At 41.4% G+C, this 72,089-nt stretch overlaps 4 protein-coding genes across 4 annotated transcripts; all 4 read left to right on the top strand.

Annotated features, from left to right (window-relative positions):
* Positions 1-21,518: 21,518 nt before the first annotated feature.
* Positions 21,519-30,800, top strand: LOC147857298 (Nuclear transport factor 2 (NTF2) family protein). The gene is made up of 9 exons (XM_087328577.1): positions 21,519-21,681; positions 21,805-21,922; positions 22,256-22,339; positions 22,430-22,469; positions 23,831-23,899; positions 24,014-24,088; positions 25,733-25,767; positions 30,266-30,443; positions 30,586-30,800. Exons 1-8 carry the CDS (start codon positions 21,543-21,545, stop codon positions 30,408-30,410), a joined length of 705 nt encoding a protein of 234 aa, XP_087184703.1. The 5' UTR covers positions 21,519-21,542; the 3' UTR covers positions 30,411-30,443; positions 30,586-30,800.
* Positions 30,801-48,404: 17,604 nt separating this feature from the next.
* Positions 48,405-52,427, top strand: LOC147857297 (pentatricopeptide repeat-containing protein At3g09040, mitochondrial-like). The gene has a single exon (XM_087328189.1). The coding sequence runs from the start codon at positions 48,484-48,486 to the stop codon at positions 51,358-51,360; it is 2,877 nt and encodes a 958-aa protein (XP_087184315.1). The 5' UTR covers positions 48,405-48,483; the 3' UTR covers positions 51,361-52,427.
* A 5,588-nt stretch (positions 52,428-58,015) lies between these two features.
* Positions 58,016-61,625, top strand: LOC147857296 (uncharacterized). The gene is made up of 7 exons (XM_087328384.1): positions 58,016-59,446; positions 59,562-59,680; positions 59,753-60,031; positions 60,132-60,414; positions 60,497-60,662; positions 60,788-60,887; positions 60,968-61,625. Exons 1-7 carry the CDS (start codon positions 58,016-58,018, stop codon positions 61,083-61,085), a joined length of 2,496 nt encoding a protein of 831 aa, XP_087184510.1. The 3' UTR covers positions 61,086-61,625.
* Positions 61,626-62,895: 1,270 nt separating this feature from the next.
* Positions 62,896-70,843, top strand: LOC147857295 (UTP--glucose-1-phosphate uridylyltransferase-like). The gene is made up of 21 exons (XM_087328420.1): positions 62,896-63,039; positions 63,694-63,741; positions 63,835-63,926; positions 64,028-64,118; positions 64,228-64,288; positions 64,415-64,492; positions 64,579-64,629; positions 64,714-64,787; positions 67,768-67,840; positions 67,924-67,981; positions 68,465-68,511; positions 68,685-68,750; positions 68,831-68,863; positions 68,934-68,986; positions 69,116-69,191; positions 69,314-69,370; positions 69,862-69,945; positions 70,091-70,189; positions 70,267-70,371; positions 70,507-70,578; positions 70,665-70,843. The coding sequence occupies exons 1-21, from the start codon at positions 62,960-62,962 to the stop codon at positions 70,698-70,700; spliced, it is 1,434 nt and encodes a 477-aa protein (XP_087184546.1). The 5' UTR covers positions 62,896-62,959; the 3' UTR covers positions 70,701-70,843.
* The last annotated feature ends 1,246 nt before the right edge of the window (positions 70,844-72,089 follow it).

Genomic DNA, 72,089 nt, shown 5'->3' with positions numbered 1-72,089 from the left:
TCTCATGCTAAACTGTCGAAATCGTATTGGGTTGAGGCGATGTACACAATGGTTTACCTGATTAACAGGTCCCCCTCAGTACCATTGAAAGGTGATGTCCCACAAAGGGTGTGGACAGAAACGGATGTCTCCTATCGACACCTAAGGGTGTTCGGATGCTTGGTATATATGCATGTGGTTAAGGATCAGAGCGCGAAGCTCGACTGTAAGTCGAAACCATGCATATTCATTGGATACTCGGAAGATGAGTTCAGCTATAGGCTATGGGACCTAGTTGACAAGAAGGTAGTGGGGAGTTGGGACGTAGTCTTCTTGGAAGACACGACGATAGAGAACTGGAAGCAACAGAAGTCAGAATCGACTACCCTGTCAACCTCCACTACCATCGACTTGAGGCCAAGTGAACCGACGTAGTCGACTGTTCAAAGAGAGCTAGTGGGCACAACCGAATAAGAGTTAGTCGACTCGGAGAGACCGACCGACTATGTGTTTGAGTTGGCAAAGCTGTTAAGGAAGATCGAGGAATACGAGTTGGAGTCGTCCAACCTTGAGCGGCCAATCGACATAGATGAACCCGAGCCAAGAGAAGAGTTGGCAGAGACATCCGAATGAGGGCCAACAATGAGTGGAAGGAGATACCTACTCAGAGAGAGGAGAGCATCGACAACATATGTGTGAAAAAGTATGTGCGGAAGCGTAAGACAACAACTTGGTTGTGTAGCAGCAGAGAGAGAGAGAGAATAATACACAAAATACTTGGGAGAGAGAGAGAGAGATCAGAACAAGAATCTAAATTCAAAAATTATATCAACACTCTATACATACAACGTGCTTAACAACACTATTTATACAAGTCCTCATGGGACTGACATAAGTATAACGTAGTTCAATGCTCACATGAGCGTCTGACACTAACTACGAGACAATAACTACCTAGTAATCTAAGCTATTACTAGGCTTCCGGTTACTGTTGGATTCGGCTAACCGGCTCCCTAGCTCATCGGCTCTTTTGCTCACCGGGTGCTCACCGGCTCACTGATCCGTCTCGTTCATTGGCTCAGGCTTATTCAGCCGATCCGGCTCTAGTTGAGCTTGTTGCTCAACACTCCCCCTCAAGCTCAACTTGAGGTCCGATCGTAGTGTCAACGTTTGTGGCAACCGGTCCTTCTACCCGGCTCCTTCTGGTGTTGCTCCGCCTCGCTCGCGCTCCTCGTTCAGTCCGGTTCTGTTTGCCGCGACCCCTCTTGTTCTGCGCACCTCGACCTTCTCGGTCGGCTCGTCTGCTCAATAGGCCCAGTTCAGCTCCCTCGCTGCCGTGACTTCGGCACGTGCCAGTTCGCCGATTCCTTCGTGTTGGCGTCGACTTTCGCTGCCTTGTCGTCCTCTTGGCCTTGAATGGATCCGGTTCTTCCGAATCCGTCTGTCGAACTAAATCGACTGTCTCCGATCTGTTCCAACTCTTGTCGAATTGGTCGCTCCCGATTCGTCTTCCAGTTCCAGGCCCTTCGCCATATCGGACCATGTCCGGGTCTTGGCCTTCTTCTTCTGGCCGGCTCTGTCCTTCTTGACTCTGCCGCCGCTGCCGCTTGCTCCGACTTATTTGGATGTGTCAACTTCCTTTGTCGACTCGGCTCCTTTCTTCTTTTTGTCTCTCTCTAGTGCAATCGATAGTCTCTTTGCCTTTGCCCTTTCTAGTGTCTTTGCCTGTTCTCCCCCTCAAGTGTGGCACGTTGAGATGCCGAACACCAAGCATTTCGGTGAAGTGTTGCAACTTGTCCGATCCGAGTGGTTTGGTGAAGATGTCGGCGACTTGCCGATCCGTATGAACATACCGAAGTTCGACTTCATTGCTCAGGACACGCTCATGCACGAAGTGGTAGTGCACTTCTATGTGCTTTGTGCGAGCATGGAATACGGGGTTCTTGGCGAGCTGCATGCTGCTTATGTTGTCGTAGTAGATCAGGATCGGGGTCGGCACCTCGATCAACAAGTCTTGCAGCAGTCGCCGAAGCCAAATGGCTTCATAGGTGGCAACGGTAGCGTCCCGATATTTAGCCTCAGTGCTTGAAAGGGCCACTGTTGGCTGCTTTTTGCTGCTCCACACAACAGCCGCGCTACCAAGGGAAAACATATATCCGGAGGTGGATCGGCGATCTGATGCATCGCCGGCCCAGTCGGCATCCGTGTAACCGACTAGCTCTTCGGTTATACCTCGCCGGTATAACAGTCCTCAATCCTTCGTGCCGCTCACATATCGCAGTATTCGATGCGCGCACAAAAGGTGCTCCACAGTCGGCTTCTGCATATATTGGCTGATCATGCCAGCCGGATAATTGATGTCGGGTCGGGTGATTGTCAAATATATAAGGCTTTCGACGATTTGTCAGAACCGCTTCTCATCGCAGGCTGGTCCGGAGTCGGGACGGTGCTTCTGGTTCCGGTCCAGGGGTGTGGAGATTGGTCGGCATTCCGTCATGCCGAACTTGTACAACATATTCAACACATAGTGTCTTTGTGAGAGCAATATGCCGTCGGGGGTTCGGATCACCCCGATCTCGAGGAAATAGTGAAGGTCCCCCAGGTCTTTCATCTCAAATGCGTTTGACAGCTGGGACTTGACACGGCTGATTTCATCGAGTCCGGGTCCGGTGATGACTAGATCATCAACATACAACAAGATGCAAACAGGACCGTCCGGACCTTGCCGGATGAACAACGAAGAGTCAGACTTGGGGCCGCAAACCCCATCTTACGCAACCGGTGCGTGATCTTCGCATTCCAAGCTCGAGGGGCTTGGTTTAGGCCATAAAGTGACTTCTTCAGCCGGCATACCGCCGACTTGTTCATCTCCATCTGGAAACCGGGGGGTTGGGTCATAAAGACCTCTTCTTCAAGATCGCCTTGAAGAAACGCATTCTTCATGTCCATCTGGTGAAGATGCCACCCCCTTGCCGCAACAACTGCTAGTACCACACGAACCGTCATCATCATCGCTACTGGGGCAAAGGTGTGGTCGTAGTAGATTCCGTGGGTTTGCACGTATCCCTTCGCCACTACTGGTTAACCGAACCGTCGGCATTGTACTTTATCTTGTACACCCACTTACATCCGATTGGTTTACAATGTCGAGGAGGGTCAACTAGGTCCCATGTGTCGTTGGCATCAAGTGCCCGCATTTCTTCCTCCATAGCAGCACGCCAATTGGCGTCCTTTGCCACTTCTGCGTAGCTCTTCGGCTCACGCACTTCTACCACCTTGGTCATGTACGCATAGTGATGCGCCATGTACTCATTGTACCCGTACTGCGTCACAGGGTTCTTTTGGCGGGAAGACCGGCGTAACTTGGTATTACCCGGTTTGGGGCCCTTCTTGGCTAGGTCCTTTCCGGAGTCGGATTCGCTCCGATCCGACTCAACGTTGCCGGTTTCGTATTCCAGCATCTTCTTCTTCCCCTTTTCTTTGCGCATGAACCGTCTCCTCGGTTCCTTGCGCGGGGAGAGCACAACAGAGTCATCACTACTCGCCGGTTCCTCATTTGACTGGTCGGATTGACCCAGTCTCTCGTTCAGCCCACTCAACTGAAACGATTCCGGACTCTCTTCTTGAGTCCCGGATTCATCATCTTCTACCTGGGCCGGTTCAGGCTCACTAGCCTCATCCTCCAACATCGGGTTGGGGTCGGAAGTCAGAGTTGGTAAGGAGTACCATGATGCCGTTTCATCGAACTCAACATCGCGGCTAAGTCGGACCTGCTTCGTCCAGGGGTTATAACACTTATACCCCTTTTGCTCATACGAGTAACCGACCAAGATGCATTTCTCCAACTTTGCATCCAACTTCCTCGGCTTCTCATCCGGCACATGCACATATGCTATGTATTCCGGCATCTTCTTCTTCCCCTTTTCTTTGCGCATGAACCGTCTCCTCGGTTCCTTGCTCGGGGAGAGCACAACAGAGTCTTCACTACTCGCCGGTTCCTCATCTGATTGGTCGGATTGACCCAGTCTCTCATTCAGCCCACTCAACTGAAACGATTCCGGACTCTCTTCTTGAGTCCCGGATTCATCATCTTCTACCTGGGCCGGTTTAGGCTCACTAGCCTCATCCTCCAACATCGGGTTGGGGTCGGAAGTCAGAGTTGGTAAGGAGTACCATGATGCCGTTTCATCGAACTGAACATCGCGGCTAACTTGGACCTGCTTCGTCCAGGGGTTATAACACTTATACCCCTTTTGCTCATACGAGTAACCGACCAAGATGCATTTCTCCAACTTTGCATCCAACTTCCTCGGCTTCTCATCCGGCACATGCACATATGCTATGTTGCCGAATATCCGAAGGTGTCTCAAATTCGGCTTGCGCCTGAAATACAACTCATGTGCGGACACCTTGTCACCGATCCGGTTCTGAATGTAGACGGTCGTCCGGACCGCCTCCGCCCAGTAGAAATGGGGCATGCTCTTCTCTTCCAGCATTGCCCTTGCCGCGTCGACAATCGACCGGTTCTTCCTTTCGGCCACACCGTTTTGTTTTGGTGTGTATCTGCAGTTGAACTCTCTTCGAATTCCTGTTTGCTGTAGATAACTGTTGAATTGGCCGGAAAAATATTCTTTTCCATCATCTGACCGTAGGCACTTGATCTTCCTCTCCGATTCCCATTCCACCATGCTTTGGAGGTTTCGAAAATAGTCGAAGACTTCGCTCTTCCGCTGAATGAGGTAGATCCATGTGTGCCGGCTATAGTCGTCGATGAAGGAGACGAAGTATTAACTCCCACCAAGACTCACGTTTTGTGCTGGTCCCCATACATCCGAATGAATAAGGTCGAGCTTGTTACGGCTACGGTTTCATTCGGTGGGGAATGGAAGCCGGTGTTGCTTCCCTAGCTGGCAGGCTTCACATATTTGGGCCTTCCGGCCACTGAACTTCGGCAAACCGAAAACAACTTGTTTCGTCTACAGGTCTTGAAGCCTTCAGTAATTGATGTGGCCGATCCATTTGTGCCACAAGTCGATGTCTGATTCGACCTTCTGTCCTTTGGCGAATAAAGCGGTGCCGACGTCATTGGTGTCAAGGATGAACATCCTCCCATCTCTGCGCCCTTGCGCAATAATCTAGCCCTCATCCTCAATGTAGCACCCGAGGTGCGTAAACCGCACCTGCATCCCCTGGTCAACGATCTGACCAACTGACACCAGGTTCTTCGTGATAGTCGGAACGTGTAATACGTTCATCAGCTTCCCCCTATGTTCGACGTGGCTCAAAGGGACTTCTCCGACATGCACGATTGGGTGAGTAGTGTCGTCTTCGGTTTCGACGACCCACGGTTGTTCCGGTGTCGTGAAGATCTGTCACTAGGCGCGAATCGTGAGGCGGAACCGCAGGGGTTCTGGACCAGAAGGACTCGAAGTTTGCACAAGCTTTAGCGAGAAAGGAATTAAGATAGATTGAAAGAGAGAGAGATTGAGATAAGATAGAACGCTTGATTTTAGATTGAGAGAGAGATTAAGAACTCTTCACTTTAGATTTCAAGAACAAGGTATATCATCAAAAGGATAACGAATTTTCTTCTTAATATTAGTTTTGATTTAAAGTACAAAGCTTTCTTTTATCAAAGAATCCCCCTTTTATCTTTTTTATCCCCTCTTTTATAGATACCCTCATGCATTTGAGGGTTCAAGACATGCATAAAATGCATGTTTGCCATTTGGCGCTCATGTATTACATGTGGTGCATGATAACCATGTCACTCATTTTAGCTCTCATGTATGCGAATTTACATGTAAAGTTACTATGATAAAGATATTATTTCAAGAAAATGTGTTGGCTTAGTGATAAGTTTATTAACTCTCATCTTGGAGGTGCAAGGTTCAAATCCACACTTGCACTCCTTGTGTATACATATATTTATTTATTTATTTATTTATATATCTATCCGGATGCCGGTCGTCGCCTGTTACCGTTAGTCGCCGGATTCCAGTTCTATCGCCGGTTGCCGGATGCCGGTTACCGTTCGGTCGCCGGTTGTCGGATGCCGGATGCCGAATGTTGGTTATCGTTCAGTCACCCGGTCCCGGTTTCGTTGCCAGATGCCGGTTACGTTGCTAGTCCGATTTTGGTTGGGCAAAACCTTTACAAGTAGCCACGCCACACCCAATGGCTTAGTTCAAGTCACCTTGATCTCTCTATGCTCCACACATATACACAAAGATAATAGCTTTTGCTCTACCTTATATATGGTGAGATCCTTATTTTCTGTCTATGTGGGATATCTCACAGTCTTATTTTTCTCTTTTTCCTTCTAATACTTCACTCCCACATAACTTGTCACTTAGATGTCTGTTTTTTATGTGGTAAAGCACATTTGAAAGCTCTTGAAGACCTCCATCTTTTTGTAGTTTTATTTGATTTTCATACCATTGCCGAAAATCTTCACGACACCAGTTTCTCCAGGAAGGAGAACCACTCTTTGTGGCTCATCATGTGATTTGACGCACCGGAAACAACACACCATAATTCCTTCGATTTGGAAGTGGTCTTCTTCATCGAATTTGCCTCGTGCTTCATCACCAAGGCTGACCCCTTACCAGCTTTTCCGGTTTTGGATCCTCCCGATCCTTCTGCGTAGTGCGAGTATTGCCGGTTCTCCCAACCGGTTTTGCCGGATCCAGATCTATACGAATCGGCGCGCTTCTTCCAACACTCGCTTTCTCTGTGGCCCTTTTTGCCACAGTACCAACATTCCGTAGCGGATTTGTCTTGCCGGCCTCCGACAAAGCCTTGACTCCCCCTGCTTGTGGAAGTCCTGGAACTGATGTCGGCACGTTCTCTGTGCCTTCTTTCCTGCTCTTGTCGATCGCCTCCAGTGCGTGCCGACCCACCTCGTCCCCCATGCCGACGGGGCCCATTCGCCTCCGTGTACGACATCTGGTTGTCCGATTGAGTGGTCTTGGACCCACTCGCGTGGTTTTCTTCGACCATCAACATCAATTGCAAGTCGAAGAAGGTTGGTGGTTTCTCCCGGGTGCAAATCGCTGTCCGGATTGGCCCGTACCTTTGCGCTAGACCACCAAGGCAGATTTGTACCATTTCGTCTTCGTCCACCGTCATGTTGATGGACCCAAGCGCGTCGCAAATCTCCTTTATTTTGGTGGTGTAGTCCGTAACCGACATATCTCTTTGTTGGATGTTGTTCAGCTCTTGTACCATTTCGTCTTCATCCACCGTCACGTTGATGGACCCAAGCGCGTCGCAAATCTCCTTTATTTTGGTGGTGTAGTTCGTAACCGACATGTCTCTTTGTCGGATGTTGTTCAGCTCTTGCCGGAGCTGCAACTTACGGGTTGTGGTACTTGCGGCGAAAATCTTACGCAGATTTTCCCAGGCCTCCTTCAACGTCTTTGCATCCCTGATGTAGCCGAGCATCTGGTCGTGCACACAGGATGCGAGGCAGTATAATACTCGGCTCACTCCTTGCTCCCATACAAGGAAGTGCTTGTGTGTAGGCGCTGGTGCTACCTCATTTGTTCCTTCCACGAAACTCCAATACCCATGCCCCAATAGGTACTGGTGCATTTTGTATGACCAGGATGTGTAGTTGCTCCGGTCGAGCTTCTCTGTAGGAAGTGAACTCGCCATACCTCTGTCCATTTCTTTTTTCTCTATCTATTGTTCTGTTCTCACAACCTGTAGGGTTTGTCTTGCGAAAGCAAATGTCAGCTTCAGAGGTCTTCAACCCTCGTGCTCTGATACCATGTGAAAACGTATGTGCGGAAGCGTAAGACAACAGTTTGGTTGTGTAGTAGCAGAGAGAGAGAGAGAGAGAGAGAATAATACACAGAATACTCAGGAGAGACAGAGAGAGCAGAACAAGAATCTAAATTCAAAAATTATATCAACACTTTGTACATACATCGTGCTTAACAACACTATTTATACAAGTCCTCATGGGACTGATAGAAGTACAACGTACTTCAATGCTCACACGAGCATTTGACACTAAGTACGAGACAATAACTACCTAGTAATCTAAGTTATTACTAGGCTTCCGGTTATTGCTAGATCCGGTTAACCAGCTCCCCAACTCACTGGCAGTGGTACTAGAAGTTCAAATCCTTCATGGTGAAACATGGTTTCCAGAAAACACAGGTAGATCACTGTGTGTTTTGTCAAAAGGTATGATGAATGTGACTTCTTGATTCTCTTATTATATGTAGATGACATGTTGATAGTCAGTCAAGATATCAGGAAGATCGGAAGCTTGAAGAAAGCTCTAGGCAAATCATTTGCCATGAAAGATCTTGGACCGCCTAAATAGATCTTGGGGATGCACATAGTTCGGGACAGAACTAAGAAAGCGTTGTGGTTGTCACAATAGAAATATGTGACAAAGATCGTAGAGAGGTTCAACATGTTGGAACAAAGCCAGTCGACTCGATGTTACTGACAAATTGCAAGCTGAATGCAAAGCAATGCCCAAGGAACGAGAAAGAGAAGGCTGAGATGAGGAAGGTACCATATGCCTTAGTCGTCGGAAGTTTAATGTACGTTATGGTCTACACGAGACCATACATAGCATTTGATGTGGGAGCAATAAGCCGATATATGAGTAATCTAGGACGAGAGCACTAGGTAGCTGTTAAGTGGATACTTTGGTATTTGAAAGGCACCTCGGGGGTATCCCTTAGATATGGTATTGGAGAACCTATACTCTAAGGGTTTACCGACTCAGACATGTTGGGGGATGTAGACTCAAGCCGATCCATGTCAAGGTATGTGATGACCTATGCAGGGGGAGCAGTGTCATGGCAGCCAAGGCTACAAAAGTTTGTAGCTTTGTCGACCACAGAGGCAGAGTATATGGCAGCGATAGAGGCCAGAAAAGAGCTAATTTGGATGAGAAATTTACTTAGCGAGTTGGGAATGAAGCAAATGGAATTCTTGCTTCATTGCGATAGCTATAGTACGATACATCTAGCCAAGAATGTTGCACACCACTCCTGGACTAAGCATATACAGAGGAGGTATCACTGGTTGCGGGAAAAAGACGAAGAAGGAGAGTTTACTCTCATAAAGATCCATACCAAAGAAAATGGATCCGACAAGCTGACAAAGAACCTGCTGATGCGTAGACTTGGAGTCTGTCGACAAAAGACAAGACTGATCGATTCTCTCCCACAATAGTGAAGGGGGAGTTTGTTGGGAATATATCCCTTCAGTGAGAGGAGCTGACAATTCATGCCTAGAAGAGATGACTGTTGAAGAAAAGGAGGAGCCGACTGTTCGGGCCGAGAAGAGCCGATAGTCGAAGACAAGGAGGAGCTGATTGTTCGGGTCGAGTATCGAGAGTCGACAGTAGAGAGTCGCCTGATTAACTGTCGATTATTATTATTACTATAATAATAATAATAGTAACAATGTGTAGTAGGGGCTACACTTGTAAATAGCCCATATGATGTATGAGTATAAATACATCTAGGGCAAAACATAGAGTGTGAGTGGAGCATAATAAGGGATTAGCCTCCGTTATCAGAGAGAGAGAGAGAAGAGAGAGAGAGTGGTGCCATAACTGTGTTCGTAACAGCAGATGCCAAGAGCCCTATGAGGTTGATATACTCCACAGTCGAGAGTGTTGTAATCTTCTCTCACGTACATCCACTATATAGTGAAGTCGTGTTCTCCCGTGTTTTTTCTCCCGTTTTAGGGTTTCCACGTAAATCTGTGTGCACTGTACTTTCTGTTCATATTGTTGTTTTCTGTTCCGAGTTGTGTACTTTTAGCATATCTATTGTGGATTGACGATCCGATTCTCAACACAAACAACACAAATAGAATATGCAATAAGATAGAAGGTAAGATAGATTCAATTAAGCTCTAATAGAGGCTCTGTTTATTCTCTTCTTTAAAAAGGAAAACTCTCTCTCTCTCTCTCTAAGACACTCTATACAATGTTAGGTTTGGGCTTATATATTCAAGCCCTAACTTGAGAACGTGTCCACACTTTGGATATAAAGTGGAATGAGACATCCTTTTATGCCAACAAACTCCCCCGTAAAAGCACTACTCTTCCTATGTATACAAAGAATTGGGCTTATCTCCCCCTGAACCTAGATTATAGTTTTGATCTAAAGTTACAATTGTTGGGAATCCGGTCCCTCAAGATGAGGTAGGACGAGCCAAAGCAAGAAGCCCGATTGGTGATAAAATCTATCCACCACCACCAATACTGAATTGAATCCTTCAATGTCGGGAAGGTTGGTGATAAAATCCGTCAAGATGGAGGCCCATGGCCTACTTGCAATTGGCAAAGGTTGAGTAGGCCATAGGGACGATGATGTACTGCTTTGGCGCGAGCACATGTATCACATGTTTTCACAAATTGTTTAACAAGTTTCCAAGGTTGCCGCCACCAATAACTTCTAGAGATTAACTCCAAAGTTTTTGCAACGCCAAAATGTCCAACTAGGGCGTCATCATGGCATTCCTTCATGATACGGATACGACAAGGACCATCTGGGACATACATTAAGTTGTTTCGGAAAAGAAAACCATCTTGAAACATAAATTGGTCTTGACTATTCCATACCTCCTTTATGGTTGATTTATTGACTCGATTCTCCTTAATTTCTTTTGCAAATTTCTCGGTGGTAGTATCTATGGCTATTGCGTTGAGTAATGATTCATCCGCACCCATATAAGCTGCAAAGAGTTGAATCTGATGTGGTTGTAGGAGGCAATGTGATTGTGGATTGTAGGTCTCATCTCCTAGTCGGATTTCGAATTCCGAACGCCGAGATAGGGCATCAGCTTTACCATGTTGGGCACTGGGACGAAAAACAATTTCAAAGTCGTAGTCAGCCAGGAAGGTCACCCATCGCACTTGCCTTCGGTTCAAAATGCGAGTAGTGATGAAGTAGATGAGGTTCTTGTGATCAATCACCACCTGGACACGGTGTTCGGCGCCTGCTAAGTAAGGACGCCATTCTTCAAAGGTTGCAATAATGGTAGAGAGTTCTTTGTCATAAATTGGGTAGTTGATCTCGGGAACTATGAACTTCCGAGAATAAAAGTCAACAAGATGAAGAATCCCATTGTTATCTTATTGAGAGAGAATGGCACCGATGACGAAGTCAGAGGCATAAGTTTCGATCATAAATGGTTTGGTCAGATCTGGGTGTAGAAGTACCGGAGCCGAGGTAAAAGCTTTCTTTAGTGTCTCGAATGCTAGTTGGGTTGTAGGAGTTTAGCAAAAAGGGGAATCCTTCCGAGTGACTGCTATAAGTGGTTGCGCCAATGTAGAGAATCCTTGAATGAATCGACGATAGAAGTTGGAAAAACCTAAAAATGATTGCACATCCTTGACCCTGGTGGGAACTTCCCACTCTTGAACTGTTTCGACTCTCTTCTCGTCCATAGTGAGACCATCAGATGAAATGACATACCCGAGGAATTCAACTGAGGTTCGATCAAACTCACACTTCTCGGGTTTCACATAAAGTCCATGTTCGCGAAGTTTGGACAAGATAAGTCGAATGTGCTTGGTGTGCTCTATGTAGTCCTGTGAGAAGATAAGTATGTTGTTGAGATAGATGACCACAAATTGGTCTAGATATTCTCGGAAGATGTCATTCATCATATGTTGGAAAATAGCAGTAGCATTTGTGAGACCAAATGGCATTATCATGTATTCAAAATGCCCATACTTGGTTTGAAATGCCGTTTTCCACTCATCTCCAGACTTGATACGCACCAAGTTGTAGGCGCCTCTGAGATCGATTTTGGAGAATATACGCCCAGCCCAAATTCGGTCGAGGAGTTCGGGGATTAGAGGTAGTGGATAGTGGTTTCGAACCGTGACTCAATTTAGCCAACGATAGTCGATACATAGGCGTAACGTTCCATCTTTATTTTTGACAAATAGAATAGGAGAGCCAACTGGAGATTTTGAGTGGCGAATGAATCCCTTTGCGAGATTCTCTTCAATGTATATTTTGAGGGTCTTGAGTTCAAGTTCAGATAAACCATAGATAGGGCCAAATAGAGGACAAGCACCATCTTTCAAGTCAATTGGACAATTGTATGGGCAATGTTCAAGTAGGCGATCAACATTTTTCTTCTCAAATACATAAGAGAAATCATTGTATTTTGATGGAAAAGAGCTAGTACATAGAGTAGTATCTGGAGTGGACATGAACGCCATGTCCTTAGAATTAGAAATGGATGCAATCAACACTGTATCGCTTACCTAAGCAAGAGTTGGAATGGTTTCCGAGGCCGACACAAAACTAACTATCAATGTTGTTTCTATTGGCGCAACCGTTAACATGGTTCTCGCTGAAGAGGAAATGGGAGTGACCGATAACCTAGTCCTCACCGGATCAGAAACATGAGTGGGAGCGACCATTGATGTGGTCCTCACTGGAGCAGAAACTGGAATCGGTGCAACCATTGATGTGGTTCTCACCGGAGTAGAAATGGGAGTTGTCCCTGAAACATAAGTGGGAGCAACCGTCCTCACCGGAGTAGGCGGCCAAACAAATGGCGGAACATTGGCTCGAAGAAGGGTGGACATAAACCCTTGTGAGTGCAAATTTGAGGTGAAGTTGATGGAGCAAGATCGCCAATCCACGACTGGATTGTGAGTCTTGAGCCATGATAACCCCAAGATGATAGGATGGCGAGGTGATGCGATGAGGTTAAAAGTGATTTCTTCCTGGTGGGCTCCTATGTGGAGACCCAAGGGAATTGTTGTATATGTGATGGCACCAGAAGAGAGCATTCGATTGTCGATCACTTCAACTGGAATTGGGACAATTATTTTGTTGCTTGGAATGTTGTGTTTCCGTGCAAACATGATGTCAATAAAGCACGACGTAGCCCTTGAATCCAATAAAGCTTTTGTCTTTAGAGTGGTAGAGCCAAACTGAAGAGTGATCGGAAGCATGAAGCTTGTTGTCGAGGAAGTCGGTTGATTGGGCCCTTGACATAATTGTCGACTCTTGTGGTCCAGATGCACAACCCCTACTGCAATTGGACATTGGAGTTTTCCTGTTGGTAGAAAATGTCAACCCCATCCACATGATGTGGTGTTTGACAGGGTCCCTTTTTTGGGCAAGAGCGGATCAAATGGTCAGGGTCGCCACAATAGAGACACAAATTGTTGGCCCGTCGATGTTGTCGTTGCGCATTAGTCAATGGTCAGTAGCGAATTCGATCGATCTCCATTGGCGAGCTAGAATTTGTGGTAGGAGTTGAAGATGAAGTGGAGGATGACATGGGAGGCGGGGTCGTCAACCATGGTAGGTGACTTCGCGTAGTGGCTGGCCAAGGTGGATGGATCCGGTGAGGACATTCCTCTTGCCAGAACTCAAAGACATGGTTATCGTAGTGCACAGTTTGGGAAATAGCCTCATTCAAAGATGTGGGCTCAAGAAAGTTAAGTAAACCTCATAATCCTCGGCGGAATTGATCGAGGAGGGCTTGTCCGTCCCACTCGACATTGCATGCGAGCTGATGAAATTTGGATGCATAGATTGATGCTGCACGATTTGCTTGTTGTAACGCATATACGCTAGTTGAGTGCGGCTCGTCATTTGTTAGTCTCCCCAAAAGTTGCCTCAAATTCGGTAAGAAATGCTTGGAAGTCATTCAAGAGAGGCGAAGAGGTCTCCACCAGAGGGGCAAACCAAACTTGTGCTTGTCCTGTCAGTAACGTGCCGATGAGCCCAACTTGTCAAAAATCATCAGAATAGCGTCAAGGCTGCAGACGAATAATAAGGCAGATTTGGTTGATGAAACCTCTTAGCCGTGACCTTGTTCCATCGAATTTTTCTGGCAAGCTAACATTGGGTTCTATAGCATAAGGGTCAACAATCGGGTGAGGTATAACCGTTGTGGCTGTCTAAAGTTCTTGAACAGAGTTTCGCAAGTTTGCATTATGATGTTGGAGTTGTTGCACGACCGCCAAAATTTGCTCAAGATTACTAGATGATTCTGACATGATAGTATATTGAAGAAGAAGAAAAGATGGAAAGAAGGAAGGAAAGAAGGAAGGAGATCAATCTATCAGGGATGAACAATTGGAGATAAAGAGATGGGGAAGTTGACGAGATAGGGAGATCAAGAAGTTGATGATAATGAGTAAAAATATCTATTCCATGACTGGTGTTGATCTCCTTGATGTTAACAAGGGAGATCAACCCTTTATTATACATGTAGTGATGCATGATAGGCATGCTCATGCCAAGTCTTACATACTATAATATCAAGCATACTAATTCTTGCATGCCAAGTCTTACATATAGAGTCTTACATACCACCCTTTATACAAAGGTTTGAAGTCTAAAGTTTGTCTAGGAGAAATATATATATACAAGGGCCTAAGGTTCACATTCGAGTTGATGTTCATGACAGATATTACTGAGAAGGTGTATCGCGTTGGTGCACCAAAATCAACCACCGAAGAAGATGACAGATCAATAAGTCGCAACCAACAAATCGGTGCCAAAAGAAGTGCAACAATAGACATCTCCCAAGAACTTATTGGTAGCTCCCCAAACACTTCCAAATCCCACACCAGAAAACTACCAAGAGGTGCAAGTTGAGCTAGGAGGCAATTGCCAATATGTGACCATGAGATGGTTTGATGTTTAGTTTGTGATGGCTTGAACTTGATTTCAAGGGACTCGATTGTTACATGTTGTAGAAATTGTGGTTGCATTATGCCATCATCCTGACATGAGCCATAATCTTAATATGTAACGCGTGTATTCATATTTCATTTTAGGGTTTTTGGCTTGGATTAGTCCCATTGTCAACATTTGATGTTTTAATCTTTTATGTAAGACTTGTTATTGGAAACTTTAAATTGATTTGTTATTTGAAGCTTGGAGATATAAGTTTGTGTGAATTTTGAGTTTTAAGTTTTAAGTTTTGTGCAATTGGAAGTTGAGGTTTTTTTGAGTAATTTTTATGCATCATTTTCCTGGCAAATATTTGTTGTACACTTACAATTTTTTGGAGTTTTTTATGTTTGTTTCTAAGTCGGGCTCCTTCCTGAGTCAGTTGGGCTCTTGGTGACAGAGGCTATCAGCGTTTTTATCCACATTGGATAGTGGAGATCGCAAGCGCCATCAGTTGCGCGACCTGCACCGTCTGTGCCCACGATTCCCTCACTTGCCCTCTTTAATATTTGTATGTAGTTAGACACAAGCATATGCATGTATGTACGTACATACGTATGTATGTATGTAGGCATGTATGCTCGTGACTAACTACTACCAAATATTTAAGAGGGAAAGTGAGGGAATCGTGGGCGCGGACGGTGCAGGTCGCACCGTTGATGGCGCGTGAGATCTCCATCGTCCAATTTGGATAAAAAGCTGACAACGACTATCACGAGGAGCCTGACTCTGACAAAAGGAAGCCGACTCTCTGACAGCCTTTGTCACTAGGAGCCTGACTCTGTCACAAGGAGCCCCGTTGTCTAACAGCCTCTGTCACCGAGAGCCCGACTCTATCACAAGGAGCCCCGCTGTCAAACAACCTCATTCACCAGGAGCCCGACTCTGTCACAAGGAGCCCCGCTGCCTGACAACCTCCATCACTAGGAGCCCGACTGAGAAACAAACATAGAAAACTCCAAAAAATTGTAAGTTTACAACATATATTTGCCATGAAAATGATACATTAAATTACTCCAAAAAACCTAAACTTCCAATTGCTCTTTAAACATTAAAATTTAAAACTCAAAAAATCACACAAACTTATATCTCCAAGCTTCAAATAACAAATCAACTTAAAGATTCAAATAAAAAGTCTTACATAAAATATTATAATGTCAAATATTGATAATGGGAATAATCCAAGACTTGGAACCCTAAAATAAAATATGAATACAAACATTACATATAACAATTATAGCTCATGTCCAGATGATGGCATAATGCAACCACAATTTTTACATGTAACAATCGAGTCTCTTGAAGTCAAGGTCAAGCCATCGCAACGCAAACACCGAACCTTTTCATGGTCACATATTGGCAATCACCTCCTAGCCCGACTTGCACCTCTTTGTAGTTTTCCGGTGTGGGATTTGGAAGTGTTTGGGGAGCTGCCAATAAGTTCTTGTGAGATATCTATTGTTGCGCTTCTTTTGGCACCAGTTTGTTGGTTATCACTTATTGATCTACCATCTTCTTCATTGGTTGATCTTGGTGCGCCAACACGATACACCTTCTTAGTCATATCTTCCAAATTTTTGTATACATTCTAAAATAGTTGCACAGTCAAAGGTTCCTAACCCTTGCTTGAGACATTGAAGTGCTTCCTCGACCATTTGTATTATGGACTTCAATGATTCAACTATGATGTTGTGGGGTTTGTCTCCCCGACTCGTTCTACCTCTGTCTCCACTTCTATTTATGTATTATTGTCCATTCGCATTTGGGTCCCGTGATCTATAAAAGGCAATGAGCCACATAAATGTGGCATATGCCGCACAATAATCATTCGGATACCAAGTAAATGCTTACATTTACTCGCAAGGTCTTGGCAATCACAATATGAGCATTGGAGTGAGGCATTATACCATAGAGTGGGAGTCATCATGCCCAAGATTCTAAACCAATATCGGGACTCGTCCACAATATGCATTGTGGAGGTATCATTGACATACCTTTCCAATATTCTCTTGGCCTCTTTAAGTCGGTGCCTTTGATCCCTACAATTTGCACGAGGTGCAAATTGACCACTCTCACATATTTCTTGTTGTTGATTGTACCACTCTACGACCGTTCCTCTGGTGCAAGTGCCAGTTTCACTGTCCCCGATTAAGACATGCACAAGGTTGGTAATTGATTGGTTTATTCTCCCTCTCAAGGTAGTATATTTGATAAATTGCCAATGTCTTTCCACAATATTGGTAGTGTCAACATGTTCGTGGTTGAACATTCTACCAAACTTGGGCCAGAGTTTCCTCCACACACATGTCAAACCACGCCATCCTCCTTCTATATATTGCCAAACATCGGACTTGTCTGCATATTCCACCTTTAACTCCTCACACATCACATTGAATGCGGGTTCAGTAATGCATTGCATCAGTTGGCACATTCGTTGATAAAGAAGTGAGTAATTATGCCAATGAATAAAGTGAATGAACTCAAATGAATGCCAATGATTGAAGTTCAAATGAATTTGAACATAATCGATAATGCATATGAATGAAGTGGATGATTTCAATTTCTGCAATGATTTCAGCACTTCGTGAATGATTTCAACTCTTAGTGAATGATCGAGAATGCCAGCTATTCATGAATGATTGAATCTGTGGTTTGATTAATCTCTACGGTGAATGAAATCAGAGCGAGTGATTAATAGTCTGTGAATGAAGTGAATGATTTCAGCTCTTAGTGAATGAGTGAGTGACTAGTAGTGAATCAATTTAGTGTGATCGTTAGTATGATCATTGCAATGCCATCATTTCACGTAGTTGGGCACCTGCATATTAATCAGTCGGGCTCCCTCCTTTGATATGATTCGGGCTCCTCATTAATTAGACGGGCTCCCTCCTTTGATATGAGTCGGGCTCCTCATTAATCAGTCGGGCTCCCTCCTTTGATATGAGTCGGGCTCCTCATTAATTAGTAAGGCTCCCTCCTTTAATATGAGCTAGGCTCCTCATTAATCAGTAAGGCTCCCTCCTTTGATATGAGCCAAGATCCTCATTAATCAGTAGGGCTCCCTCTTTTTATATGAGCCGGGCTCCTCACTGGAAAATTTGGAATGTTGAAAATTTGTGAGGATTTCGAACATAATCTTGAACTCCCCGTATAACATTATTTTAGATTACTTTGTGTACCTTAGTGTAGTGTTCACAAAGCCTATCTTCTTCATTATTGACTTACTAGGGCGTATGCAACACTAATAGAGGATTATTTCAACTCTTTGAAGAACCCCAACCAAGAAGCTGGCTTTTACTAAAGCATTGCATACGCAATTTATATAGGTATGAATCGAGAATGAAATAAATTCACATTGAGTCATATACAACCAAAATGACATTCAAATGTTGATTTGAGATTACAAAATTAACTATATTGATATGGCCAATAATATACAAAGAAGGCGCGTTGCCTTGATTCCAAAATACAACATTGCTGGCAACCTTGGTTCCAAAATATACAAAAAAAGAAAGCCGCCTTGATTCCAAAATACAACATTGGTGGCAACCTTGGTTCCAAAATATACAAAAAAGGCAAGCCGCCTTGATTCCAAAATACAATATTGGTGGCAACCTTTGTTCCAAAATATACAAAAAAGGCTAGCAACCACATTAGGTAGTACATCGAGATCATATATTTGATTTTACAAAATACAACTCCGAATGATTAAAATAACCCTAAGCCTAGAGTCCTTTGTGCCCATTTTGCCATGATTTTTCGAAGGAGCTCCACATCTTCGAATCAAAACCATTGCTCCTTACCCTGCACCACAAGATGCCATCAACCCTAACCCCTTACAAAAACAAATGTTCATATTCAATCTTGAGGGATACTTACAAAATAACTAGACTCTAATCCTTGAATAAACTCCTCAACCAACATCTGAATCGTTTGCATCACATAATACCCACAATACATGGAACCGTTCATCACTGATAATGCAATGGTCGTGCGTGGAGCTAGAGATATGTCGTACAACCAAAACACCCAATGTCTTCATGTCGGCAGTTGGATGATTATTTAGTGGATCACAAAAAACAATTGGGCTCCTCACCTTCTTGGCTTCGAAACAAGTAGTAGTCTGCCGCATCTTCACCCAAAGCACCCAATGCCCTGAGTGCAATATTGGAATGAAGACATATTCCCGTTCAGGGACCCTAGTGAGTATGTTTTCTACCTTATGACGTTGCTCTACTAGTTGTACCCATAATGGATCAACAATATGAAATCGCTTGTTGATCTCAAGGGGTAGTGAGTACTCCATCCATAAGTGGAAGAGGGTCATTGTCGACGTGGATGCCATCTCCCTTGCAATGCACAACGAACATAGTTCTACCTCAGTCAAAAAGACCGCTAGATCTATTCTTCGGCAAGCCACCTGAAACCTGTTTATTAGGCCACATTAGCAAGTATAAAAATACATAAAGTTAACTTTTGATTTCATGCCCCCACCATAACGACATACCTAGTGAACTTATTTTTTGTTGTGTTATCCCATGTTTTCGTGATTGTCCTAGGACCAACAAAGACAATCCCGATGTCCTCACTCTCAGCACTAGAAGCATATTTTGATAGCTATGGTAGGAAATTCAAGAGCTTCCTTAGCATTAGAAGCATCTAGTATTACATCTCCCAATGGCAATATACTCCTGGTAGTCATCTCTTGCACCCTCGTTTTTAATGTTCTCTTCGTAATACTTTGATGAACATTATGAGCTCTATTAGTGAAATAAATTTTTTGGTAAGCCCTAAACCTTATATATTTAATAGGGTGAATTCCAATCTATAGGATGCTTCACAGGCACATCTCAAACTTCTCTTATATAGACAACTGTTTTATACACAACTCTATACACAGGTCATAGAGACAAGGCCTTGACACACTTTGCATCTAGTGGTTTGATGTATACCTTTTACAGTAATATATATGTATCTTTCTCTAAAGAGAATGCAAACAAACATCCATAATCGTTCTGATCGTTGTCTTTTATGCCTGTGATTTATATACAACAAGAAAACTCTCGTCCTGGCTTACAAATGCACCTCTATTCCTTTACACATAAACCCCAAATTCTCACAATCATAGGTTTCCATTTGGAACTCACCTATTGAGGTGATCCTGAGATGCTTCCTAGAAAGGAAAAAACTTACAAAAAATATTAACATCAGTCTTGGTGAACTTCCATAAAAAGACTTCAATAGAGAATATCGACCCATCTACACTACAAGATAGATTAACTTTAGTACATAAATTCATTGTGTTATTATTTTTAGTGTCATATGCAAAACGAATGATTTACAGTTATATAGCTCACTTGAATTTTGAAAAAAGGGTCACCCTGCAAATTTTGTAAGATAATTTGTATCTTTATGAAAATCCATTCAATGAGTCATTACACTTACTGTTTTCTAGATTAATGATAGTACTTGAGATTGAGGTCTGGATCTGACTTAAAAATTACTTGCTATCTGATTGTTTTGGTCTTTAAAGTTAGTCTTCTTTGTATTTATTTCAGGCTTATATCTAGTACAAGCATAAATCTTTGACAAGTAGAAACATCGAGAATCATTTATAGAAAGACAGTAGGAAGGTAGAGCAATGTTCCAATAAGGCAAGGCAGGGATACAAGGATTGGATTAGTTACCACAAACCTAATAACTGAGACAACATAAATGTTTCAGTAAAGAACCTTTTGCCTCATGCTCATAATGGAATGAAGGCATGGAGAGGTAAAGGTTCTATCTTGAACTTGGCTATGTACACTAAAGTAAGGTGACCTCAACTGAGAAATCAAAGGATGTAGGTGGATGGTAGGTGGTAGCAAACCAACATAAGATTGAACACGAGACAATTTTAAATAATGGCGAAAAAACTTCATTCAAGAATATAACAATGAAAGAATGAATACATTAATGGAAACAAAGTTATTTCTAAGGATGATATTAGGTTAAGAAAAGTTGTAACTTTCCATCATTATGATTACAAAATGGTTGTAGAAGAAGAAGAGGAGGAATAATGTACCTTTTCATCATTATTGATTAAACAATATAATGGATGATGACGATGGTGACATCTTCCCATCATTATAATTGCTTAGAAGAAGAAGAAAGGAAGAGGAAGAAGTAGTTACCTTTTCTTTGTCACAGTAAGTGTTGGAGATGGAGGTCGAATCAAGAGGAAGTTTTGGTTTGGATGGTTCGAGAATAGTTGAAGTCTCCTCCTCCTCCTCCTCCTCCTCCTCCTCCTCCTCCTTCTTCGAAGTCTCCTTATTTTCTTTGTTCTCAGAGGGATTTCGACTGTCTAGATGCGTACTAAACCCTAAACCGACTGTTAGGGTTTCTCCGTTTCCCCGCCCTCGCTCAAAACAAAAATAAAATTTCAAATTTCTCTTCTCACAGAGTCAGGCTCCTCCTTCTTGTAAGTTGGGCTCCCATAAAGTGAAAACGTGAGCGTGCGCTTTTTATTATTATCCAGATTGGACGGTGGAGATCGCACGCGCCATCAACGGTGCGACCTGCACCGTCCGCGCCCGCGATTCCTTCACTTGCCCTCTTAAATATTTGGTAGTAGTTAGACACGTCGGTGTATGTATGTATGTGTGTGTGTGTGTGTGTGTGTATGTATGTGTATGTATGTATGTATGTATGTATGTATGTGTGTGTGTGTATGTATGTATGTATGTATGTATGTATGTATGTATGTATGTATGTATGTGTGTGTGTATGTATGTATGTAATGTGTGTATATATGTGTATGTATATATGTGTATGTATGTATATGTATTTATTTATATGTATGTGTATGTGCAGTGGAGAGGCATGCCACGCCGCCACATTGTGCCCATGTTCAGAAATCGATTCTGCATCGCCATCTCCACCTCCATCGCCATCTCCATCGCTATCACCATCGCCATCGCCATCTCCATCGACAGTATGGCGCATCCCGAAGACACTGCCCGTAGGTCTTCTCATCCCCCTCTCCTCATTACTCTGTTGTGTCTAATCAATTTTGTTTCATCTTCAAAAATAAATATAATCCTATCGAATCGAATCGAATCGAATCATACATACATACATACAGGCACAGATGACATTAAAGAGAAGCTTGCTGCGACATCAGAGGAGTATAATGGTCTATCCGAAAATCAACAAGCTGGGGGACGCCTCTCCGCAACCATTCTGCCCCACCTCCTCAACATGTATGAACCCACTGATATAAAAATCCTATTCATCTTTCGAAAAACTTTAGGGTTAGAGGGAGAGAGAGAGAGACAAGAGGTCATATTTGAAATTACCGTGTCAACTGCTTGGAGAAAGTGAGATCCTTAGTTCAATACACCGATGTGACATGTCGTTTAGGAGAATTGATATAAGATTTAACAAAGATGTGTCAAGTTAATGGTTTGAACTCCACGACCTTGTGTGCATAGCTGAATAGCTTAGAGAATAGAGAGAGATCTCATTATCTGCCTCCAGGCATTCCTCAATGATCTTGTACAATCTTCACTGCTAATCTATTTGCATTGTAACAGGTACAATTGTAGGTCCTCAGCAACAGATTATGAAATCTATGCCCCAGATGCAACCTTTGAAGATCCTTTGATGTGTGCTCATGGGTATTGCTCGACTATTTTACTTGAATTTCTTTCTTAAGGCTATATTAAATATGGCTAATGCCCCCCCTTCTCTCTTGCCCATATATTCAGAATCAAGCAAATCAAGTCAGCTTTCTATTCCATTCCCAAGGTTAAGTCGCACATATAATTTGGGTTTCGATTTTAAAATTTTGGTGCTATTTACATTTTGAAGATTTTAACTACAGGCTGGAGAATTCAAGCTCTTTACTTTATTTAAAATAAAAACTTCTTTTTATGTGAACCCTTTTTCACTGCTTTAGATCATTGTTTGGTCATAATTTGGAAATATCAGTCTCTTTGAGCAATCAATATGAATAGAGTTAAATTATAGAAGGAAGAGTTTTTCCCTATGATGGAATTTGGTATTTTAGAACATTAAATCTTGGGACCACTTCTTGCCTTAGATTAGAATTGGACTTTAGAATTTTTATCATCCATAAAGAGGCCAGTTTTGATGTATGGAACCAGAGTATACATGTGTTCTTGATATGTGTCTCCATCCTAAGAAGGGGTATTCATACATTGAAGCACAAAGTCTCTAATTCTATGGGTGAATAAATCATACACATATGAGCTCAACCTTCTAGGTGGTGTCTTAAGTATGGCACCTAAGTTATCACTCCCTCTAATCCTATTTCTATCCATTAGGCTGACCCATCTAATCCCTCCTCACACACTTAAGATGTGCGTGAGGAGGGATTATAATGGTCAGCCTAATGGATAGAAATAGGATGATGATTCCATGGGGTTCATCCACTTCAGTGGGTATATATCACAACTTCTGCAACTCCATAGAGATTTGTATACAATAGAGGTTTATATGTATCCATATATGTATGTATGTATGTATGTATGTATGTATGTATGTATGTATGTATGTATATGTATATATACATAACTACATGTCTATATATGCGTGCCTACATATGTAATGTATGTATACATACACATGATATATGTGTATTTGTATATGCACATGTACATGTACATATAGATACTTTACAATTTTTTCATATTCTCAGTGCTCAATTTCGTAACCCAATGTTAGTTTTCGCCCTTCAATAAGGTAGTTGTGTCTTTAACTTATTGGAAAACAGAAGTAGAATGTCAAAGTAACCTCGAAGAAAATTGGAAGTAGGATATAAATTTGAATTAGGTTGACTATAGTAAATCTGGTTGTTCCTTACACACAATCAAATAGCCCAAAGAATTCATGGGACGTAATGTATCCATATGCAATATTTGACTTGCCTTGAGAAGTCGGCTTATAAAAATGCACACACAAATAGGGACAGATCTTTTCTAAATCCGTAATATTTTGATCATATAAAAGTACGTGTAAGTTTTGGTAAGAGCTAAACCTTAAGATGTGTTGTTATTTCTTAATGGTTCTTATGAGGAAAGGAAACATTATTTATGAAATGAAGAGTTTGCCAAAATGTTTCTTTTGCTATACAACTCTGGATTCAGGTTTTTAGTGAAGGCAGGATGGGAGAGTATACAATACATGAGGTGGAGACATCACCTGGGAATGGAGAGGTAAGTTGTAAGATGACAACTAAGCCCACAACTTTAGACCATGTTTTGGCAAATACATGCCATTATACTATTTCAACCTCATAGTAATTTCTTTGGGTTTTTTTAATGTGCTAGATAAATATCGATAATATCCAACATTACAAGATTTTAGGCAGACAAATCGATATGATATCACTTATAAACCTGCAGGTCAGACTTTACAATCGTTTTTATTTTAGTGATGAAGATTGAGTACCATACTCTTAAGAAAAATATAATGGAAATTGAAATAAATTATCTACTTTGTTGCCTTTATGATATATTAGTTCAGCAAAAAATTTCTTGTAATCATTACTATGTTGAGCATATCCTTTGGCTATTAGCCTTTCATGTTACATATCAATAGTACCATTTCTGTTTGTGTTTTAGCTTGTGAAGCTATTTGCATCCAGTTGCCTTCTTGTCATAATACATAATAGATCTATTACAAATTGAGAGGAGAGAGACAAGAGAGAGAGAATATGGCTAAAGATAAAGAGTTGGTAAGACTTTCCTCACCATCGGGGAAATCGCACATTGTACAAGGATTAGTATATGATCACTTTATGTTTTTGGGAGCCTTGTGAGAGAACATTACGAAGGCTATGCAAGTGTGGGAATCGTTCGCTACTGCTTCAATATTGAAGTTAACATGCATAAATCAGTTCCCATCTCATGTATAAAAAGAAATTTAGATGATCTTGGTTGGATAGGGGTGGTAGTACAACATGGTATGAGTTGTCGACATTTAGGTTATCCTATTGATTGGGATGTTCCTAATTCGAAATCCTAGGTTGGATATCCACTACAAATTGTAGACAAATTTATGTATTGGAAATCACAACCTTGGCCGTTTCATGTTAGACTAAAAGTTGTGCAGTCAATCATGATTTTTATGATATTATATCATTTACCGTTGCTGCCTTGGTCTACAAAGACTATTGAGAAGTTAGCAACCTCTATGGGGTTTCACATCATGGAAGAGGAAAGAAAGATCATGCCTTACTGGGGTGGTACGGAATCATATTTGTACTCGAAAAGACATGGAGTGGCACTTTTAAATTTATATGAACATATGGTGGCTTGAAGATTCTCTTTCCTTAAGGCTATGTTTGAGGGACCACCACCATGTGGTGTAAATGGGATGGCAATCTCATCTTCCTTTCAAAGCTAAGGTATTTATTTGGAGGGTCATGGTGGCTGGAGTACCTCTAGGATTTGCTTTGCAAAGATGAAGTATTGCTTCTGGGATGTGTTTGTTTTCACAGTTTCAAAGGAACATAGTCTCGATTTATCAGTTGTTCAGTGGCAAAGGCTATCTGGAAATTTATGTCTATAGCGTAGCTTCTATGAGTGGAGTGTCAAAATCTCAGACTCAATGGGTGTTCGGTCGTGTTTAGTCAAGAATGCCTTTCCACATTTTGAGATATTCTTTCAGTATCTAAGGTATTGAGGGTTATGGCATAATTGACAGATACGGAATGCCTTTGTATTTTATGCTCAATATGAGGTTGAGAGATACATCCATCGATTAAAAAAGCTACTGGTATGGAAGCTTTCGTTATTGGAAACTTCTAGGAGGTTCTCAGTGGACGAATTACAGATTTGTAAGCTGGCAAGGCATCATTTCTGTCATTTGCATTGGCCTTTAACACTCGGGACTATATAGCCCCATAACGATGGATGCATCTAGATAGAGACAAGGGGTGTCATGAGAACCGTCATTGATTTTGTGGTGACCCCATAAATTAGAGAGAGAAAGAGAGAGATTACATCTTTGAGAGAGAGAGAATTTATTGTGGCAAACATGAACAGGTTAAAGATGGAAAAGTTATACGTCATGAAGATCGGTGAGTGATTATAACCTTTCAATGAAAATGATTCTCATTTACATGCTGGTCTGGTATTTTGTAGCTGGATAATTATATTAATTTATTCTTAATTACTGTTTTTCATGCATTTTACTCATAGAGTCTACTTGTATTTGATGGGTTGAACATGTAAAGTCTACTTGTATGTGCATTCTCTATATTAATATGAAGATGCACTAACATCTTTAAGAGACCATATGGGATCCATCATGAGATTACAACTGAATATTGTGTCATGTAAGAGGCAAACAAAGAAATGAGGTATTTTCCTACTTACAGATTGAGAAGATAATGCCATCATACGTAATTAGATATCTCATCAATTTGGAGGACAAACTAGACCCGACAAACAGACTCATAGCTTGTGGTAGTTGTATAGATTAACAATCAATCAGTTTCTTACATACTCTACCCTCTTCAATATTGGTCTAAAATCTAGTATTCCTTGAAGTGTGGGGAATCATCTTTTGAAACTTGCTTCTGCTTCCACAAGATGTATGTTTCTGTCTTTCTGATGATACTTACTTAGTTTACAACAAATTAACAACCTAAGCAATCACCTTTACATAGATAATGTATGTGGCTAGAATACACAAAAGTCATATGACCTCATTTCATAGGACCTCATTTCTCCTTCAAAAAGGAACTATCACCCGAACTCTCTATCTGCTATGTAGCTTTGGGACACTTCAGAGACAATGTGCTTGGATATACCAAACTATGGTTGAATACATTGGTCACACCCACTCTCTTGCATGGTGCAAATATATGGGAACCAAGTTTCTGCCATGTGAAAGATTGGAAAAATATAGCTATGCATACAAGCAATGATTATTGAACACATGTGTTTAGAGCGGTCAGGCATCTATACCATAATTGATAGATGGACCTAAGTTTGGAATGGTGGTAATGGTCTTTGAAGTGTTTTTCCACAATGTTTATACCTCAACTCGGGGAATTGTCTATGTATTGCTATCTACATTTAGTCCTCAACCTCATCCATAAAACTACCTGAGGAAGGTGAAACCAATTATTGGTAGTCACCAATAAAAGATTGGTTCTATTATTGCATAACCTTATGAACCAATTGCAAAGACTAATTTTAATGGTTTGATGGTCGAACCTCTCTTTATCTAAAACCTCTCTTGAAGTAGATTGAACCCCATTAGAACACATTCAAATCACCTAGCAAAAAACCCTAGTTATCCAAGAACAAAGAACGTGATTAAAACATCGCCAAAGCTCACTATGAATGACAACATCATTTGTTGCATGCATGCCCACTATCTCATAGCTGATCTTGACCACTGTGAATCATCCATGAACATCACATTGAATCACCACAAGGTGTAGCCTATCAATCACAATAAGGACTATGCCAGAATGATGTCCATCATTGACTCCATCATAACAAACACAATATCCTTTATTCTCAAAAGAAGACTCCTCACTTAGCATGTTCCTTCTGCCCCATGACACATTATAAATCCCATTAGATGCTGAAAATATTTCTCCGAATATCATGTAACTTTGAAGGACCTTAAACTCGACTTACATTCCATGTATTTACCTTCATAACTCACTTGGAGGTCTCTTGGTGCTTAAAACACATTCCATTGCCCAAGTATGTATGGCAATATCCCCAAAATAACCACCGAACACCGCAAAAGCATTTCTAATACTGATTATCTAGTACCTCGTGCATGATTTAGTTTCCAAGGTTGCTTCACCAATGACATAGTGTCTTTAACATTCTTGTCAAAATTGAGTTTTAACGAGTTATACCTTGGGTTAGAGTGAACATTTGATTCCTTGCGTTAGATTTCCCTTGAAATTGACCAATAGAAGATACATTTGGTAGCCCAATAGGATTTCTTTAAGAAATCGCCCCCACATGTCCTTGTGATTCTCTTTTATGTACCTTGGTTGTTTGCCATGGGTGCAGGTTTCAATCGAAGGTTCATCCTCATTCCTTATATTTACCCTTTTCTTCAATACATGGTTCGTTTTCATCCAAAACTCGTGCATCATCATTTTCATGCAAGGATTGAGTTTGGTTGAAGAGGTATGGAAACAATAGTTGAATGTGATAAAAGGTAGAGCATTGTATTGAAGTGTGTTACTCAGATTGTGAAACTTGTTTTGGGTGAAGTGTTCATAGTCGACTACTCTTATCACTTGTTCCCCAATGCCCCATCTCAGATCGCAATGCATGTGAGCTAAGTTGCATGGAAGCAATGGTTTGGATGGTAGACAACAAGATGGACTCTAACATGTATTGATGTGTGCGATTTCCCCATTCAGTGAAAAAAATGGTTTTGTAAGGTGCAATAGATGTAGTATAATTTGTGAAACGTGAGCCTCCACATTTCCATGTCATGATACATTGACATTGTAGAAATGCCTCATTTACAAAGGAATATAGTGATCCATCATGAGGCAAGTGTGTTACATCCCATCTTCAAACATTTTTCCATATCTTGCATCCAACTGGAACATAGAATTTTGCTTTTATGTGACTTTTGGATCTTTTTGCTTGCTTCTCTTGCGATTCTAGGCACTCTATGTGAGGAACTTTTTTGAACCTTAAGCGTGTATTTGACAACCCTCAATGGGAAGTGATCCCATCTCAAGTAGGAGGGTATATGGCGTTTGTTTCTTAACTTGCAGAAACTTTGTAATAAAATGCTTTTGGACATTTTCAAACTCTTTCCAAGTGGATTTAGGGATGCTACTTCCCAATACTTCCACCCCATAGAGAAGCACCAGTGTCACCAAAGTGTCGAAAAGGCATTTCTTGAGGACCCAACTAGTAATCGGCAATAGTTCAATTTGAAACGAACTGAACCGTGAAATCTCGGCTTAACAATTTAAACGGTTCGGTTCGGTTTAGTTCAGGTTCAGGTTCAAGTTCAAGTTTTTTTTAACAGTTCTGTGTGGTTAAAATGGTTTGGTGGTTTAGGGTTGCCACTTGATTATTTTCTTAAATATGTTTTTGAACATTTTCATTTTTAAGCCTAATTCTAACATATTAGGAAAAATCTTTAAACTTTTGAAATATTGAAAAAAAAAAATATCGAAAATTGAAATTTTGAATTTTGACCTTACTTGCAAACCGAAACCGAACTGCAAAACCACAATTTTAACCGTTAACGGTTTGGATTTTTTGTAACGGTTTTGGTTTAAATGGTTTCATGGTTCGATTCGGTTCGGTTTAAGTTTCAAAACTTTAAATGGTTCAATTTTAGACGGTTTGAGTTTTACACTTGCAAACCAAACTGAACCGTTGACAACTATTAGACCCAACACTTGATCTCTCCATGATTACATGTGTTCTCAAATGCATAATATGCTCTCTTTCCTGCCCTAAGCAGTGGGTAGCACATTCATTCCATCTATGATTTGAAGTTACTTCAAGGCCAAGGTATTTAAAGTTTTCCACAATTTTAAGTGGCTCATTGTACATAATGCAGGGTTTATCTTTTTTGTTGGCTCTTCACAGCATAATCTTTATTTCAAAGCTACTGACATAGTACGGATGCAAAATTCTTTCAATGCCCTCATAAGGTTTTGCATAAAAGTTGGAATCTTAATGCCTTCATAAGGTCTTTAATCAAACATGCATAAAAGTTGGAATCTTGATGACAAATGTAGGATCCAACCACAAAAGTGGGTATATCATTTGGTGTTTCTATTTTGAGCCATTTGTAGCATTCATGTTCCTGTTTTATGGTCAACACATATTTTTCTATTTCCCTCTTAATCAAATATGCCATCCCTCCTTGTCCTCTTCATTGTCTTGGAATTTTCTCCTACATCAAAGAGTGCACATTGTAGTTGTTTAGACCTTGAATCCTTTTGAGTATCATACTCCCGTGTCTCAACAGGAAGTATGATATCCAAGTCATTGGTGAACTACTCTATGCCAAATCGCACATTCCGTGAGTGTCCATTGCAATTCCAAAAGCATAGTTGTAGAAGACACAAATTAGTCCCATAGGACATGTCCTTATTTGCCTATCTTTCTAATGTTATGCACATCCTTAACCTTATTTCTCAATTTTTCTTCATATGCTTTATGACGGGTACTTTGTTATGAGATAGTACAATTTCACTCACAAAGTATATGTACCTTTGAGGCACACCGAACTATTTTCGAATATGATTCTTATTTGTATCATCCACCATTTACATACTAGGTCTTTCTCCTGAACAAACAACACCATGTTTTCCAACTTGGTGTGCCCCATATATATTCAATGACCTTTCCAAGGGATGCGGGTGTTTCAATACTTTCCCCTTTCATCTTACGGATGACAATGTTCTTTAATCGTCATTCATGTTCATGTTCTTTCAATTCTTGGACATATATGCATTGTACATTCTTCTCTTGATTCATCACATGCAATATATATAGAGAGAGAGAGAGGGAGGGAGAGGAACCTTCTAACAATATCGTTGGTCGTGATTCTCTCAGGTGGGACAAGAAGCCACTATGGAATAGGGAAACTGGGAAGCTTCCATTGGCTGGCCAGGCTGTGGAAAAGATCCGTAGAGGGAACATGCTACTCACACACCTGCTCATGGGTTTTGGGAAGGACCCTATTCCCAAAAAGGCCTGAAAAATATTGAGATCTCAGCATATGATGATATGGGTAAGCGTGGTTTTGTTGTCTATTTCTCATTTACTTATGGTTGTAGATATGTGAAGGCTACTGTTATTTTGATGTTCCTTTGTAATGGTTCCTGAGTGGTTTCACATGACAACCTTTTAATTTGGTGGTTGCAATGAAACAGAAAGGGAACAGAGGCTGTGCATATGGAAGTCTGTAGTACTACTTCACCTATTTGATGCTTGTGGAAACTTAGGATCTTGTTCAAATAAAAATGTCAAACTAAGGTATAATTCAAATATTGTCACTTGTAGAAATATCTCTCTATTTGAATGCATTTTGGTAATGTAAATATCTTGCTATTTGAATGTGTCTTGGGAATGTGCACATCTTGCTATTTGAATGCATTTTGGTAATGTAAGCATTATTCATGGTATTTGAAAACATTTTGGTCATTGAAATTTTGTTACGAAGTGTGTAGGTTTTATTTGTAGTGTCTCAATCATGCTTAGAACATAAATCGTTATTGACAATTCTTGATTTACGAAGAAGACTCCATTTAAGAGTATTGCCCCTCATATGTGAGATTCAAGGTACATGTTTAGTCCATTTTTTCTTGGAATGCTTGCAAGTGATGTTGAGGGACATGAGAGCTTCTCCAAATATTGTTTGCATGCATTCATTGCTATGGCAAAAACTACCCACGATGTTAGTGGAATAATACCTTAGTAAGTGTTGACTGATTCTGGGTACCAATTGAAAGTTTACGAAGGACATGATGCCAATGAGTTCATTGTAAGGTCATAGTAGAATATATTGTTGGGCCTATCCACTGAAGTGGAGGGCCCACAACCAGCAGACGGCTGATAGCCGAGAGCCGAGAGCTGAGAGTTGGCTGAGGCCAAAGAGCCGATTGAGAGTCGGCTAGGGCCAAAGAGCTGACAGAGAGTCGAGAGTCGATTGACAGCCAACTACCGGCTGAGCGCCGAATTGGCTGGCTGCCGATTCGGGCTGAGCACCGATTCAGCAGCCGAATCGGTTGCGTACCAATTCGGATTGAGCACCAAATCGGCTGGTTGTCGATTTGGCTGAATGCCGAATCGGATTGGGGCTAAAAAGGGAAAAAGTTATAATTAGTTATAACTACATTAACATATACCTATTTACAAATATATACATATACATATATATGTGGGGATGTATGTGCATATATGTGTGCGTGTGTGTGTGTGCAGGGAAAAAAGAGATGTTGCACAAAACGGAGAGCAACACATATAAAAGGCGTGGAGACACACAACACAAACAGAACGACTGACTAAGAGATTGAGACACTGAGAGCAAGAGAAAAACAGAGATAACCCTTGAGTATAGAAACAACACACAAAGAGACAACTGAGAGACAAAGGCATACACTGAGAAAATAGAGAAGTGAGAAGAGTGCAAGAGAGAAAAACAGCAAACGAAGAGATACAGTACTCGAGTACAAGAGCAAGAGAGCAAGAGAAAGAAAGAAAGAAAGAAAGACATATTAACGTCTTTTAAGAGGCCAAAATGGCCTATATTACCAAATAAGAGATTACATCTTCAGTGTTGTCTCGTCTTTGAGAACAAATCAAAATAAAATAAATACTACATAGTAAATATAAAAGTAAGTAAGATGAAAAGAGAAGAAACGAGGGAATCTGATTTTTGGCACATGTCAAATTCTCAAGTTAGGTATATTGTAGCTTTTGTCTTCGAAAGATCTCTAGCATAGGTCGATCCAGAATGGAGATGTCTCCGATGCGAGGGAAGCACCTACGATGGTGGGAGATAATGGCTTTTATTTGTCAATGACAAGGGTGTCGAGATCGTGATCCATGGGGGCGGGGCCTACGTGCACGGCAAATTGCTATTGCTCGATCAATTGTAACCCCTTTGTTATGTCTTGATCTGGAGCCCATTTGTGTATCCCGGGGGTGACTTCTAGCATTAGGAGTGATGGGGCTTAAGAAAGTTGTGATTGTTCTTTGTGGATGAGCTTGTGTGGTTGTATTCTTCAACAACTTCTCCCGATGTCTCTTGAGCTCTAGCAAGAAAAGTCCTAGGCATCGTTGGTCCTCATATTCCATTACCTTGCGTAGTGGGCCAAAGCCTTGTTTAAAGAGGCAATGGTATCTCCCTCTGATTTCATAAAAGACACTACAATGACAAACATAGTGTTCTTCAGATTCCACTCCTTGATGACACAATTGGCAAATTCTCTCTTCTAGAGGTAGTCGTGTATATCTGCCTACCTCAATCTGTAGTTGATGTGATGATGTTCACAATTACCCTATCACACTACGCAGCGCATAGGATAGATGTATGTCCATATAAGGTGGCCTAATGACAAATGTATCCTCGGATGTATGTAAGAAGTGTGTCTTATAGTGGGCTATCTTATAGGTGTCACGGGCATAGATAAAGTGCTCACCCACCAATCAATCATGATCTTGGGCCTTCCCAAATTGTAGTCGATCAATGGCATTTCTTACAATTTGTGGTGTAAAGAAGGTTGATTCATGTGAGCGTGAGGCATTCGGGTGGGGAAGAGGAGGTTGCCCCGGGATATCATATAGAACCTTTGCATATTCATGCCACACCTGAAGTGAGGTCAGTTGTGTGGTGGGTTGCCTCTCATTAAACATTTTCCATGCTCTTTTACTCTCGTCCTACGAACAAGCGATACAAATGATCTTCAAATTTAGCCAAATACAATCTCTTCTTCTTCCTTACGAGGTGTTGGAAGGTTGCTCTTGCTTGGTTGTGTATAAATGCCTTGAGTTACATCACGTTGCAAGCATCTCCTTGTATCACGACATTCCTCATCATACCAACTATTTTGTCTTACTCTACCAAGTTTTGGGGGATTGGCCGTTGTGTGAGGGAAGGCATTTGTGGCTGCTTTATGCAATGATTTGGATAATCCTTTGCTAAGTTCTTCAAGGGGTGCAAAAGGATCTAAATCTAGCATGCCATTGTATACACCACAACTATACACATCAATTGTCTCGTGAGTAAATAGATACTTAGCTAGCCCACTTGCCTTAGCATATACATCCTTTGTGCATCCATCCTTTACCTCGAAGCGTAGTTATGCATGATCTACTGCCAAGCCAATAGGTCTACCCGATATAGTGAACACTTTTATTTCAAGTATAAGAGATGGAGATCCCATTAGATAGTCAACTGTGTTTGCACCCCATTTTGGGTTCCAACATGTCAAAGCATTTGATCCAGGCCATTGTGACAAGCCATTATATATCACAAATCCATGCGCACTTCCCAAGGCTAGAAAGTGTTTTCCATATTCAGTTATAGCACTCATATCTTGAGCTTGTCGCTTTAGACCAACCTCTTCTGCCATAACTTCTCCATAAACAGCCTTGTTGGTGTTAAATATATCATCATATAGAGGTAGATATGGTGATTCACCTAGAGGTGCAAACCTTGAGTAAGCAGGTGGAAAGTAGCAAATTGCAATATATAACTCCCTAAGATCCCCTCTTTTTATTTGTATCCACATGTAGTGTGCATCTACATCCTTATGGACAACATGCACTCTACCATGGAGCTCCTCTTTGTATAGCACAACCACTCCTCATGAACCTCTAGTGCTTCCTCGTGTTCGAGGTTGGGGGCGACATATTGACTCCCATCTATATCCTTGTACCTCGAGGAGTTTGCTAGCCATGCATTGGTGAGTCTTTGTATACATAGCAATATCTATGTTTTTCAATGTATCTTCCAAATATCCGACATTTGTCCGTAGAGAGACGTTGCAATTCCATATGGTCATGCGTAGGGTCTCATAGGACATATATCACCATGCGGTTCTCTTCTTTGTAATAATGACCTGGCCATCTCTATATACGACCCATTTTCCTTCCTTTCTTGCATCAAGCACTTGTGGCATGTTTTCTTTGCGGTGTACCACTTGGGCTAGAGTGAGATCGTCATCTAAGTATATTTTTTCACCCTTGAGTGCCTTTCTTTTAGAGAGGAAAGCTTTTTTCTTGTCAATATCCATGAAGTGGATGATAAGAGCTTTAGATCTAGACTCATCTCTTCCCACCCTCCACGCCGAATCAAATGGAATATCTGATGCTCCAATCTTTGTTATTCTATCCACCCAATCGGGTGAAGCTTGTAACCAAGGCTCTAGCCTTGAGGTAGATACATTCCTCTAGGGAAAATCTAGAGAGGTTGTATTCGGTTGTACTTAGATCATAGTAAAGTTGTTTGGAACCTACAGTTCTCGTGGTTTTTCCCTATTTTGGATTTTCCACACTAAAATTTTGGTGTACTCTCATTTTTGTCTTGTGGTTTCATCTATTGTTAATTGTGTTGGTAATCCAAGCTCATCTTGATTCAGTCCAATATTCCTAACATATACTTAATGTTTAGGAATACTAGACGGAATCGGGATTAGCTTGGATTACCAACACAATATGCATCAGACGTAACAGAAACAACAAAAACAGAGTACACTAGATATTAACGTAGAAAACCCAAATCAAGAAAAAACACGGGAACCTTAGGTTCCGAAAATAACTTCATTACGTTCTGAGTACAACTGAGTACAACCTCTCTAGTTTTTCATTAGAGGAATGTATATGCCTCAAGGTAACAACCTTGGTTACAATCTTCACCCGACTAGGTGGATAAAACAATAGTTAGTACAGCCTCTCTAGGTTTTTACTTGAGGAATGTATATGCCTCAAGGCAACAACCTTGGTTATAATCTTCACCCAACTAGGTGTAAATGGACAACAAAAAGTAGAAAATAGAAGAAAAACACAGAACGAAGGAACTTGATATGGATGGACAGGAGAAGTGTTGTATAATCCACTTAGCTCCTATTATTGCCAAATCTCAAGTTGTGTTGGAATTGGTTAGCCCAAATCTCAAGGGTTGCTTTGATGGAGTTGAAAGACAACAACTAGCCTTCATCCAACAATGGTCGTCCTCTCCCTTTCTTGAGTTAGTGGGCATCCACATAAGATGGAACTATCGTGTCCCTACAGGGATTTGTATATAACACTCTCATTTGTAAAATTTTATACCTAATAGGAGTTTTTTTTTGGGAAAAAAAATGGGAAAAAAGAGAGAATACATACATATTTTATTTAATTTGTATGGCAACGTGTGCTAATATGTAAGGCAACTTCTTTATGTGACATAGACATTCAACCCCTAAGTTACATTTGCAATAAATCGGCAAGATTACTTAAAGCACATCGTCTTGTTCAAATATGCAATCTTAAGTGTTGGGTCCATCCACTCAAGTGGAGCCCATAACTAATAGCCTGCCGAGAGCCGACATACGACTGAGAGTTGATAGACAACCAAGCACTGGCCAAGTGTTTGCAACCGATTGAGAGTCGGCTAAGGGTCGAAGAGCCGATAGGCAACTGAGTGCCTACTGAGTGACAAAGCTAACATGGAGCTAGCTAAGCGCCTAGATCCAGTTAGGGTCGACAGAGAGTTGAGAGCCGGCTAAGCATCAACAATCGACTGAGTGCCGAATCGGCTGAGAGCCGATTAAGAATTGGCTCAAGACCAAAAAGTAATAGTTATAATTATTTATAAATAACACACACACACACATGTGTGTGTGTGTCTGTGTGCAGGGACAAAAAGAGACGTTGCACCAAAAGAAGAACATGCAACTGGGAGAGAGCAACACATAAAAGAAAGGAGAGACACACATATAGAAAGACGAGAGAGAGAGAGAACAAAGATAACTCTAAGTACAAGAACAACTTTGAGAGAGGACAACCAAGAGACAGTGGTGAATACATAGAGTGTATACAACAAAGAAAACTGAGAACTGAGAAAACAAAGAAGAAAAACAACAAACAAAGAGACAAAGTGCCTGAGTTCGAGAGCAAGAGCAAGAGCGTTCTTCAAAAGAGAAGACAAAGATCCGTGAGGGGTTGTTCCATGACCCTCATAAAACAACCCATTTGTAGAAGAGAAGACAAAGATCTGTGCTATCAAGAACCCATTGGGGCCTGCCATGATAACCAACATACATTTCCCCACTACCATGATTGTGCCTTGCACTTGGCATAATCCATGGGTCTCTGAGCATTCCCATAGAGTATGTCAGTTTGATTCTGTTGCATTTGGGCACGCTACACAATTAGGAGAGCTAAGCTTCCCACGATGCCACACTCCAACCGGTAGTGCCTTATGTATTAATAGCCATTGGAACGTTGTCGTGGAGAAAACCGTCCCTAGGCGGAATCAGAGAATGATGTGCGCGAACAGACCCTTACACGCGGGCACAAGTGTTGTTGTAATGTACATATTTAGGTACAAGTCGGCTGATGTGAATATCCTAAGTCGCACGGATTTGATAGGTAGGAAATCGAGGCATATCTCTGTCCGAAAGGACAGAGAATAAAGATGATGTAACATGTTGTAACGGCCTCCCTCCATGGGCTATAAAAGAGGGAGAGGAATCGTAATCGGGATCGCTTTTGTCGAGGAAAAAGTGTTGTCAGACTGGGACCGAGCTCTTCTCCTCCGTCTTTCTCTATATTTGCTTGGTGCAGGTTTCAGGAGGCTGACTTTGCTCCGCGGAACACCCGAGTGCTTCCGGTAGAGTCTCCATCTCGCTCTTTTGTGTGCGTGTAGGCGTAGGGGATTTGTCGCTCACTGGCCTGACGATTGTCACCCCTTTTTATCAGAATATATATATATACATATACACATTTGTCTCGTTTCCGTTATTTCATTCGGTTGCGGTTTCTGTGTATTTGTGTGTGTGTGTGTGTGGAAGCACAACCGTTGTCTTTCTTGCTCCTACTCATGATTGGTTATTCCCCGGTCCAAGACCCCCGTGGTCCCGCCTCGTTCTATACGCACACGCGTAACAACGCGACATAATTTGGTGAACCCGACGTGAACATGCGGCAGAGGAATAGAAAAGATGAGGGGATCCGATCTTGCTAAAGCTATGGTAGTAGTTGTCGACCGGCTAGTGAGTGCTCGTGAAGGAACGAGTGCCCTTGATAGGGCCGTAGAATCGATTGTCAGCACCATAGGCTAATTCGGTGGAAAGAATGCCATGAGCTATTTGGAGGCCTATCGGGCTGAAATGATCATGAGGGACATCCCGGAGGACGGACGACTGTCCGGATTCCCTTGAGTGGTGACGCCGAGCATCCATGCGGAGGTGCTCGAGGTGTTGGCCGGATGCCATGCTTGGGTGGAGCTCGAGGGGCGGCTCCTCGAGAAGTACGGGTATGACGATTCGATTCGGTTGTCGAAGCGGGACTTCATGGCTTCGGTTGAGAGCCCTGGAAAGGGGAGAAACACGTCGGTGCTCCTCCAGGAATTCGAACAACGATTCACTAGGTTGTCGGCGCTGGATCGGACCGTGCTCGACACGAGCAGGGTCTTGTTGTTCGTCAAGTCTGTGCACGTGCTGGATTGGGAGAAGGTGGCTCTCCTATTGGAGACGGATGATGGCGAGGAAGCTCGAGGAGCCGGTATTAGTGCCGGCTAGGAAGGAAGAGACCTGGAATTGGCTCGAGACGGGCCTAGCCTCGAGTAGAATGGTCCAAGGCTCTTCCGGAGGAGAGGCTCTGGAAGAGTTGACGCAAATGGTGCGCGACCTTCAAATCGCACAAGCACGAAGGGACAATGGCGATCAACCTCGTGACCGGAGGCCGCTGACAGGGCAGCGATGCATGTGGTGTGACGCGGTCGGTCACATCCGGAAAGAATGCACGGATTTCGCAGAGGCACTCCGGACCAACGTGGTGTACCTCTGGAATGGGCGGGTGCATGCCGGTGACACATAGAAAGCCCTGGAGTTGAACATCGGGCCCGGCGGGATGAAGCGCTTGATGGAGGAAGCCGCGGTGCGACATACTGAGGTTGTCCACTACTCCACATCGACAACGGATCGACGTACGCGTGCGTGAAGAGCCAGGACGGACAACGCTCCGTTCAATTTTTTACGGTGAGGCCGAACCATGAGCGTAACCGTGAGACCCTCGGCGGCAAGAGCCGAGGGGATTATTAGAGACGGCTATCAAGGCGTGGGGCCGCGATAGTCCGGACACCCCGGAAGAACCCCACACATGTACCATAGATAGGAAATTTTGGTTCTCCGATAACGGAGGTTGTACTATAGCCGGCATTAGTGGTCGGGCAAAGAAGAGGGCAGAAGAAAGACTCGGGGCGTACGGAGTCCTCGGCCCTGGCGAGGAGATTGGTGGTGCCGTGGAGGTTGTGTCCTTCGATGACACCTTGGGAGAAGTACGCGAGGTTGTTGAAGGATGCCTTAGAGAAGACCAAGCAGTTCCGGTTAGCTCAGTAGAGATGTACGAAGTCATCGCTGACTTCAGGGAAAGGGTTGGGTCCGATCGAACGGCCCGAGTGGATACCAGGTACAAGACTGTGGACCGGAAGGTGAGGCCAGTCGCGGCACCCTTGCCGGAGGGCAACGAAGAGCGGAAAAAAGGGGTCGCGTCGGACCCAAGTCTACGGCAACCGGCCGACATAGGGCACTGATTCACCGACATAACGCTACGGGAGCTCAAGGTCGGTGGGGGTGGGTTTCTATTGCCGGCAGAGGAGGACCAATTTCGGAGAATGCTCGGGAGGCACGGAAAGGCCTTCGCATTCTCGCCGGAGGAGATCGGGTGCGTCGACCCGACGATTGTGGAACCGATGGTGATCTTCACGGTACCACATGTACCGTGGAATCTCAAACTGATTCTAGTACCTAGAACTCACATCTCGAAGCTGATGGAGCTGCTGAAACAGAAGGTGGATATGGGCATCCTCGAACCGTCGAGTGCCCCGTATTCTAATCGGTGGTTTACCGTGCCCAAGAAGAACAACACGATGCGCTTCATTCAGGACTTGCAACCGGTCAACAAGGTGACCATTCGGAACGCAGGAATCGAACCGACCATAGACGAGTTCGTAGAGGCCTTCACCGGAAAGTCAATTTACTCGGTCGGTGATCTGTACTCGGGATACGATCAGTTCCAGCTAGCCGTGGAGAGCAAGGACATTACGACGATGCAGACTCCTCTAAGCCTAGTACGGATGTGTACCCTTCCGCAAGGAGGGACGAACTCGGTGGCCCACATGGTGAACGCAATGAACAAAGTGCTAAGGGATTGTATCCCGGACATCACCATGCCATTCTTTGACGACATCCTGTTCAAAGGGTGCTCGGTGGAGGATAAGGACGAGACAATCGGACCGGACGGATGCCGGAAATTCGTGGCGGACCACGTCGATGACTGCGAGAAGTTGCTGCAAAGACTAGAAGGCACGAGGGTCACCTTCTCTGAGGAAAAATCGGCCTTCGAGCAATCGGAGATCATGGTCATCGAACACCTATGTGGGCCATTCGGTCGGAAACTGTTGTTGGCCAAGGTAGGGGCCATCTCCGTGATGAAGCGCGATTGCAATTCGGTCACGGAAGTCCTAAGATTCTTGGGAGCATGTGCGCTCTACCATATTTGGATCCCACAGCGGAGCCGCTATTGTTGGGATTTCGGTCCCTCCGGATGGGATGTCCGGAGATGAATGACGGCAAGCCCGGTTGCGGTTACGGAGCCGGATGATGAAGACCCCGGCTACGGAGCCGGATGATGAATACCCCGGCTACGGAGCCGGATGACGAAGACCCCGGTTACGGAGCCGGATGATGAAGACCCCGGCTACGGAGCCGGATGATGAATACCCCGGCTACGGAGCCGGATGACGAAGACCCCGGCTACGGAGCCGGATGATGAAGACCCCGGCTACGGAGCCGGATGATGAATACCCCGGCTACGGAGCCGGATGACGAAGACCCCGGTTACGGAGCCGGATGACGAATGTACCCGGAGGGAGATCCGGATGCGGGGACATATTTTTGAATATGTTTTGCCAAGAGCCCTTGAGGCTATATCTGTGAATAGCCCGAAAGTCATATGTGTATAAATATGACTTAGGGCAAACAGTTTTGTTGTTGCTCATTTTTATGCGAAGTGAGAGCAGCCGAGAGAGAGAGGGAGAGAGACGAAGAGGTCGTTGCCTCTGTGTATTGCCGCCGCCTGTGGCGAAGACAGTGAGCACAAGGTTGTTGCCTTGTAGCTTCACCATTGTACATCCCTGTTCATAGTGATGGTTGGAGTCTGAGAACTCCCGTGGTTTTTCCCATTTAGGGTTTTCCACGTAAAATATTCTGTGTACTCTCTCTTTCTATTGTCTCGTGCATTCTGTATTTCCTGTTTTCAAGTGTTGATCCTATTCCTCGGTTGTGGCCGAGCACTGTTTTGCAACAGCTATATGGATTGTTGAAGAAAGGGCGTAAATTCGAGTGGAGAGAGGAACATACGGAGTCAGTCCGTAAAATGAAAGAGGCACTTGTTGTGGTGCCGGCACTCCGGAAAGCGATCTACGTTAAAGACACTCAGATTTACGTGACCGTAGACACGAGTCCAACCGGAATCGGATGGGTGATCAACCAGGAGGATGAGAATGGCACGAGGTTCCCCATCCGGTTTGGCGCAAAGGTCCTTAGTGAACGACAGGGAGGGTACGCCTAGGTTAAACGCGAACTTTGGGGTATCGTTTTGGCGGTCAAGGCTGACAAAGACTACCTGATCGGGACGAAAGTGATAATTGAGACGGACTGCCTACCAATTCTCGGTATGGTTTCCAAATGCGCAACGCCGGACCTGGCAATGCTCAGGTGGATAGCGTACATCAAGTCCCTTAATCCGGAAATACGACACATTTCCGGAAAGGACAACGCCATGGCCGACATGCTTTCGAGGGCGAGATTCGATGATGAGGACGGCATGGTTTCAGAGGACGAAGAAGTCGGCGTGGACTTCTTCGAGACAGCTTACGTAACAACAAGAAAGGGGAGCACTCCGGCGCTTAACGAGTTCGACGAGATCAAGTACGACGGGGAGTGGCTCCAGATCGGCGGGTTCCTGAAGACAATGACACCGGATGTGGCGTGGACGAAGGAAGAGACCAACCGGATTCGGAAGAAAGCGTACCGATTCTTCCTACGGGATGGGTGCATATGGAAGCACTCAAAGAAGAGAAACGACATCCTGCTTCGGGTTGTGGCGAAGAAAGAGGAACAGATGGAACTGCTGACGGCATACCACGCCTATGCCGGCCACCGCGGGACGTGGGCCACATTCGAGAAGCTAAAGGGGAAGTACAAGTGGTCGGGACTATACCGGGACGTGCATTGGTTCGTGACGGCTTGCGAAAGCTGTAAGATGCACTCCATAGTCCGACATCGGGACGAGCTCCAGCCGACCTACCCTCCGACCGTCCACTTCAAGTGGATGGTGGATCTGGTGACGATGTTGATGGGGGTAGGGCAGATGCGATATCTGGTGTTGGCTCAAGAGGACCTGACGAACCAGGTGGAAGGCCGAGTGTTGCCGAACAAAATGACTACGGTCGTGTGCCAATTTCTGATCGAAGAAGTGGTATGCTGGTACAGGTGCGTAGGGAAAATCGTGGCAGATTGGGGAGAGTTGGACGCGCAGTAAGCTGAGGAGTTGTTTGACAGGTTAGGGGTCAGGCTCTCCCTCACTACGACATACAATCCAGAGGCGAACGGGAAGGATGAACACGGACATGGACCGATCGTGAAGGCTTTGGTACAAGCGTGTGAAGGGCAGGTCGGGAATTGGCCGCGGCTTCTACCCTACGCGTTGTGGGTGGACCAGACTACACACAGTTCGGTGACAGGGTTCATGCCAACGGAGTTGATGTACAGGCAAAAACCGATTATGCCGATTGAACGGACGATCACGTCGTGGGTCGCAGTTGATTGGAAGGACGAGATGAGCCGGGAAGAGTTGCTGGCGGCGCGGATTCAGCAGCTCGAGTGACGACCTAAGGACGTGGAGAAGGCGATGGCGAAGCTACGTACGGCGCATGAAAGGAACAAAGGCCGGTTCGATTGAACACACCGGCTGAGACCGAAGAAGATCAAAAAGGCGATTAGGTGTTGATGTACGACAATAGCTTTGATAATCAACACAAGGCGATGCGGAAGTTCGCAAGGAGGTGGTTCGGGCCTTTCGTGGTGATAAGCGTCAATGACAACGGGACCTACCATCTCGCGAAGCTTGATGGGATGAGGATGGCAGTACCGGTGGCCAGGAAAAGGATCAAAGCATTCAAAAAGCGGCACGAGGATGAACCGGACCCAGACGACTTGGATAGTGAGGACGACCGGTTTGGAGCCAATGGCGATCCAGAGGACGAAGGGTAAGCGCGGGCCGGTCTTCTCCGGCAAGAGTCTATCTTGGCGCATACCGGTGGATGCGGGTTATGTGGGGGTGGATGTCATGGAGAAAACCGTCCCTAGGCAGAATCGGAGAATGATGTGCGCGAACCGGCCCTTACACGCGGACACAAGTTTTGTTGTAATGTGCATATTTAGGTACAAGTCGGTTGATGTGAATATCCTAGGTCGCACGGATTTGATAGGTAGGAAATCGAGGCATATCTTTGTCCGAAAGGACAGAGAATAAAGATGATGTAACAAATTGTAACGGCCTCCCTCCATGGGCTATAAAAGAGAGGGAGACGAATCGTAATGGGGATTGCTTTTGTCGAGGACGAAGTGCTGCTGGACTCGGACCGAGCTCTTCTCCTCCGTCTTTCTCTATATTTGCTCGGTGCAGGTTTCAGGAGGCTGACTTTGCTCCGCGGAACTCCCGAGTGCTTCCGGTAGAGTCTGCATCTCGCTCTTCTGTGTGCGTGTGCGTAGGCGTAGGGGATTTGTCGCTCACCGGCCTGACGGTTGTAACCCCTTTTTATCAGAATATATATATACATATACGCATTCGCCTCATTTCCGTTGTTTCATTCGGTTGTGGTTTCAATGTATCTGTGTGTGTGTGTGTGTGTGTGTGGAAGCACGACCGTTGTCTTTCTTGCTCCTACTCCTGATCGGTTATTCCCTGGTCCAAGACCCCCGTGATCCCGCCTCGTTCTATACGCACGTTCATAACAACGCGACAACGTGGTAATTTGCCTCGCATGATGTTGTTTCCAAATTTTTTGCCAAAACTTGGTGATAATTGTGTGATGAACATGATATGTGACCTTTGCAATAGTCGACTCTTGAGCATTTTGAGCAGCTAGAATGTGGCGACCCAATCTAGTCGTGAATTGGAAGAAAGGGATGGCTTTGCCTCCTTGACCCGCATAAGGATCACGCCACATCCATTGCAAAGGGTCCCAACTAACCTTACGTAGTCATGTCTTCTCATGCCATTTTGGTTGTACTTTGATCGGATTGGGATCTATAATCCATTTATGACCAGTATATGTGAGTACTCGAATTGTCGTATTCAATGTTAGTGCCTCATTGCCTCGCAATTCATGACTTTCAATCCTGGCCGGTGGTTCTCTAACTCTTGGGATCAAAGAGCCCTCTTCATCATAGCCCATCCACTTCTCCATTTTCATCCTTTGCTTAGGAACTTCCCTAAGCAGTAGAGCGTTAATTATTTCAGATCTCATAGTCCACTCGCTCTTGATTCCATGGAGTATGTTGTCTTGATCTTGTATTGACAATGCCATAAACCATCTCCGACATTCTATACTCTTTCTTGGACCTTTTGCAATGTATCACCAAGACAATCCCTTACTTGAGCCAATTAGTTGATCAGCTTCATCTTTGACACATGGGTTCCACATATATGTGTTGACTAAGCCAAGCAGGCACTTGAGCCCTTGTCGAATGTCACACCATGCCTTCCACATGGATGCACTGAATCTATCCCTTAATTGGCGTGAGAAACGAGGTTTTAGATCCATGTTTAGAATCCATCCCGTTTGAGGGGCCCAATTGGCCCCTTTTCATGGCCTAAAGTGAAACGTAGCCTCAGTAGCATTTTTCCCGCAGTCATCCCTTGGTTGGAGTCCACGCACCACAAATTTGGCAAGTAGGGCTTTGGATTGTGAGAGGGGATCAATCAGACCCAATCCTCCTCTCGACTTAGGTGATACTTAGGTGATGTGAGTATAGGCCATGCCACCTTGGCTCGGGCTACATGAACTTCCTTACCATACCAAATGTAGTTGCATACCAATCGTTGAATCTAGTATATACTTTCCTTGGATATTGTCCAACATGAATGGTTGTACCATGTTGTTGCGAGTAATACTTGGTTTGCCACCATGATGCAACCTACTAGTGAGAGTTTTTCAAGCTGCAATGTATTAACTTTTGTCGAATGGAGTGAATAACTAGTGCAATCATAGTCTCCGGAGGAATGTTGAATCCAATTTGGAAACCCAAATATTTAGTGCTCGCTCCCTGATTTATCCACTTGAAAGCGGGATGTGGTTGCCATGTAGGATGTGCTTCATGAGAAAGCCATATTGCACAGGATTTGTGCCAATTGATCATGGCGTTTGATCCCTTACAAAATACGGCTAATCCACTTTCTAGGTTTTGTAGATTTTCCAAGTCTGCTTACAAGTAGACTCCGGTGTCATCTGCAAATTCTATATCCGTGAGGCTTTGGTGAGAGTGCAGCACGGGAAGACCACATAGGTTTAGATGCTGCGAGTTGAGAAAGCTAGAGAGTGCTTCAGCGTATAATAGAAATAAGGATGCAACCAGTGGGCATCCCTGTCGTACAGATAACGATATTCGGAAGAAGGGGCCCTTTCACCTACTAGTGAAACGCAATTGTTGGCGTTCCTATAAAGTCCTAATGTGTCTTTGATCCATGACTCTTGAAAGCCTAGTTTCCCCATCACACTTTCTAGAAATTTCCAGCATACCCTATCATATGCTTTCTCATAATCTAGGAGCACCACATCTACCTTGTTGTTGGTACACTTGGCATAGATAGTTTAAGATGTTAACCCACCAAAACAAGGTCTTGGATCCCAACATGATTCTCATGCATCTTGGAGTCACCATTTATTTAGTTCATTTTGGAAATATTTGTCTTCAATTTGTATTTTGAGGTTAGTCCCTAGAATAAGATACAAGATAATGAGATATACAAATACAACCAACAAAATTGTTAATGCATGAATAATCCAAGCTATTTAGTATAACTCTTTGATATCCATATCTCTTTTCGAAATGTGATGTATTGCAAACCATTGAAAATCATAGTGGGCATGTTGTTGATGAGGACAAAATAAAAATGATGGCAGTAAGTGCCATTCAATGAAGTACCCCATTTTTGCATGTAAGGGAGAACCAAACAAGTGGTGCAAAGATTTAAATACATTAGTATTGATGCACTAACAGGTGGAGTGTATGTTTTAATCTTCAACTTCAAGTAGGTTGGAATAAATCATGTTTGAAAATCAATGCAACCAAAGTGATATCAAGGATGGGAAGTGGCATTGATGTTATTTAATGTTGATAGTTCAAAATTTTGACTCTCAAAAAACAACAATTGTTGATATGCTTCTGAGAAACTATGTAACCAAAGTGATACTCAAGGGATATGAGACTAATGCTATGGTGGTCTATTCTTGGAAGAAATTGGTCAACAATATGCTTTAAAGAAATGCTTCTTGGAAAAAATAGTCAATAATATGCTTTAGTCAATCGATTTCCACTAATAACCCAAAGGGGGATTTATACCCAATGATATGTTGGATTGGAAAACCAATCCAAGTAAAAAAGAATGGGGTTTGTCAATCTATGATAAGGGCTATTGTAGATTATTATCTAACGGCCTTATTTATGAGGATAGTAATAGGGATAAAAGCTATTGTAGATTATTCACTAGGTGCTTAGATTATTCTACAAAGGAGAAGTCTAGAAAGAGTAGTAAAAAGTCTGACAAGATCATGGTCCAACTAGAGTAACACGAGGTGGGTGAAATTTGTTTTTTTTCCAGTCAATGTACACTCTTAAGTATCCATAGATACTCGACTATTTACAGGTCGTTTTCATATAAATTTGGTTATCATTGTGTGACACCTTAGATAATAAAAAAAGGTGGGGCAATTGTTGTCCCCATAATAGGAAACGTCTACTTGACAAAACCTGTTATTTTTCCACAAGCCTCAAGACATAACTAGCAAGCTTTTGAAAGCAGTTAGACATTGATATCACGGAAAGCAATATGGGTGATTTGTTGGCCCAAGGGGTGAGAGCCAATGTTCTCGTGCCAACTCTTGAGACTCTGAATCACCCTATAGGTTTTCGAATTGTACACGCAAGTATACCCCTAGATTAGTCCATATAGTTGTGATGGCACCTGCAATTGGGTGTGTTTCCCTTGAGTGCCATTTGAGACATCTATATTTCGAAATGTTCCTCATACCGATTGAGGTGCGTGAAATCTTGTGTGAATAAATTATTGATTTATGGAGTGAGGGTTATAATGTTGCACTTATTGTGTGTAGAATGGGATAGAGAAAAAAATGTAAATGCTAATGAGACAATTTTGAGTCAATCCTCCACATCCTCTCAAGTTATGCTAGTAGAAATAGATGCCTCAAGCATAGAGATGTTTTTTTTTCAAAAAAGATTGCCTTCATTAATATTAAGAAAAAGTGTTGGAAGGCTACAAAATGTACAATCAGATCGTGTTATATACAAAAAGGATGATCAAGGCAAGGACCAAGGGTGATGATATTTCCATATCGATCCTTGAGAGGAGATCGTGAACAGAGGCAAGTTCTTCCATAACTGCATTAATTTTTTCCTTTTCTTAACAACCACCTCCGAAGAGCCCGACACATTGTCATATTGCCCACACACTACCACCAATAAGCTCTCCCATAATTCCGGCAATATATCTAAGGGAAGAGGAATTCTGGAATCATATCATCTTTAACAACGATACTTCCATTATTAGGATCCATAATGTAACCATACATATTGTTTTCCATACATGGGTTGCACGCATTACATCAGTTTCTCAATGTATGAGCTTTTGTGGCTTGTGAAAGTAGAAGATTTTCATATGGAGCTCTTTGACATACATCAAATCAGGCATAGTTGGCTTTACAAATTCCAATGCTTACTATACACACTCAAGGAAACTCGACATGCCAATCATATCAGCCATCAAACCACATGGTTTACCACCACCGCCAACCTTACCTTATAAACAATCCCAAATATACAATATGTCATACCTTTACATGTACATGAAGTCCATGGTGTATAGGACTAGAACAATTATATCATCTACTTCCAAGTATTTGGAACACCAACCGTTTTTTTACTAATGGTGGAGTGCAAATGAGTAGAAAACATTAAAGATTGTTGAGTTTTCGTTGTCCTTAAAACGCCAAATAGTGAATTGGTTCAAGTAGTTCGAACTAGGCCACTTTGCCAAATTTGATAAATTGCAACTATATTTTCTAGAGCGATTTTAAACAAAAGCCATGCCCCATGTACCCATTGTAAACTTTTACAACTTTGTCGTGTTTCGAATGGAACATGATCTGAACTGCCTCTAAAAAAAGCATTCTTACTTGTTTTACACTAGGTACGAAAAGGGGAATTTTAGGGCTTAACCTAGGATACAAATATATCTGTAAATACTCTCGAAGAACAAGTTATGAAGGTGGTAATTGCTTCAAATACATAGTTGTTCCAAAGAAACGGATCGTTCAGGTCCAACACAAACATGCAAATGCTCTTAATTTCATCGAATTGATTGTTTTCGTATCTAGAAACACGGCAGGGTTCCTAATCACTATTTTCACTATGCATTGGGTCAATTAGGGGTTTTTTTTCCTGTCATTAGGGCTTACATGTAAGTTTGTAACAAATGAATAAACCCTAATCCCTATTTTCACAATGTATTTACTATTGAGTCAATGAGGGTTTTTATATTTTTTGTAATTAGGGTTAATATGTAACAAGAATTAGGGTTAATCGACCATAATCACTATTTCCACTATGTATTGGGTATGGATTAGGGTTTACATGCAACAAGAATTAGGGTTTTTTTGGGTTTCTCTGAGATTTTGATTCAGAGGTAAAATAAAAGAAAAACTCTGCAGGAAGGATCCATCGCCATCGCCATCGCCATAGCCATCATCATGCAGATCGATGGACCATGGCACCCCTTTGGAGCGCCAGATTGCCTCCTCTCTGCTCCACTGCAGGCATGCCAAGAACCTCCCCCTCCTCAAACACCTGCACGCTCGCTTCACTTCCCTGGGCCTCTCCAACAGCCCCGTGCTTGGGAATTACGCCGTCCCAGCTTATGTGGACTGTGGAAGCATGGCAGATGCTCTGCATCTCTTCCACAGCCTGCCTCTCCGCAACGAGATCGCCTGGACCTCTCTCATTCGAGGCCATGTCGAAATCGGAGAGCTCGAAAACGCCCTCTCTTGCTTCTACAACATGCAGGAAGACAGCAATGTGTGCCCTAGCAATTTCACCTTTGTTGCAGCCACAAAAGCATGTGCCCAGCTGAAGTTCATGGATGATGGGAGGTCTATACACTTGCGGATTGTGAAACAAGGGCTTGAAAGTGATGCTTTTGTCGGAAGCACTGTTGTGGACATGTATGCCAAATGTGGGTCTCTTGTCGAGGCAAAGAAAGCGTTTGATCTGATGCCATGTCGAGGTGTGGTCTCCTGGAATGCTCTTATTACAGGTTACACGGAATATGGACCAGGCACAGAGGCATTGGAATGTTTCTCACACATGCAATCTCAAGGTTCTTTGCCGAATGTTGTGACCTATATTTGCACCTTGAAGGCATGCATAAGCCTAAAAGCTATCAGAAGAGGCCAAGAAATCCATAATGAGATCATTGAAAGGGGGCTTGATTCAGATCCTTGTCTTGTGGCTATTCTAGTTGATGCATATGCTAAATGTGGCATTTTTGAAGATGCTACTGCAGTCATCGGACTACTATCAGCCAGAGGCAATGTATCGTGGAATTCGCTTATTTCTGGTTATGTTGAATATGGGTACGGTGAAGAGGCCCTCAAATGTCTGGAAAGGATGCAGCTTGAAGGGCTGTTTCCTAACTCTGTGACTTTCATTTGCTCATTGAGAGCTTGTAGCATCACTGGATCTTTAGATAAGGCCCGAGAAATACACGATGATATTGTAAAAGCAGGTTTTCATATGGTTCAGTCTATTAACAATAGCTTAATTGATGCATATGTGAAATGCGGATCGATCTTTGATGCCAATTACGTGTTTGATAAGCTGTCAGCACGATGTATTGTGTCCTGGACTGCAATTATAGCAGGTTATGTTGAGTATGGACTCGATAAGGATGTTCTTGGTTGCTTAAACCAAATGCAGCTTGAGGGTTTGGTTTTGGATGCTGGCACATATGTTATTATTTTGAAAGCCTTTGGGAATTCAGAAGCTCTGTGTTCCGTTCAAGACATATATGGCACTATTCTGAAAAAGGGGCTGGACGGAAATATTTTTCTTGACAACTCATTGATGGATCTATATGCCAAAAATGGGTCGCTTGCAGAAGCAAAGACCATCTTTGACTCTATGCAATCTCGAAATTTGGTTTCGTGGAACACTCTCATCACTGGATATGCTGAAAATGGACTTGGCATGGAATCAGCCAAATGCTTTCTGCACATGCAGCTTGATAAAACTCTTCCAGATCCAACCACATTTGTTGCTAGCTTGAAGGCTTGCAGCAGCATCAAGGACTCCACCAGAGGACAAGAAATGCATTCCCTTATTACTAAAAGAGGACTTGACCTAGCCCTTCCTGTGGGCAACAGTCTGGTAGATATGTATGTTAAATGCGGTTCATTAGTCGAGGCACGGTGTGTATTTAATCTACTGCCAGCACATACCACGGTATCATGGAACACTATTATCACAGGCTTGTTTGACCATGGGCTCAACGAAGAAGTGTTGAAATGCATGGAGGACATGGAACACGAGGACGTTTCATTGGATGCTACCACCTATGTTTGTAGCTTGCAGATATGTAGCAATGCTAAATTCAATGAAAGGGCCCAGAAACTACATGTTGAGATTGTTATGAGAGGTTTGGATGGCCATTCTTTCATCGGGAGTTCATTAGTGGATATGTATGCTACATGTGGGCTACTTGTTGAGGCGCAGAAGATATTTGATTTATTGCCACATAGAAATGTTGTTACATGGACAGCCCTCATCTCAGGTTATGCTGAATATGGGCTCATCATTGAAGCTTTAGAATGCTTAGAAAATATGCTTTTCGATGGCATATTACCTAATGCAATCACTTATGCATGTGCATTTAAAGCTTGCAGCAACATTTCAGCTTTGAGCAAAGGCCAGGAACTATATATTCAGATTACCAAAGAGGGGTTTCCATATGACATAAATGGCTCTCCAACATGCATAGATGAAGATGTGAGAGTACTTACAAATACAATCATTGACATGTATGGAAAATGTGGGATCATGGCAGATGCTCATAAGGTGTTTGATGAAATGCTGTGCTCAACTGCAATGTCATGGAATGCATTAATGACAGGTCATGCACGATGTGGAGCGTGTGAGGAAGTGTTTCATCTCTTTGATGAGGTCACAAATCAAAGCATAGGTCCAGATTCCGTGATGTTCCTTAATGTTCTTTCTGTCTGCAGTCATGGAGGTCTTGTCAGCATCGGAGAGAGGTGCTTTAAAGCTATGAAAAAATATGGTCTCTCTCCAACACTAGAGCATTACAACTGTGTGATCGACCTATTTGCTCGTTCTGGGCAACTTACTGAAGCCATTGCAATGTTAGAGACAATGCCATTTCAACCAAACCTTGTGACGTTGAGTACGATGTTAGGGGCTTGTCAGAATTGGAGTAACATTGATTTGGGCAGAATTTCCTTTGAACTGATGGCGGGGCTGGATGAAAAAAATGCTGCTGCATTCATTGTCATGTTCAACATCTATGCAGAGGCTGAGATGTGGGAGGAAGCAAAGGAGCTCAAAAGAACATTGAAAATCTGATTTTGCTGATTCATTGTGTGCCAGTAAGTGCCTGAATATGAAAATTTTGCAATGGCAGGGATTCTTCACACATGCTATGGGCATTAGATATGCATGACCTAGGAGGCATGAATGATTCTTATAACGAATCAGTTTGGAACATAACTTTGAACAAATATGAGAAAATACACATCTACGAGAAACTATTGTTTTGATGCATCAAGCACACTTGCTAAAAACTGACAAGAGTATCACCATCATCCCTCAATATTATATATCATTTTTGAAGCATTGTAATAACCTATAAAGGATTTACGTCTGAATTCAACACTCGCAAAGCAGTGTTTTGTTTTCAAATGCATTGTTGGGATATTGGTTGTATCAGAATGAGCCAAGATAGATAACATGATCTCTAGCACCACAAAGGAGGTCGTTTTTCTTTGGTTTCTTTACATAGTAATTTTAAGAATTTCTATGTAAAGAAACCAAAGAGACAATTGCAAGATAAGGAGCCAAATCATCCTTGGTATTAACAGACACATAGGCTATAGGTGTTAAAAATTTGCCATTCAAGGAGGCCTCTCAATTACCCATATGATTACTGACACCATAAACAAACCAAAGAGGAGCACATTCTGGATAGTCCAAATTTGCCAACAGCCTAAAAAGTGGAAGATAACCATTCCATATGGTTACTTAGAGCCTAGTAGTTTGGATTTTCTAGAAACCCAAACCTGCAGAAAAACCTATGGTAATAGGTCTCTTTTGTTTTAGTGTTAGAGAAGCTAAGCCATTTGAAATTCACATTTTGTGAGGGCGCCACAACAATTGATGTTGTGCCATGGCATGACAAAGGAGGAAAGCGTCTAGAAACTGAGTCTATAATAAGTGATGGTTATGTTCAAAGAAGTAGCCAAGGTGAGTTAGACCTAGATGTGGATCAAACCAGCAAAATGATATAGCTCAATTAATGAGAGCTAACTCTTGGAATCTTGTTAAGGGTGACAAAAGGAGAACAATGATTTACAATTAGGTGTATGGTTTGAGGTATGTGATAAAAATGAAAAAGGACATATAAATTTTACATCAATCAAGTCTTGACTGCTACAAAAAGAAACTTACGATTTTGTTGGATGGGCTCTTAAAACCTATAAGAGTAGAATTGAGAGCTTATTGCCAAGGATCAACATTTTGAGAGAGACGCTTAGACTATGTTAGTGAACATATTGTTTTGTGGGATAGTGAATTAAGACCTATAATGACAATAGGTGATGTGGTCATTGATTGTGGGATACCTACACCAAAACTCAAGAATTTCCTCTGAGCACTCTACCATCACCTTTCCTTTCATTTCGTATGATTCGCATGTTTCCTACTCGAACCACCCATTTAACGAGTTTGAGGATTTTATCCTAAATTGTATCATAGGATATTATTTTAGAGTTTACCTTAAGAATTCATAAATTTTATTATTTTAAATCATGTGTAATTTGAAAGATCTTCATTGTAATTGTGCAAATCGCAATTGAACAAAGATCATTGCTAAATTTTCAGTTCAAGATTTTGATATCGAGGTAGAAATCTACGTGAAGAATTGGTAATTTTGTAAAAGGTGAAATTTTGGTTCAAAATTTCAACAATCCATCATCTCATCAAGAACATTATGATCGGAGACATTAGAAACAAAATTTTTGACTAAAAAATTTGAGCATTTGAGCAGTTCCTACGTCAAAATGAGAATTTTACGAGGGTCAAGAGTTTAACCTAACACACTAAACCGGAACTCGGGCATCCTGTCATCCAAACAACGCTTGTGACGAAGAGATTTGTGGTCCACAAAGACCCAAAGTTTTCATTGGTGCGATCTACAATTGTGTATTGAAGTCTTTGTGGAATTTAAATTCCATGAAGAGCCCTTTCGCAGGAAATGACTACAATTGACAATGACAATCACCTAGTCAAGCCAAACCCACCTTCCCTAGTTTAAGTCTTTGGTGGTCATCCTGCTCACATTTCACACACGCGCGTGTAACTCCACAACAATGGAAACAAACCCAAGAACATATGCCAAACAAATGTATTGCATTTGAAGTTGTTTATACGAAGCCAACCCATACATGTTGTGGATCTCCGCCAACCTTCGCATTTGTGGAGACCCTAGACAGAGTTGCCCTTATGCTTTAACAATATGATCGAGCATTGATGAGTAAATGATATCATTGATTTATAGAAGTTAATTTCCTATATTGTCACATGTTATTCAAGTCTCAATGAGGAATGGGTTTTCAAGCACTCAATGTATCCAAGTTTTTTTTACTTGATACATGAAACTTTCAAATCATTGATCAAAATTCCATTATAGCAAAAGTGCATAAAAACATTGAGACCAACCCAAGTTTTGCCATCCTATTCAATTTGTAATAATAAGATCATCCTTATTCAAGCCCATACAAGAACCATCATTTGCATCCCACTTTCAACATTTAGATTATGAGCAATATTGTTAGTCAAGTTTCACCTTGAAATCACTTGATTATCCATAGCGAACTAATGACCAACAAACATGCCGCATTTTAAGTTGAACTTTAAAATACATGCTTGTGGAGTAATGGATTACTCGTTGTGAGCTTTCCATTAGTTGTCCCAAAACATGCACATGCAATTCCTACTAATTGCACTGATTTTTTGGAGGGACTAGAATTTTCTCCCTTACCTTCGTCACAAGTGTACCTTACTCCTAACAATTTCCTAGTTGTTCTTCTTTAAACTTTTTCCACTTTTGTTTGGTGGTTTTCCTAGTTTTACCACTAATTGTTTATTAGTGCCTATCATTTATGACCTAAAAAGTAAATATATAGAATCTTAAAGCAAGCCGATAAAGAAAACGGTTTCTAGTAGTAATCTCCCACCCTCCAATTTGAATAAATCTCTTTTTCAAAAAGTCACATGATATTTATAGTTCTTGTCAATATTTATTTAGGTAGGGGATTCACATGGAAAGGTAGGCACAATGTATGCATCGCTAATTGAACAGTTGACACGATCTAGAAATAATTGGGAAAATCTAGCTTGGAACATTTTGCCAAACCTAATATCTTGGGAGTTTCTAGCATTTGAGTATTGGTGATACATGTCAAAAGTTATTGGTTAAGAAGTGCTACCATAATTTCTACCATGAGGTGAATGAATCATTTCAAGTTTCAACTAATTCAGATGAAGGTTTGCTATGAAAATTAAAAAATCGAACACAAGAGAGTAACAATACAATATGTATTGAAGTGAATCACATCAATATAAGAGATAGAAGGAAAATTCTAAGCTCTTAACCACATCACCTTAGTTTCTCAAAATGGCACCTTTTGCCCCATGGAATTTTTGCAAACCTTCTCTAGAATTCACACAATGCTCATGAAAAGTTCGATTACTAAAAAGTTGGGACAAAGAGAAAACTTTAAAAGAAAATGTTGTTGGTGCTACCCATTGTAGAGATAAGCTCAAGGATGAGAGATTTTCCTCTTTTAAAAATAAAGAGGAAGTCTTTGCGTTAAGGGCTTATTTGATGCTTTTTTTCTTAAAGTCATACTGTGAAGGAATGCGCATACTTAGAGATTCTTCCAAAGGCCACACTTGAAATTTGATGCGTTACTTTTCCTTTGAAATGTGAAGAATGCATGTATGATAGGGGGGTTTTCATCCCCATATATCACACTACTATGTGGAGGAGGAAATACAAGTTTTCGCCAAGTGCAATTCATATGATTCTTCATCGTCAAAAGCCATGGATGGATCTGACATGAGGTTGTCTTGTGTTTTTCCAATCATATTCTTGTCATTGATCGAATCATAGGTCATGCGAGAGCATATTCAATGCTTTAATTTCCATCCAGATTGTGAATGAGAACACATACGAAATCGGTGGATGCACATCCCAGCCAAACACCACAAATACAAAACAAGGTTCATACATGCTTCTGATTCATGCAAGTCCTTCAACTTTAGAATTTTTATTTTTTTTAAAGAAGATATCCTGTCATTAGTGTAACCATTTTTACAAGATTTAAATTCTATGTGATTTGGGGGGGGGGGGAGAACAACCATTTCAGAGGTTGAAAATGCCAATAAGGAGTACCACAACTGGCTGTCATGAATGGAGTAGCTTTCCATATAGTGATAAAGTCATGGCGTTGACTTTTTAAAGAAGATATCCTGTCATTAGTGTAACCATTTTTACAAGATTTAAATTCTATGTGATTTGGGGGGGGGGGGGGGGAGAACAACCATTTCAGAGGTTGAAAATGCCAATAAGGAGTACCACAACTGGCTGTCATGAATGGAGTAGCTTTCCATATAGTGATAAAGTCATGTCGTTGACTTTTTAAAGTCATGTCGTTGACTTTTTAAAGTCATGCCGTTGACTTTTTAAAGAAGATATCCTGTCATTAGTGTAACCATTTTTACAAGATTTAAATTCTATGTGATTTGGGGGGGGGGGGGGGGAGAACAACCATTTCAGAGGTTGAAAATGCCAATAAGGAGTACCACAACTGGCTGTCATGAATGGAGTAGCTTTCCATATAGTGATAAAGTCATGTCGTTGACTTTTTAAAGTCATTTTTATCCTGTCATTAGTGTAACCATTTTTACAAGATTTAAATTCTATGTGATTTGGGGGGGGGGGGGGGGGAGAACAACCATTTCAGAGGTTGAAAATGCCAATAAGGAGTACCACAACTGGCTGTCATGAATGGAGTAGCTTTCCATATAGTGATAAAGTCATGTCGTTGACTTTTTAAAGTCATGTCGTTGACTTTTTAAAGAAGATATCCTGTCATTAGTGTAACCATTTTTACAAGATTTAAATTCTATGTGATTTGGGGGGGGGGGGGGGAGAACAACCATTTCAGAGGTTGAAAATGCCAATAAGGAGTACCACAACTGGCTGTCATGAATGGAGTAGCTTTCCATATAGTGATAAAGTCATGTCGTTGACTTTTTAAAGTCATGTCGTTGACTTTTTAAAGAAGATATCCTGTCATTAGTGTAACCATTTTTACAAGATTTAAATTCTATGTGATTTGGGGGGGGGGGGAGAACAACCATTTCAGAGGTTGAAAATGCCAATAAGGAGTACCACAACTGGCTGTCATGAATGGAGTAGCTTTCCATATAGTGATAAAGTCATGTCGTTGAGCAATTTTAGCATTGGAATCTCCAACAATACCATCCCATTGTCCCTTCAAAGTATGAATTATGTCTAACCAAATATTTGAAAGCAATTCAGCCAGTGTTGTTTTAAGCTGATGGAAAATAAGAGAGCACCTAACCTTCCAAATGTGATATATAGTGGTACTACTCAATATCTCCCATACTGGTTGGACTTCCTTTCGTGTTCCTATAAACTCTAATGACAACAATGGTATTGTATGAACACTTCCAGATTTAGTGTAAAATCCATGGTCCATAGATTCGGTGTAAAGTCCTTCAGCTTTAGAATTGATGCATATGCCATAATAAGTGTCAGTAGGGAGATGTACATCTCTTGTCTTTCTCACTCGGGTTGTTGTGTTAGAATGGAATCACAATTCTAGATTGGGGGGGCAGGGAGGGGTTCCGCTCATGCCATGCCACATTATCGATACATACATACATACATACATACATACATACATACATATTGATACTTATACATAGCATGCATACATACAGACATATATAACATACATACATACATACATATTGGTACTTATACATAGCATGCATACATACAAACATATATAACATACATACATGCATACATACATACATACATACATACATAACAAGCATACATACATACATACATACATACATACATACATACATACATACATAACATGCATCCATCCATCCATCCATACATACATACATACATACATACATACATACATACATACATACATAACAAGCATGCATACATACATACATACATACATACATACATACATACATACATACATACATATCCATCCATCCATACATACATACATACATACATACATACATATGCTCATACTTATACATACATACATACAGAAGCTATAACTTATTTTCTAAAGAAACGCCCAAGAGAGAGAGAGAGAGAGAGAGAGAGAGAGAGAGAGAGAGAGAGAGGGGAAACGCCCAAGAGAGACAGGAAACGCGCTTACCTTCAAAGCTCAGAGAGAGGAAACGCACTTACCTTCAAAGCGCAGAGGCACACAGACAAAGTGGAGTTTCTCCTCCTCCTCCTCCTCCTCCTCCTCCTCCTCCTCTTCCTTCCTGTCGAGCTATGCCTGTGTAAGTATGAGGAAAATCGTATATTTTAGCCCGTCTCTGTTTATTATGATGTATTTCCCCCCTTGATTCTCCATCATAGCTAGGCTTCGAAAATCGCTTTCTAATGGAGAGAGATTCTGTGTTTATTTTTTCTGTTCCTGTCAATCACCGGCTGCTTCTGATGTAAACTGAAAGAAACATTGACCGGAAATCACCCAGAATAAAACCCTAATCTAATCTAATTTATTTGTGAAAGAAAATTCAATTCTAAAATCGTGGACCCTTTGTCAAAACAAAACCCAATCTATCTTCCTTAGCAAACCCTTATTTTTTTTTTCCTTTTCTCATGTTACCACCGTGCTTTTGAATGGACTTCAGGAAGATGGCAAGCCAAACGAATAACCGTGAAGAAAGTTCATGTGAAAGCACAATGGAAATACCGATTCCTTCATCTGAAGAGATGGATGATGAGAGATTAGCTAATCTAGTCCATCTACAACAAATACAAAATAAACAAGAAATGATACAACTAATAGAGACACATAGTGCGAACGCAGGATTCCGACAAGGGCTCGAAGAGCTCGTACGAGATCATCTTGACACTTGTATGGCCATAGCTTCATGTAGTCATGATCCAGGTATCAGTGGCAGCTCCTCACTGCCATGTTCTACCTCTACTTATGACACTTTGCGTGATGATGCCAATGATGGACAGGTTGATGCCATTCACTTGGAAGAAGATGTTGGATCCTTATTTCAAATGAATGACCCTCCATATCATAGTATGTTGAACCATGAGCAGAGTGACTATGGTGGTGAAAGCAGTACGATAGTTCAAGAACAAGAAGAGGAAAATGGAATAAATAATGCAAATGATGGGCTTACTAATGTTCAGGAACAGCCACGATCGGGTATTCTTTCGATATGGGCCACACAACATGCACAGGAGATGATGATGACAACGATGGAAAGGCAGAATCGAGAAGCTGAGCTGCTTGCCCTTGCTGGCCTTCATTCAGTTTCAACTTTAGATGCCTCTTTTCTGAGAGAGTCTCTTGCAAGAGATGATGATGCATCTCTGGATCGAGAGGCACAGAGACATAGAAGACCGTTGTCTTTAGTGCAAATGTGGAGGGAGTTAGAAGAAGAAAGAATAATCCAGAGGAATAGGGATAGTCCTTATCAAAGAACAACTACGCACATAGAAGCCCCAAATTTAGAAAGCATTGGGAACGAGACAAATGCTCACATTTCAGAAAGAACTGTTGAAGTTGACGATAGACCTTCTCAGTCAGAGCAGAATGAAGATTCATCCCGTACCTTGCCTTATATAGAGTGGGAGGAAGGTGAATCTGAAAGAGTCAATGTAAACGATCAACGAGAACAAGTGTCTGATCATTCTAGAGATGGTGAAGGAGAGCATGTGAGACAGATTGTGCAACATCTGATGGCAGATAATCAGATGCAGACTGTGCCTTCAAGTGAGCAAACACAGAATAACAGGTCAACAACATGGTTGGATGAGAATGAGAGAGAGAGGGTTCGCGAACTTGCTAGAGCATGGGTTAATGTAACTAGTGGACAGAGACCTGGAGGAGCCAGCAGACCAGAATCAATCATGGCATTCAGGCAAGCTAGAGAAGGTGAGGATGAAAATCCAGTGCAAGGCTTAAGCAGAAGAGAAAGAAGATTCTTGAATCGGCAAGTCATTCTCGATATGCTCATGAGAGTGGAGAGGGAGAGGCAAAGGGAGCTTGAACTACTGGTGGAGCATCGTGCGGTATCAGATTTTGCCCATCGGAATCGACTCCAGGTTTAGCTTTGAAGATTGTTTCCTTAGTTTTGACTTTAGAATCTGGTTTAAAAAAAAATTTATATAGATTTTTTGTTGTATTAGAAAGTGAAGTATATGGTTGTATTGCATTCAGTCTTTCCTGAGAGGGAGATTCCTGCACCCAGGAGCAGTTAATGAACCAGCACAGATCCCTTCCTCGGCAGCAGGAGAGCTAGGCCAATTAAGACAGCGGAGGGCAGTTAGTAACTTGAGGTAATGAGAAACATTCCACATATTCTGGATTGCAATCAACATGTAAATCTAATTCCTTAGCGTTTATTTCAGGGAAGGATTTCGCTCTAGGCTTCAAACTATCCTTCAGAGCCAAGCTAATGTTAGGTTGGATGCAGAACAAGCAAACACTCAAAGTGAGGCTCAAAATAGGAGAAATAGCCAGCCTCCTTTGGAGGCTTCAGTACAAGAAAACCCCAATGGAGAAGGGGGCTCATCAGAAGGTACATCAAGAGGCTGGCAGGGAATCAATCAATCAAGACGAGTGTCAGAGTTTGCAACAATGGAAGAGTCGGCCACATACAATATGGAGCTTCAGGAGCTTCTTGGGAGGTAAGGAATTGAGTATCTTAGATGCTAGACATTCAGTAATTGTTCATTGAATTAATGTTTTAAGGCAACCAGTAAATGTCTTGTTTGATTCTATGTGTAGGCGAAGTGTGAGCAATGTCTTAGCAAGTGAGTTTCGTGAAAGACTGGATAGGTTGATAGGGTCGTTTCTTCAAACTCAACAACAACCACCGATTGCATGGGACAGAGTGCGAACCCGCAACCGAAGACAAGCCCAGAGACAACAGCCAACTGCTATGCCCCCGCCTCCACCACCCCCTCCACCACCCCCTCCACCACCACAGCCCTTGTGGCAACAAGAGTTACAACAAACAACATGGTCTCGTCCACATCCGCATCCACCTATATATCGTCCGTCGTATACAGTAAGTGTGTTTTGTATCTCAAATTAACGGTTTTCAATCCATTATTGATGAATCCATTATTGCTGGGAAACTATTCTTGTAGGAAGTTGAAGGATTCAATGAGTTGCGGACGGATGTGGTTAAGCTGCACCAAGAGATGTCGAATCTTCATAGGATGGTAGAAACTTGCATTGAAATGCAGCTCGATCTTCAGCGTTCTATTAGGCAGGAACTAGCCGGTGCTCTTCAAACTATTTATGATGGAAAAGGTAGGTATAAACAAATCTTTTTGGGTCAAAGAAAGAGCAAGCATACAGTATATTGACAGTCTATTGGCCTACACACTCTTGTAAATGCAATTCCTTGAACATTTGTGCTCAACGTCGTTTTGCAGTGATTCCAGAAGAAGCTATTGATGGTTCTAAATGGGTTTCTGTGAAGAAAGGAATATGCTGTGTGTGTTGTGATCGGAACATTGATTCCCTTTTGTACAGGTTAGTCTAGGGAGTTAATTATATTGTCACTCCCTTTACAGGAAATAGAACAATTTCATGCCTTCTGGTTCTTATTGCAGATGTGGGCACATGTGTACATGTCTCAATTGTGCCTCTGAATTGATAAAAAATAGTGGGAAATGTCCAATGTGCCGAGCTCCTATTATTGAGGTTGTTCGTGCTTTCACTGTGGCATAGAGGAACTTGGCAGGGTCTTGGTACAAAAGGACCAACTGCATCATCCAATCCCTGGCATTATTGTTCAATAGCATGTCGCAGCAAGTAGGCATGGTGGGATTTGTATAGTTTTCTAGGCCTGATGTAATCAGCTGTACAGTGTATATAGTCGTAGAATTCCTAACCATATAGCATATGTTTTTGGGTTTGTGGTTAGAAGAGTGCTTGTTACATTTCAATAGTGCTTGTGATTACTTGCCATTCTTTATATTTTGGGATGATGTGGAAGAAGAGCGACATACATGTTAAGTGTGCTCCCACTACTCTATCCGAGAAGGTTTGTTTTAAGTGCAACAATGGAATTATGCCCCTAAAAACTTATATTTGCTTGGCTGGTTGAATATTATTGAATACACCTATGCACTAATGGTGGCATAAGGAATCAATATCTTCTCGAGGACACAACAATATACCATGGACTTTCTGTTGAACTGTACATTTATCTATATGCAATGTAATTATCTTCGTTTTGTATTGATTAAAGACCAAGGAGGTGATGCTCGTAGCTTGTTTTGTTAAATCTGTCAATAGCTCTTTGCATTACTTTGTCTTAAGGTTCCCTGAAACTATCATTGAAATGTGATCTTCATCTTTGCTAGACTTAATTTTGATAGTTGGTGTGTGAATAGGTTAGTTTCTTCCACCCTTCATTCATTTGATTAACGGCATATGTAATTGAGCTTCCACTCCTTTTTGACGTTGGGAAGATTGTGTGCTAGAAGTGATAATGTGGAAAGTATCCAGGGTAAAGTGTTGTGCTTATAATCAGTAAGTTGTATATTGAAATTGTCCAAGGAAAGGACATGTAGCTTTTGACAACCATGCATAGATTGTTCAGTCGATTGCTCAAAGAAAAAGATCTTTTTCACTTAAATGAAGTTGATTGAAGGTTGCATATAATGAGAAACTTTGTGAGCAAAAAAGAAAAGAGTGCATGTAATGATTTTGAGATAGTATGTGTGTAAGCATCTTGCACTTTGCAATGTGCTGCTTACCACAATAACATTCTAAAGGTGAATGAATGCATCGAGTACTATGAAGTTATGAACAATCAAAGGTGGTTGTGTTGCTTGACATCAAAGGCACCAAGTTCATCTTCAAAGATCGCACGTTCTTGGGTTATGGTCAGGTCTTGCAATGCGAATGAGGGTAGTTAGGATTAGAAGAAGTATTAGGTTTAGAAGGGGAGGTATTTGGGCTTGGACTGCAATCAAACAATACACATCTTTATACATGCACCTACCTATTTGTACACATCCTCCTGCCCAAAACTACAATCAAACAATACACATCTTTATACATGCACCTACCTATTTGTACACATCCTCCTGCCCAAAACTACAATCAAACAATACACATTTTTATACATGCACCTACCTATACATACACATCCTCTCGCCCAAAACTACAATCAAACAATACACATCTTTAGACATGCACCTACCTATGCATACACATTCCTCTAGTCAGCATTGAGGAATAGGGTCTGAAGCATGAACTGATGCCCGAAAGGCATGCATGGCATTGTCTAGAGCCAGAGCAGAGCAGAGCGCACACTGCAACCCAAAGTGTGGTTCGATACAAGCCGACGGACAAAACAATCTCTTATCTCATCCTCGAGAATGCATCGTGATCGTGATCATGTGAGCCTGAGATATGAAGTGGGTGGTGATGTTCTTTCTTTCCCCATGGCCCATGGAATGAATGGGAAGAATATGCCCATCCCCCCATCTGAATAAAGAAGAAAGGCTGTCCATCAGTCTTTTCTCTTCTAGATCTCATCTCTCTGTTTCTTCTTCTTTGAAAATCATTCCCCTGTTCTTCACAACCCAGATATGGCGGCCTCTGCAGTGGCAACAGAGGTTGATGCTTTGACTCGCATCCAGCTCGCGCTCACCACGCTCGATCAGATCAGGTCTCATTTTCACAATGCATATTCTTTCTTCTCTCTCTCTCTCTCTCTCTCTCTCTCTCTCTCTCTCTCTCTCCCCCCCCCTCATCTTCTCCACTAGATCTTTGATCCTGGCACTCTATATTTTTGTTAGCTCAACCCACAAAAAACAGTAACTTAGTTTAGCTAGCTTGGATCTCGGCCATCTCCCTTCTATCTCTCTGAATATGAAATTGGACATAGTTTTAAAGCTAAGAATCACATCTTGTGCAACGCCATCACAATCAATCTTCATTTTGTTGATTCAGTTATATGCTATCCACCGATGATGATAAGCTTAGCTTGGCTCTAGATCCAGCAGATTCTTTATCGAAGAGCATCACTTAGTTCAGCCGTATACCAACAAAGGATGGTGACCTAGCTCAGTTTTATACCATCAAAGATCATAACTTTAGCTCAGTTCTACTATCAAATTAGATGGAGCAGATTCTTATCAAAAGATGATAAATTAGCTCAACCCTACTATTGAATATGATAATTCAGCTTAGATCCACATGAGAAATTCAAATTTGTTTCCTTCTACCTTTGTCCCCCCTGCATCTGTTTTCACTTTTTTTTACATACATGATCTTCTGCTTGTATTGGGCTTATTGGAGCTTGTTTGATTCTCAATGACAGTGATAGCGAGAAGTCTGGATTTGTTAATCTAGTGGGTCGATATCTAAGGTCAGTCTATGATTAAAGCATAAGCACATTTTTGTCTTTGCTCTTTTGTTTAGAATAAGCATCCAATAGGTCTTTCTTCTTTCATTTTGACAGTGGTGCTACAGAGGAGATCCTTTGGGAGAAGATCCAACCTCCCACTAATGAAGTTGTCATTCCTTACGATGATTTGACCTCTGTTTCTGATGGTGGGAAAATTAACAAATCAATGCTTACTGTTGACCATCATGTAATTGTTTCTTCTCAAGTTTTGATGATAATGGCATCATTTATTGTTATCTTCCCTTAGACCCAGAGGAGGCAAAGGCTCTCTTGGATAAGCTTGCTGTTCTAAAGCTCAATGGAGGTCTTGGAACGACTATGGGATGCACTGGTCCCAAGTAAGATGATTTGGATATAAAAATCTCATGTTGGATTTTTCCTTCTAAAACCTTGTGATTTTATTCATGCAATGAAGAAATGTACAATTGATTCATATTGTCATTACAGATCAGTGATTGAAGTGAGAAATGGACAAACGTTTCTAGATCTGATAGTGAAGCAGATTGAGGTAACAAAGTCTTGTAGAAGGTCACATTTCATGACATTTTCAACTATAATGACAAGGACATAATGCAAAGACCTATTTATACTGAATCATTCGTTATATTAACATCCCCATGAACTTTTTTTACAGAGTCTGAATAATAAGTTCCAGTGTAATGTACCACTGGTCCTTATGAATTCTTTCAACACGCATGACGATACACTCAAGGTTTACTTTGAAGTTCCAGTTTATTTTTATGAAGTTCTATTTTACATGGACACAAGGTTGACTCATATAATGGTAGTGCTTTCCAGATAATAGAGAAGTATCAGAATGCTGAATTGCAAGTGAAGATATTCAACCAGGTTGACAAATACAACTTTTGTCTGGGGAACTTTTGTGTGCAATATGATGATTGCTTCTAACTATGTTATTCTTGTCGGATGCAGAGTCAATATCCTCGTCTAGTGGCTGATGATCTACTTCCGTGGCCTTGCAAAGGAAACACAGATAAAAGTGGCTGGTAAGTCGTTTAACACAAGAAATGTTAAGAGCATCAGAAAAAATGAACTCCTGTTCTTCAACAAAGAATCATGAGAAATATTTTGTTGTGAGCAATGCTTGCTGCCTGATTATGTACATCATCACATGTATTAATGACTAAAGTAGATTATGTGCTTGTTATGCACAGATTAAATTGAATGGACTCAATCTTAAATCAATTGATAGAGGAAAATCAAACATCAGATCCCATAGGCAATGAGTGTGATGTTGAAAAAGTAGCCAGTAAATGGAAAAAAATAATACAAATGGAAGACGACTTTCATCTCAAAATGGTGAGTGGATACTATTAAATGTGAGTGGAATAATCATAAAGTTAGGGGGATTCATACTTGAGGGATAATAATGACTTACCCATACGTTAGTCACAAGGGGTATAGGAGTGATGTAATGGGAATTGATGATAAGTATGCAGATCCGAGTTCTTGAAGTAATTGTGTAGAGTGAAGATAATACATGTACATCATTGATCACAATGCTCACTATAGATGAGGATGAAATAATTTAGATCCCATAATCATTGTGCTAAATCCTCGTTGGAGGAATAATTGTGATAACATCACATGCCATGAGTTTTGTGGTTGTTTGGATGCTTCAAGCATTGCAAGTTAAGCGTGCTTGAGCCGGAATAGTACTGGGATGGGTGACCTCCCGGGAAGTCCTGGTTACATCTACGATAGTAATGGGTTCGGCGGGGCCCATTGCTATCAAGAGTGGACATGCTCCGTATTTGAGCGGTATACCAACCCACACTCCTTGCAAAGCCATAAGGCAAACCATAATCATTGCGCTAAATCCTCGTTAGACGAATAATTGTGATAACATCACCACCAAATCTTTCTTTTATCTTGGAAATGAAATGTTTCAGTCCTTGACGTCTTGTTTTTCTTGGACAGTCATGGGTATTTTCTAGAAAATAATTTCAATCCTTCAATTGTCCATTGTGTTCGAATATTACGACTACATATATGTATACACGCGCACGCACACACACACACATAGTATGTTATCTTTTTGCAACGCCAATGTATCATGACATGGGAAAAATGTGGAGGCTCATGCTTCACACATTATATTACACATGTTGCAAACTACAAAACCATATTTTTTGCCGAACGAGGAAAGCTTATTCATCGATACATGTTAAAGTCCATCTTGTTATCAGCCATTTGAACCATTGCTTCCATACGACTTGGCTCACACACATTGTGTGTGAGATGGGGCGTTGGGGTAAAAGTTATGAGAGTGGTCAACTATGCCCACTTTGCCTGAAACAAGTTCGGGAGTCTAAGTATCACACTTTGATACAATGCTCTGCCTTTGATCATATTCGACTATGCTTTCCAATTATCTTCAACCAAAACCAATCCTTGCACGAATTTCTCTCAAAATCACAATGTGCACTCTCGGTTGCAACATTCATTGGTAAAGTTCTTGAACATAGAAAGTGTCACTACTCACTTTCACATGTATTACGTGAAATGTAATATTTTTGGTCTCGTAGGTCATATTTGACCTTTGATGACGATAATAAAATGAATCTCTCTATCTCTAGATCCACTCATGTTCTATCTCCATAGGGTCCTGAACGTAGGAGATTCTCAATGTTGTAGGAGCCAAATTGTTCTAATTTGTTTGTTTTTCTTTTCTTTTCAATCACTTTAAATGATATAGACGGTGCAGATTCACTATCCATTTTATTAACCAATTGTTTTCTATGAGAAGTCACCACTTCTTCTGAAGTTATGGAACCATTTTGCCAAGTTCCTTATGTCTCATGCCCCTAGGGATTCTCTATCTACCCACATTTGTTGATTCTGGGTATGTGTGTCTACTTGGCAAAAGTTGGTTGAGTTTTTCTCTGGAGTCTGGCTTGGGTCACTTCAGCATCATGGTGCTGCGATATTGGCTCATCCTGATATGTTTTTTCAAAGATGAAATTTTCGCTTATTCTTTTCTCCTTTTCCCTTCTCAATAAGATTCTCTCTCTCTTTCTGTAATTCACAAGTCAGACGAATGGATCAGATCTGTTATGGAACTGTACTTTCCTTTTATTTGTGGGCAGAGAAGGAAAATCTATATAGTTGGACATTGTATCCTCCACATTGCATATACCCATGGTTCTTATACCATTGTACCTTGATCACAGCCTAGTTGTATTAGAAGCCACGTAGTTTAGGTGTGATACATTTTTGCTTTATTTTAGCAGACTTTTATTAGATTCTCATGGATGTAACTTTTGGTCTCATAGGTCACTTTGGTCTTTTGATGATATGTTGATATCACATTTCATTCCATCTCTTTGTCACTTTTCAAAGTTACACATAGCCATTCTATAAGTTTATACTGTTGGTATCAAGAGTGACTTTCCTACTTCCAACAATAGGTCTATTTTTAGGTGAGACTCCAGAATTGAGTTCAATGAAGATTTCATGTAGCATAGATCATCCTTCAATTCTGATGCCTTCCTGTTCATGGATTCATGTGAAGGTTGCAATTGCGATTGCTGATGTAGAGATTCTAGGTACCAACCTAGATCATTCCAAGATACAGGATAGATATTCTTTATAACTCATAATATGTTTCTATACATCCTTAACGAAAAAGTACACATTTCCCGTTCATTTTCCTCGTTTTGGAAACACAAAACATCTTCTCCTTTGATCCGGTTTCCTGGCATTAGGTAATTCATGCTTATTGGTGGAACCATTTTTGAAGTACTTCGATGATGCTAAATATCAGTATGTAATCATGGTGAAAAGTAAGTGGATCGTAGATTATAAATTTCACAAGGGAAAGCTAACAAAGATGAAATAGGCTAGATGTTTGCTCCATATGTTCTGAATTCACCCTTGGATGCTTTGAATGTTAATACCAATGCATATTTGTCTATTGTGGTTACATTCTTGAATGACTCTCTAAACACATTTTTTAATCTGAAGGTATCCTCCAGGACATGGAGATATTTTTGCCTCCTTATATAACAGCGGAAAGCTAGATGAATTATTAGCAGAGGTGAGTTGTTCACAATGCGTTCTTGATTAATTCTGGTGGAACTGGTTAAGAAAGTTCTAACAGCCATTCTACAATATATGCAGGGTAAGGAATACGTTTTCATAGCCAACTCTGACAACTTAGGGGCAACAGTGGACTTAAGTATCCTTATGACAAACTATCTTACATCTGCATTTCGTCTTTAGGGTTTTGTAAAGATTAATATTTAAACATAGCCTTGTGAGCATATTATTTTATAATACATTTTCGATGTATTAACTCAAATTGATCATATAAAAAGTCTCGACTTCCCTATGATATACACTACACTCTTAATCATAGGTTGCAGTATGCAATGGGTTTGGGAGCTTCCTCAAATCAAGCCTAATAGGAAACAATATATAACATTAAAAACACAATTAAAAGAACTGTGCAAATATAAGCTATGCAACATTCTGCCCAATTAGATAATTTGGTTTCTATGCCGTGTTGTATGGAAATGCTATTCTGCAAGACAAGGCCTCTTGTTCCTCGGCTTAAAATACACATCTTATTTTAGGATCAATTTAAATTCATTTTGCTGTTCTAATTCACCTTTTCATAAACTGTATGTGTGAGAGATGTTAAATATTAACTAAAACCCAGATATCCTAAAGCATCTCCTGAGAAACGGGAACGAATATTGCATGGAGGTAAGCTGGAGGTTTTATGATTTTCTTATTTAGAAGTTTTGGAAATTTCGAAAGGCAAATAAATCTTTTATGGTATTGCACTTGTGAGTTCTGTATGGTTGTCCTTTGCGGCCATAGTGTAATAGTAATAGCTAGCTTGTGAATCAAGCTTTGAGTTCAATTGTGTGTACCAGGTAACACCCAAAACTTTAGCGGATGTTAAGGGTGGGACACTTATTTCTTACGAAGGAAGAGTCCAGGTAAACAATGGTTCCAAAACCATATTGGGATTTTTGCTAAAGAGAAGAAAAATGACAATAATAAATGTGTGTTTGTACAGCTATTGGAGATTGCACAGGTTGCAGATGAACATGTAAGTATTTAAATTCCTTTTTATTTTAGAAAAGTGTATTTTGCATGCACTAATAATAGGTTTCTGCCAGGTTGGTGAGTTCAAATCAATCGAGAAGTTCAAAATCTTCAACACAAATAACCTGTGAGTGTTTAATAACCGTGCTTAATGTGATGCGTATATGTCATGCTTGAAACTTAGCCTGGTTTGAAATCTTTTTGTTTTTGTTTATAAGTAAAATAATAATAATATGAGTTACAAATTTGCATGCAGCTGGGTAAATCTCAAGGCTGTAAAGAGGCTTGTTGAAGCGGATGCACTTCAAATGGAAATTATCCCTAACCCAAAGGTTGTATAGAATTGAGGGCTTTATTGTTCTGATCAAGACATTTGATAAGTTGTACAGAATAAATTTCTTTATTGTTACAATTCAAAACATTTCATCAATCAATTAAACTCTATTTCTTGCAGGAAGTAGATGGTGTTAAGATCTTACAGTTGGAAACTGCTGCAGGAGCAGCAATTAGGGTTCTCTCTCCCCCCTTTTCCTTGATTTATGAAGTTCATGCAGTACATACTACAAATTCGCATGTTATGTTGTACAATATTGTACAGCAATCATTGCTTGATTTGTTGGTTATTCATCTTGTACATACAAATGCAACTTTGCATGTCAACCATATATGTGCGGAATAATCTTGATTGCAACGTTTACTGTGATCATTTGTTTGTCACCCTGTTATGAAAGTCATAAATTGAGAGAACCCAGGTTCGATGCTCGCCATGGGATAGGATTAGTTTCATTGATCGCAATTGATCTCCTGTGGATGTTAAATATAAATAATAATATTATTATATATATATATTGTCAAACCATTATCGATGTGTCAAGTTCCTTCTTGATTGCATACTTATGGGAAGTTCTAATGCCTAGTGTCAATGCGGTCTCCTTGATTTGTCTGTGTGCTTCGTACTTCAATGTGCCTTATAAATTGTAACAGTGTGACATCTTATCGCAGTTTTTTGACAAAGCAATAGGCGTAAATGTTCCAAGATCTCGATTTCTTCCTGTCAAGGCAACATCAGATCTGTTGCTTGTGCAGGTAAAATGACCAATAACCTTAATTTATCTTTGAGCATGTATGCTTTTTAATGTCAAGCATCAAAGTATCTGACTTCAGCTTGAGATTACTTGAGAAGACAATGATTTCATATATCTAACTACTCAACTCCATTTTGGTATTTCAGTCTGATCTCTACACTCTTGAGGATGGTCTTGTCATAAGGAATCCAGATAGAAGCAAGCCAGAGAATCCATCGGTCGATTTGAGCGCTGAATTCAAAAAGGTAATCTTTGTGCAAAATCAACCTTCTCGTTCAATAATATTGAGGAAATCCAACCTCGTGTTCTTGGCCTGCCACAGGTTGGAGACTTTCTGAAGAGGTTCAAAGCTATTCCAAGCATTCTGCACCTGGATAGTTTGAAGGTTATTGGAGATGTTTGGTTTGGCAGTGGTATCTTTCTCAAGGTTTGATTTGTCTAATCCTTTTCACTAATATTCAAGTTGTGCACTTTAAATTCTGTAAAATCATATTACAAGGGAGTTAGCTAATTAAGAATAAACATTGCTTCATAATTTGTGCAATGATGGTGGGTATATCAGGGCAAAGTTGTCATTGAGGCCAAAAAGGGCGAAAAGCTCGACATTCCTGACGACATCAGCATTGAAGATAAGGTATTGGAATCGTGGTTGTGATCCATATGTTGCAGATAAATTGTTGATTGTTCTTATTCATTTAATTCGGTTCCTTTGGTGCACAGCTTGTTACTGCAGGTCCAACATATTCTCCTTTATAAGCTATAGAGGCACAGCCATTACCCCCAACAATAATAGTGAAAGTTCCAACTTTCAGTCGTAGACTTCGATTATTCTTTTTTTTCAGATGAGGACACAATATGTTACTTTCATATTCCTTCTAATAAATGTTCTTTTAAATTTTTGTTCATGTACTGAACCTCTCTCCCTCTTATCTCATATATATGTGCATATCTATGTAAGAGTATGTGGTTTATAATGTATAGATTTTTGTTGAGATGTCGGCATCTCAGTCAATTTTGTAAGAACTACGCATGTGGTGTGAAACGTAACACAGAACGCCCTAGTGAAAGTATTTGGGATAAAAAATTCTATTCTCTATGAAACGGTTTTATCAGCTCCATTCACAGATACCTTTAGATTTGTCACCTATGCCTTCAAGTGAGTGTCTGAATAAAAGACACGATATACAAAGAAAATGAACATCAATGAGAGAATATGCGTACAAGTTATACCAAATATTCACATGCAGCAGAATTGGGTCTTGAAAACAAGCAATTTGATCTCATTGCTAAGTCTTTTTTATAAAAGGAAAGTTGTGGATACATTCATATAGGAATATAGGTGTCACTTATATTTGGCGAACGTGTGCATCCAATTTGGACCTTACAATAGTAAGCAAATCGTGAAAGTAATATAGGTGTTAAATCAATGTAGTGTAAATGTAATCTTCATAAGCCACCTTATAATCGCCTTCAAAAGTACCATTTCAAGTTAATTATTCCCATAGTATCACATTATCTCCATTTCTAAGTAGGACTAGCATTAGTACCTCTAGGAGTCGGAACCTCTCCATCGATGAAGCATGTGTATTATTGTCCAACAAACGACGTACAAGATTTCATGTCTCATGCCTTACAATATATTTATTGGTTTGGTTTCAACTTTTCCCTAAAATGGTTTGTTTACCTTTTCTTAAATGGTTAGTTTAAATGGATTGAGGGTTTGTAAACGGTTTGGTTTTTGTTTATGTTTTATATAAATGGTTCGGTTTGGTTTTAGGGCAAAGAAACCGAACCGGGCCAACAACTAGTGGTTGTCCTCTTCTTCATTGTTGATTATAATTTGTAACCTAACATGGATAATTTCTTAATGAAAGTACCCTTGGGTTGGGTTTTCATGATGCAATCGTCTAATTGAATAGGCAATGGACCTAGATACCTATAGACTAAGTGTCGGGGATTACCTAGTTTGGGCAGATGTGGCCTTAAGGATAACCTAGTTATTCCCACCATAAAATGCATTTTGTCCTTGTTGCTCAAGTGTTGCACAACAAAGCCATTTCGAATGTCATTATCCCAGGCTCGGAATGGAAAACAGGTGGAATCTCTCTGGGAATCCCCGAATTAGAATGCAATGCAAGAGGGCAA

The sequence above is a fragment of the Azolla caroliniana genome, unplaced genomic scaffold (assembly GCF_043228905.1).
Source record: "Azolla caroliniana isolate FFs.n. ecotype wild unplaced genomic scaffold, voAzoCaro1.0.p SCAF_12, whole genome shotgun sequence".
In the NCBI taxonomy this organism is placed as follows: Eukaryota; Viridiplantae; Streptophyta; class Polypodiopsida; order Salviniales; family Salviniaceae; genus Azolla; species Azolla caroliniana.
Note: the sequence above shows the minus strand (reverse complement) of the source record. Positions and strands in the feature narration are given on the sequence as shown.

Coding starts and splice junctions, on each gene's coding strand:
- LOC147857296 (XM_087328384.1), top strand. CDS start 58,016: ATGGCAAGCCAAACGAATAACCGTGAAGAAAGTTCATGTGAAAGCACA. Junction 60,032..60,131: donor CTTCAGGAGCTTCTTGGGAG/GTAAGGAATTGA, acceptor TTCTATGTGTAG/GCGAAGTGTGAGCAATGTCT. Junction 60,415..60,496: donor TATATCGTCCGTCGTATACA/GTAAGTGTGTTT, acceptor CTATTCTTGTAG/GAAGTTGAAGGATTCAATGA.
- LOC147857295 (XM_087328420.1), top strand. CDS start 62,960: ATGGCGGCCTCTGCAGTGGCAACAGAGGTTGATGCTTTGACTCGCATC. Junction 69,192..69,313: donor AAATTATCCCTAACCCAAAG/GTTGTATAGAAT, acceptor TATTTCTTGCAG/GAAGTAGATGGTGTTAAGAT. Junction 70,579..70,664: donor ACATCAGCATTGAAGATAAG/GTATTGGAATCG, acceptor TTTGGTGCACAG/CTTGTTACTGCAGGTCCAAC.
- LOC147857297 (XM_087328189.1), top strand. CDS start 48,484: ATGGACCATGGCACCCCTTTGGAGCGCCAGATTGCCTCCTCTCTGCTC.
- LOC147857298 (XM_087328577.1), top strand. CDS start 21,543: ATGCCACGCCGCCACATTGTGCCCATGTTCAGAAATCGATTCTGCATC. Junction 24,089..25,732: donor TATCACTTATAAACCTGCAG/GTCAGACTTTAC, acceptor AAACATGAACAG/GTTAAAGATGGAAAAGTTAT. Junction 25,768..30,265: donor GTTATACGTCATGAAGATCG/GTGAGTGATTAT, acceptor TGATTCTCTCAG/GTGGGACAAGAAGCCACTAT.